The 53,135-nt window shown below is 34.5% G+C and overlaps 5 protein-coding genes and 1 pseudogene across 7 annotated transcripts; 4 read left to right on the plus strand and 2 right to left on the minus strand.

Moving 5' to 3' along the window:
* The first annotated feature begins 12,196 nt into the window (after positions 1-12,196).
* On the plus strand, positions 12,197-14,616 carry LOC112100279. The gene is made up of 8 exons (XM_024189260.1): positions 12,197-12,231; positions 12,421-12,457; positions 12,574-12,731; positions 12,813-12,849; positions 12,937-13,169; positions 13,359-13,395; positions 13,483-13,751; positions 13,873-14,616. The coding sequence occupies exons 1-8, from the start codon at positions 12,202-12,204 to the stop codon at positions 14,575-14,577; spliced, it is 1,506 nt and encodes a 501-aa protein (XP_024045028.1). The 5' UTR covers positions 12,197-12,201; the 3' UTR covers positions 14,578-14,616.
* A 769-nt stretch (positions 14,617-15,385) lies between these two features.
* On the plus strand, positions 15,386-18,488 carry LOC18047104 (probable enoyl-CoA hydratase 2, mitochondrial). Of its 3 annotated transcripts, XM_024189476.1 has the most exons (8): positions 15,387-15,686; positions 15,771-15,940; positions 16,257-16,331; positions 16,606-16,696; positions 16,779-16,830; positions 17,211-17,314; positions 17,445-17,521; positions 17,934-18,342. In XM_024189476.1, exons 1-8 carry the CDS (start codon positions 15,458-15,460, stop codon positions 18,108-18,110), a joined length of 975 nt encoding a protein of 324 aa, XP_024045244.1. In that variant the 5' UTR covers positions 15,387-15,457; the 3' UTR covers positions 18,111-18,342. The 3 variants fall into 3 exon arrangements, with proteins under 3 accessions (XP_024045245.1, XP_024045244.1, XP_024045243.1); XM_024189475.1 differs by lacking the exons at positions 17,211-17,314; positions 17,445-17,521 and having other exon boundaries at positions 15,388-15,686; positions 17,934-18,488; XM_024189477.1 differs by lacking the exons at positions 16,257-16,331; positions 17,211-17,314; positions 17,445-17,521 and having other exon boundaries at positions 15,386-15,686; positions 17,934-18,488.
* Positions 18,489-20,485: 1,997 nt separating this feature from the next.
* LOC18047105 (ubiquitin carboxyl-terminal hydrolase 3) lies at positions 20,486-24,440 on the plus strand. Its single transcript, XM_024189707.1, has 9 exons — positions 20,486-20,611; positions 21,015-21,146; positions 21,244-21,282; positions 21,552-21,657; positions 21,860-21,918; positions 22,055-22,129; positions 22,988-23,036; positions 23,165-23,241; positions 24,008-24,440. Exons 1-9 carry the CDS (start codon positions 20,537-20,539, stop codon positions 24,092-24,094), a joined length of 699 nt encoding a protein of 232 aa, XP_024045475.1. The 5' UTR covers positions 20,486-20,536; the 3' UTR covers positions 24,095-24,440.
* A 1,271-nt stretch (positions 24,441-25,711) lies between these two features.
* LOC18049959 (G-type lectin S-receptor-like serine/threonine-protein kinase LECRK4) lies at positions 25,712-28,336 on the minus strand. Its single transcript, XM_006440162.2, has one exon. The coding sequence runs from the start codon at positions 28,280-28,282 to the stop codon at positions 25,877-25,879; it is 2,406 nt and encodes an 801-aa protein (XP_006440225.1). The 5' UTR covers positions 28,283-28,336; the 3' UTR covers positions 25,712-25,876.
* Positions 28,337-31,599: 3,263 nt separating this feature from the next.
* Positions 31,600-42,786, plus strand: LOC112100326. The gene is made up of 6 exons (XM_024189468.1): positions 31,600-31,687; positions 40,572-40,842; positions 40,954-41,092; positions 41,150-41,431; positions 41,491-41,662; positions 42,656-42,786. Exons 1-6 carry the CDS (start codon positions 31,600-31,602, stop codon positions 42,784-42,786), a joined length of 1,083 nt encoding a protein of 360 aa, XP_024045236.1.
* A 5,528-nt stretch (positions 42,787-48,314) lies between these two features.
* Positions 48,315-49,504, minus strand: LOC18049960 (annotated as a pseudogene).
* Between the last annotated feature and the right edge of the window lie 3,631 nt (positions 49,505-53,135).

A 53,135-nucleotide genomic window follows, 5' to 3' on the forward strand; every position in this document is an offset into this window, starting at 1 on the left:
TTTTACGTGTAGTAAAGGTTTTTTCAATGTTTGTTTTTTCATGTTCTTCACTCAAAATTGTTCAAAACAGTAATAGTAATTATACGGCAATTACTTACTAATCTGATTTAAATTCTTGTGTGCAGTACTACAATTATGAAGTGAAGATGATAATTTTTTATCATAATAGATGTAGTCAACAATGTGACAGTATAACAAAGTATTGTTAATAAATACCAATTTTCTTCGTTATTTATCATGACATTTCTCAATGTGTACTATGAGTTTATATCTCAATTTTATAAGTGAATAATTTTTTAGTTCTTAAAATAGACATTTAATTAATAAGACACCTTGGTTTGATTCATATACGCATATTCTGATACTTACCAAAAAATAAATAAAATCTGTATGTCTAATTTTTAGTCCTAACATTGATTGGCTCGTTGTTTCTGACATTTTTGCCCATATATATAATTCTCCTTATAAGGAAAGAAATCTAATAATATTATCATCTTTATCCTTATTTAGTTATGGCATAAAAGAGTTTAATTGTGGTAGTTAGTCCTAACATTGACTTGCTAGTTACTTTTAACATTTTTGCCCATATATATAATTCTCCTTGTAAGGAAAGAAATCTAATAATGTTATCATCTTTATCCTTATTTAGTTATGGCATAAAAGAGTTTAATCATGGTAGTATTGTTCTTATGCGTCTACTCTTTTGCATAGTTGTCTTTGTTATTATTTTGGTAAACTATTAAAAGAATCTAATTGAATACTATTTATTTACGTTAAGATTCGCTGGCTATTAATTTTCTCTTATTTGTTTGCTTTCTCTCTCTCTCTTTTTCAAATTTCCATATTTAGAGATACTTAATCAGAGTTCAATTCTTAGGTTCAGTATTACACTTACAAATTTAAAATGTAAAATTTTTACTATAATTAATGTAGTAAATAATGTGGCATTAATTATAACATCTTCTCATTGTGTCACATGAGTACGCAAATGATTATATCTTAATTATATAATTGTATAATTTTTTTTTCTCAAAACTAGAAATTTAACTAATAAGACACATGGTTTGATTCATGTACATATCATTACATATCCCTTCCCCCCCCCCCCAAAAAAAGTGATGATAGAGTTGCTAACTCTTTAGCAAATTTATTTTGTATAAAGTGATGTGATCTACATTTATTTGTTGTATGAAATATAGAAAAATAAAAATAGATCATGTAAACCAACAATTATTTAGTTGAACTAATTAAATTATACCACATTAATTTATACAAATGTTTTTCTTACTATATCTTAAAAAAGAAAGAAAGAAAATCTATATTTTAATTGGCTAGTTGTTTTCACCCATATATAGAATTCTCCTTGCAAGGAAAGAAATCTAATACTTGTATCATCTTTATCCTTATTTAGTTTTCTTACAAAACAGTGTAACTGTAATAGTATTGTTCTTATCCCATCCAACTTTTTGTATAGTTGTCCTTATCCATCTTTGGGTTCTTTTTCAGTCCTAACATTAATTGGCTAACCGTTTTTGCACATACCGAATCCTCCTTGTAAGGAAAGAAAATCCGATAATATTAGCATTTTTGTACTAATATTTAGTTCTCTCGTGAAAGAGTTTAAATGTACTAATATTATTCTTATCCCTTACACCCTTTTGGACAGTTGTCTTTATCCATCATTTTATGTCTTTTAGTTGTCTCTTATATATTTTCCTTTTTATGAGTTGAATATTTAGTTATTTCATTATAGAGTTTGAACAATAAAATACTAAACCCGCACAAATAAATTATACGTGTCACTCATTTATTGGTATGCGACGTTAATTGGAATACAAATTAAGATCTAATTATTAGGATCGCTAACCCTATTATTATTATTATTATTTATACGGTGTTCTATCATATCTTATGCTGGTGATTGCCACTAGATCATTTCTTTAAAATCCATACTCAAGTTGTAATACCGGTACTGTAAATTTCTTGAATGACAATAAAATCGGTTGGATGCAAGCTAGTTTAATTGGTAAAATCTCTTGAGTGAAAAACAAGAAGAGTAATGATATAGTCACAAACTCTTGTACAAACTTATTTAGTACAAACTGATGTGACGTTAGTTCATTGATTGAATTAAATATCTCTTGGTCCACATGATTTATTATATTATTTTATATTTTCATTTAATCAATGAATTAATGTCACATCAATTTGTACAAGATAAGTTTGTATAAGAGTTTATGGTTGTATCGTCACTCTACAAAATTTAAGATACGTAATACTACTGGAGAAAATATTTAGCTATTCCTAGACTAAAAAATAAATAATAATAATAATAATAAATGGCTACACTTCACTATAAATTTGCCACTTACAATCTCTCAAGTTGCAGTTAACAAGCATACATCTCTCTTTATAAACCTATCTTCTTCCCTTTCCTTTTCGTACAGTTCCAAAGCTTTTGCCAAACAAACCAGATGAACGATATGCTCTTCAAAATACTTAAAAATCAGTGAGAGCTATTGAATGGAGAGTCTATTTGAATTATTCAAATACTTCACCGCGTTTCATATTGATTATGAAACAAAAGTGTGGCCTCTTCTTATTAGTATAGAAGAGAGATCAAGATATTTGAATTACGTCGGATTAGCGATTTACCAGAATGTTTCTGTTGAAGCTACGCATCGGTATTTCTTTAATCTTAATTTTCTTTCTCATTGAGTATGAATTTCAAGTACTACCAATTATGTTTGACAAAATATATATACATTGTGATAGGGAAATAAAAATTTATATTATTTCTGCGAAGATCAACGAATGCGGCGGACACGAGAAGGTATGCTGCGTAATTATATTCTCTGTTTATTGATTAAAAAAGTGATTTTTTTCTTCTTTTGGAAAATTCTTCTCTGTTTTTTTAAAACATGATCGCATAATTGTTTTCTCTGTTCTGGGATCAGGGCACGAGAGCACCATAATTTGCATTCACATAGACAACAAGAAGGGATTTTTATTAACATGTTTTTATTGTTTTGCCTTTGCCAAATGCATTCGATTGCAGGTACTATACGACGAGAACCGGGACTGTCCTTCGTTCTTGTGGAATCAGCTCGATTCATTTTCATACTAGGGATCAAATCTTGGATTCGCCACTGCTGGAATGGCTTGAACGGATGAACTTTGTCACATAGTGTGCATTCAAGCTGCAGCATATATATCTTCTCCTGGGTGCTTGTGTCACCAAGGACTTGGGTAATCTGACGGCGGTTGGAAACATCAATGTGTTATACTTGATTAATTCCGTCATCAGGTTATTCTCAATGTGGGTAAATCCATACTTGTTGATCCACATTGGGACAAGTTCTGGGACCGATGGAATTACAAGGTTTTCCACATTGAGCATACGAAGAGCCTGAAAATTAGATTCGCATACCTGCGCTGGCGGTTGCACTGGCGGTTTGAATTACAAGATTTTCAACATTAAGCTTACCAGGAGCCTGAAAGTCGATCAGATTCGCATTAGAACTTGTTCCAGGCAGACATATATTGAAATGAAAAATATGACACATACAGCTGATTATTAGTAGCTTCAGCACCAGCGCTTGCAGATTCGATTTGGGCGAATAGTTTCGGCGTCATTGTTCCTTTGTAATCCCATGGACCCTGTAAAATTGAAGTGATGAATACTCCCAAGTTAAATGAAAACTGGTTGTTGTAAAATATGTATTTACTGGACTGATTATACGAGAACACACAGAATGAAGTGATGAATACTCCCAAGTTTTTCTTAAACCGAACCGATTACTTCACAAAAACTAAAATAAATAAAATTTCATAAAAATTTAATCTAAATAAATCAGCTCGATTCCACTTTACTTCCCCAGATTATTGTATTCAATTGAAATATTTGTAAAAAGTATATTTAGATTATCACTGTAGTATTGCGTGTGTTTATCAATTATATTTTCATGAATATGTTTTAAAAATAATCTAACCATTAAAACATAGTTATGCTGACAGATTGAATTAACCGTAATTTTTATCTTTATTTTATCTTATACGTTTACATTATTGGTTTCCTATAGTTTATTATTAGTGCTTCTCAAAAAGAAAATCATATTTAAATTATAATAATTTAATATAAATTATTAGTTTAGCAAAATTTGGTTTCGGGATTAACAGGAAAAAATTGGGAGATCGAATGACAAAGTTAATCTCTTAACCAGTAACAATAACCGTTCATGCAATCTATTCCCTTTTGGGAAAATGTAAAATTAATTGCTTCTTTAATTAATGTTTTCATAAAATAAATAATTAATGAACATTAGCAATTTTGATAGGCACACATACATTCATACATAGAAACTAAGGCCCCGTTTGAGATTGCTTTTGAGAGGGTTAAAAGTGATTTTAAAAATCTAAAAGCTAATTTTGGTATTTGGTAAAAAAAAATCAAAATCACTTTTGCCAAAATCAGCTCTTCCTACAGCTGATTTTGAAAAGCAAAAAATGAGTAACTTTTAGATTCTGATTTTGAGAATCAATTTTATCCTTTAATATAATTTCTTAAATATCCTTACAATTATTACTTAAACCCGAAATTATCCATATTTAAATTGGAAATAAAATCAATATTTTAATAATTTTTATGGTAATTAACGCACACCTTTCGTTTATCCTATTTCTTCATATTTTGTGTTCTATCAAAACTTCTCTAGTGCAAGTAAATTTATTTTCTTGCAGCATGTTTATATGTATAAGTAAATTTCATCCTATATTATGTATATTTTAGTCATTTATTTTTTTACAGCAGTTCAACAATAAAATTGACCAAACACCCATAACTGCTTTTAAAATTCACAGTATTTTTGAAAATAAAATTTACCAAACACTTAACTGATTCTCTTCACAGCTGATTATTTCTACAGCACAGCTAACAACAATTATTTTAAAACCTGCAGCATTACCAAACTGACCCTAAGTCTGGAATCGGATTGGGTTGTGGAACACATCCAAAGGTCATAATTTGCTGCACTTAGTGGACAGCACCACGTGTAGCAAATAAATAAATAAACAAAATAAGGTAAAGGTCAATCTAACTCCCCAATCCAATTCCAGAGCTTAGTTATAGTTCAGAATACTGGACTGAAAATTCATATAATAAATAATAAAAATAATGACAATAATAAGTTAAATGATATTTTTGTAATTTGAAATAATTTATTCCACATATTAATAACAATATAGTTTATTCCGGTTCTGATTCGTACATTTAAGGTAAATAATGAATTATGATTCTCATTCTAGCCTATTCCGATTCAACCCATTCTGATTACGAATTAGTAAACGCAATATATATATATATTTCAAAGAGTGATTGAAAGGAAAACATTGATTCGTATTACCTAAGATATTTAAAAGGAGGCCACCACTTTAAAATTTGGACATGCAAGCAATATTCTTCGGCGTTTCAAGTACCGATCTCCGAGAATCACTGGCCATTAACCCCTAGGAAGACCAAAATGACTTAGAATTTGTAGATCTTGAAATCTTCTCATTCTCGAGCAATCGACATATGTAAAAAATTGTAATTAATAGTAAAAAAAATGGTAGTTATGTAATCAAAGGTAAAAATTAAGAAATTATTTGGTAGCAATGGAGGTTCCTAATAAGTTTTAGTGGTCAAAGAAATTTTTTTTAGATTGCAAATCGCAAGGGTGGAAAATGAGAATAAGTAAGAAGGAGTAAGAAAATAAGAACGAGAAAGTACAATTAGTAGACGGGTAAGAAGAATATATAGAGGGGAAAGATATGAAAGCGAAAGACACGAGGCAAATAGCGTGAAAATCGCAAGCGAAAGAAGAATATTATTTTTAGATTTCTTCCCCTAAGAATCATTCGTTTTCCGCTACACACTGTATTTGAAAATGTGATCGCGTTAAAAAAAATATTGTATAATAAGAATTTATAAACTTATTTTGTACAAATTGATATGTTGTAACTACATTGTTTAAAATAAATTATGTTTATAAACTTATTTTGTACAAATTGATATGGTATAATTATATTGGTTAAAGTAAATTATGTGGAACATAACCAATACAGTCATGCCTAGTGACACAGCTAGACTTTACACCCAACAAAGGTAAATGTAATTTACAAAAAGAATTTGATTTTCCTTTAGTGTTATTAGATAATTTTAGATTTAATATACTCATTTAAGGTGATTTTGATGACGAAATTATAATTTTGAGCCTTTTTTTTTTACAATATTCAAGTTGGTTGGGACATATAAAATTTTTAATTGAAATAAAAAATAATTTTTTTATGAAAAAATTAGCTCAACTACTAATCATGGTACAATAATTCATACAAAATAAATATATATAAGAGTTTGTAATTTAGTTGGTACCATGAATATATAACCTTATGATGGACTAGATCTTGTTTGTTAGTTTATACTGTTTATCTTCATTATAGCAATAGGCCTATATTAATTATATGAATTTTATTACTGAATTTTATCTAAAAACTTGAAACGACATTTATGAACATGACTTTAAGAAGTCACGCTCTATTTTTCGTAAGTAGCTCGGTTCATTAATTTGTAACACTAACTAATAAGGCCCCCTTAACATATTAAAAAAAATTGATTGTATTAGAAAAGCTATTAGCCAGCAATACAAAATAAAGAATCAATATAAGGTAAAGAATAAAATGAGAGAGCAATATATTATATATTGATTTTGTTCATTCCAATTGTATACAAAATAAAGAGATGAGCTCTCCTTTTATAGTTACATAATCACTCCATGAAATTAATGGAAACACTATGGATCATAATTTCTTGTGAGATAGTTGGAGTTATAAAGAAGTTAAAGGTTGCTAGTGGGAGATGTAATATTTCCTTTATGTGTAGTAAATGATTTTTCAATGATTTGTTTTTTAGTGATGATACAGCCACAAACTCTTATACAAATTGATGTGACATTAATTTATTGGTTGAATGAAAATATAAAATAATAGAAATAAATCATGGGGACCAAGGGATATTTAATTCAACCAATGAATTATCGCCACATCAGTTTGTACAAAATAAGTTTGTACAAGAGTTTGTGACTATATCATTACTCTTTGTTTTTTATGTTCTTCACTCAAAATTGTTCAAAATAGTAATAGTAATGGACATAAAATTACTGATACGGCAATTGCTTACTAATATGATTTAAATTCTTATGTCCAGTACTACAATTATATAAAGTGAAGACGATAAATTTTTATCATAATAGATGTAGTCAACAATGTGACAGTATAACAAAGTATTGTTAATAAATACCAATTTTCTTCGTTATTTATCATGACATTTCTCAATGTGTACTATGAGTTTATATCTCAATTTTATAAGTGAATAATTTTTTAGTTCTTAAAATAGACATTTAATTAATAAGACACCTTGGTTTGATTCATATACGCATATTCTGATACTTACCAAAAAATAAATAAAATCTGTATGTCTAATTTTTAGTCCTAACATTGATTGGCTAGTTGTTTTTGACATTTTTGCCCATATATATAAATCTCCTTATAAGGAAAGAAATCTAATAATATTATCATCTTTACCTTATTTAGTTATGTCATAAAAGAGTTTAATTGTGGTAATTAGTCCTAATACTGATTGGCTAGTTGTTTTTGACATTTTTGCACATATACACAATTCTCCTTGTAAGGAAAGAAATCTAATAATATTATCATCATTATCCTTATTTAGTTATGGTATAAAAGAGTTTAATTGTGGTAGTATTGTTCTTATCTGTCTGCTCTTTTGCATAGTTATCTTTGTTATTATTTTGGTAATCTATTAAAAGAATCTAATTGAATACTATTTATTTACCTTAGGATTCTTTGCCTATTAATTTTCTCTTATTTGTTTGCTTTCTCTCTCTCTCTCTTTCTTTTTTTTTCAAAATTCCATATTTAGACCTTTCATTAAAGAATAAACAATATAAACAATGAAATATTAGATAGTGTGATGATAGAGTTACAAATTCTTATAAAAGTTTATTTTATACAAACGGATGTGGTATAAATTCAGTGGTTGGATAAAAATACAAAATAATAAAAATAGATTTGATATGTACAAAGTCAATTATATCCTCTGTATTTATTAAAAAATAATTTTTTTCATTACAATGTTATGTTTTTCCAAGTATATTGATTATAAATTGAGTTGCCTTTATTTTGTTTTTTTTTTTTTTGAAATGGAAAAGATTTCATTAAGCAAAAGGAATTACAGACTATTTAATAGCCACAGAGGTGGAACGAAATTCCACTCCTGGGGACCTGACATAGAACTTGCTGCTCTTACAACAAAGTGAGCAGCAAAGTTCGCAGACCGACATACAAACGAGAATTGCATTTCTCCTAAAGACATAATTAGAGCTCGACATTCTTCGATAATTAATCCAAAACCATTTGGACCTGAAAACTCCTCAACCAAAGTTCGGAACACTTGTAGGCAGTCCATCTCTATAATAACACAAGGAAACTGCAACCCTTTAAGCCAACTAAGAGCTTCAGAGATGTCAAGAGCTTCAGTTTTCTGAGCTCCAAAATTTCCTGCCATACCAGCACACCGTGCTGACAAGAAACATCCTTCTGAATTTCGAAACACACAACCAAACCCAATCTTTCCCTGAGATGCAAAAACATATGCGTCCACATTACACTTGACACCCAACCAAACTTAGGCTTCTCCCAACACAATGCCCCATAAACCTGCCTGGGAACATCATCATTAACATAATACAATTGCTTCTTTGCTGCTTGCCACGGATAAAGAAGATGTCCAGCTGAGTTAAGAACCTGATAAGCTGAGCTAGCTTTGTTGTTCCAAACTCTATCATTGCGATTAATCCAAATCCTCCAGCAAAGCATTACAACAATATTGCACTCATCTTTATTGCAACGTGTAAAGATGTGATCAAGTCAATCTAAGAAAGAAGAGCAGTGGCCAATAAAACCCATAGGAGAAGAGATTCAGCAAGACTTAGCAAAGTTGCACTCAATCAAAGAATGTATAACAGATTCCTCATAAGCATTGCACACAATACAAGTAGAGGGAATATCCACCCTTTTAGAAATTAAATTAATTGCAGTAGGCAACACATTGGCTACAACTCGCCAAATAAAATTCTTAACCTTGTTCGGTACATTCAAGTTCCACAGTTTTCGCCATACACCTGCAAAAAAATCAAGGGTAGTAGAAGTTAATAGCTTATAACAGCTACGAACTGAATAGCAACCTTGAGAGTCAGCCAACCAATACCACACATCATTATCTCGGCGGGAACTAAGAGGAATTTGCAGAATCAATGCTTTATCTCTTGAGTTGAAAATGTTTGAAACCACATCATAATCCCATACTCGTTAGTTAGACATCATTATACTACTGACAGATGTTGTAGCAAGCTCCTCGTTAAGATTAGAAGAAATAAAGCCATCATTGAGATCTGGAAGCTACGGATACTTACTGATGGAAATCGTCTGTCCACTGCCAACTTGCACTCTACTCCCTTGAATCACCATGTCCTTTGCTGCCAAAATATAACACCACACATAGCTGGGATTGTGCCTTAAAGAAGCTCGAAGAACATAAGTTCGTGGATAGTAGCAAGCTTTAAGAATTTTAGCCATAAGAGAATCAGGACAGGTTAATAATCGGCACAATTGTTTTCCTAGCATCGCAATGTTGAATAGATGAAGTTGTTTAAAGTCAAGACCACCACAACCCTCTGGTTTGCACAAATATTCCCATCTAACCCAAGTAATCCCTTTCCCTCCATTGTGATTGCTACGCCACCAGAAGGAATTCATCATCACTTTTAATTCTCTACAAAACTCATTTGGCAACAAGTAAATGTTCATAGCATAATTAGGCATAGCAAGTGCCACAGTCTTTAGTAAAATCTCTTTGCTAGCCCAAGAGAGCATTCGCGTACTCCGCCCTTAAAGTCTTTGCCAGAGCCTGTCCCGAATATATCTGAAGACTTCTTTCTTTTTCCTGCCAATGTATGATGGCAGGCCAAAATAGGCTCCATGATTAGTGGTGGTGGTAACCATAAGAATATCACATACTTGCCGAGTTCCAATTTCAAGCACATTAGCACTAAATGAGATTGAAGACTTGTTAAAATTAACCACTTGGCTATAGGCTCCACCATACACCACCAGCAAATGCTTAATTAAGGAAGCTTCGTTGATGTTTGCCCGAAAGAAAAGGAAGCTATTATCTGCAAAAAAAAAAACATATGAGACACCGTGGGAGCTCCTCTTGCAAATTTGACTCCATGAAGCAAGCCATTTCTTTCTTGCCTTCAAATTAATGAGTTTAAACCTTCCGCACAAATAATGAATAAATACGAAGATAATGGATCTCCTTGGCGAAGACCTCTGCAAGGAATAATCGGACCAATCACCTTACCCTCACGGAGCACACTATACCGGACAGTAAAAACGCAGAGCATAATTAAGTCCACCCACATCGCATCAAACCCCAGCTTGAGCATCATAGCTTGAAGAAAGTTCTACTCAATCCTGTCATATGCCTTAGACATATCAATTTTCAAAGCAGCTACCCCATTTTTTCCTTGTCGCTTTCGCTTCAAGAAATGCGAAAGTTGAGTATGGATGGTTGTTGTATCGGCAACCCTAGTATGTCTACTACTAGAGGTGTTCTGTGTGATCTCTGGGGAGTAGTCTTAGTTGCCTTTGGTTCTTTCTTGGGGCACTAGTTAATACTGTTTGCTGAGCTAATGGCTATGCTTGAAGAGTTGGATCTTGCTGCTCAGCTGGGGTTTAATGTTCTGGAGGTGGAAGCTGACTCGACCATCGTGGTTTCTTGGGCTAATTCCCATTGTTAGGTGTGGTGGGGATATGTTTATCTCCTTGGTCAGATTCATACTTTATCTTCTGGTCCTTCTATTGTTATTAGCAGTGACTTTCAGGAGGGTACTTTTGCCACTGACTCTATGGCCAATTGGGCATGTACTTACCAAACTCATCAGCGATTCTTTAGCACTGGAGATCTTCCTTCTAGTTTATTTGGCATCCTAGATTTAGATGATCTCAAGTTCTCACATGTTCGAATTGATTTTGTTTTATTAGTTCTTTCTTTTTGTTTGTTTTTATTTTTTCTGGGAAGTTTTGGCTTATGTTCCCCTCCTCATGTTACTTTCATTATCTGATTTATATTATAAATAGAGGTTTAACCTAAACCCATACCTTCATGGTGGTTTAAATTAGAAAATAAAAAATTATGTAAATGATTCTTAAATAAAATTTTTCCATAAATTTTGCATAGAAATATTATTTCTGCCGCAGGAATGATTTTGTTTTATTTAAATTCACTTAGGCAATGTGTAAATGATTTGTCAATTCTAATCTATTAAATCGAATGACGTGTTATTGTACTGATTGTTTAATTGGGACAAAAATGCATGCCAAATCGTTGCTGATAAAATACTGATCTGTCACGATTATCTTGATTTTTTATTTTTCCATTTCGTTAAGGGATCCAGTTAAATGAAAATTATAATTTGCTAATTTAATTTCATTAATTACATTTGTTAATTGAATTTAAATTAAAATAATGGGTTGCAAATTGAAACTAAAGTGAAATGGGCTGCTGCCGTGGCCTGGGGCTACGTTCCTTTTTTCGTTATTTTCAGTTAAATGAAAATTATATATATATTAAAAAAAAATATTCTGGACCGCAATTAGTGCAACTAGGATTTAACTAGTCGTCTTGATACCATACTTAGTTATTAATCAGGACTAAATTTTCTTTTAAATCCTTATTAATTATAAATTGGGCCTTACAAATATGAACTAATTACTGTTTAAATTCGGTTTAAAATTCAACATCTTAATCTTTATTTAAAATTTAAAATTTGTACTTCAACAACGCAAGCCTGATATAATTTTCCTTTCGGAAAAAACCCACAAAATTATAGGAGGCCCACGGCCCCTGCCCATTCTATTTTGGTGGTTACCTCACCACCCGAATTAACTTTACACCCGATTTGTCGAAAATATGGCGCCAATTTGCGCCCGCGAAATTCAAATTAAAAAAAAATTAAATAATAAACAAAAATATGTTGCTATCACCGTTATCCTTCTGCTCAGAGGGAGAGAAAAAAAGATCTGATGGAAAATCCAAATCAACTCGGTTCTCAGGTACGGATAATTCTGCCGTTACATATTTTAATCATTATCATCTGCTTCCTGTTTGGTTCCCTAGAAAACGCAGGAAAATGAACGAATTAAATGGTTATTTTCGAATTCCCCATAATTCCTTTATTTCTCCATAAATACATATGACGATAGAAATTTCTGAACTCTATAATACGATCTTCATTGTCACAGATTCAAGGTTCCACAACTCCGCTATCGCTTCCTTCTGGTTAGTACAGTTCTTTTACATTTGGTTTTCATAATTTATGAAATTGCCCTTTCATTTTATTTTTATTTATTTTTGCTTTTGCTTCTTTGTTGGGGGGGGGGGGGGGGTGTTATTAGAGCCGCCTGATGTTAGAAACTGGTTCTTGAGCTATGAGTATGAATCCCCTGTATTGGGCACAATTGATGGATTCAAAGATCCTGTTACTCGAGATAGCGAATGTTTTGTTTCCAAAGAAAGCACCAAAGAGACAGAAAATCATCTTATCACCAGTGAGGTACTTGAAACCGAATGCATTTACGTAATCATACATAAGGTTAGAGTCTCTTTTATCTAATAATTATTTTTATTGTGATAGATTCTGGATTCCTCATGCTTGCCCTCCCAGGTTTCTGGTATGAGTTGCTTCTTTTCATTTATGACGTTTGTTCGAATGTTCGATGGTTGCATGAAGATGTGATTTTTTTTTCTCGTTTTGGTAGAGCCTGCTGACATTGGAAACTGGTTTTCAAGCTATGCTTATGAATCTTTTGTATTGGATACAAATGATGATGTTCAAGATTCAGTTTCTGAAGGAAGTGAATGTGAAAAGGAAGGGTCTCTTGTGGGAGAACGCCATAAAGGACAAGAGAATATGATTGCAACTAGAGAAATTGATGTTAAGAGTGATAGTTCTTTAGGAGATGATAAGCCTGATGAAAAGCCCTCAATTAAGGTAAAGTTATGATTATATTTCTTTTGCCTTTTTGGCATTCTGTTACCTTTTCTAGCTTATGAATTTAAAGGTGTATCCAACATTATTTCTTGTAACTAGACATTATTGATTTACTTTCACAACTACAGCCATAAAAACCAGCTGCAAAGGGCTAAGTTTTTTATATCTAACACATTGATGTTGATTCAGATTTTGGATTCAATGGGTCCATCTACTGTCTTCACAGGTTAGAATTGCTGCCTTTGAAAATTCTTATTTGGTTGTTCAGTAATTTTGCAGAAGTGAATTTTGCTTTTGTTTATTCTTGTGTTAGAACCTCCTGATGTCAAAAATTGGTTCTCAAGCTATGCATATGGATCTCCTGTACTGGATACAAGTGATCAATTTGAAGATTCTCTTCATTTAGAAATGGAACCAGAAAAATTTGTTGTTGAAGATAGTGATGCAGAGACAGAAGAGAAATTGACCATAATTAGAAAAGTTAGAAGTGGAGATGAAAAGGTTGATGAGGAGAAAGAGCGTTATAGTTTCGCAAGACATAATAGCTCTATTGAAGTTCGTGAGCAGAAACAGGTTTGTAAGGTACACTTTCTGTATCTGTCTATCTCCTTGTTCCAAAAGAAAATTAAAATTGTTATTAAGGAGGGAAAGCATTTCACATATTTGTGGAAGTCATATTTTAACTTTCGTGGTCGTGTTGCAGAGAATTGATAGGATTAGAGGGAAAAGAAGTTCGTCTTCTCAGAATAAGATACAATCTGATAAGATTTTTAAAGACCTCTTGGAAGGTAAAGCACAGCAAAGCAATGTCACGAGTCCATCCAAAGATATTAGAGAACTAAGCTTTGATGATGAAGGTTCAATCTCCAAATTGGAGCTAAAATTGTCCCAAGAAGCTTGTTCTGTGTCATGGAATCTCAATGGAATTTTAAGCAGTAAGAAGGATAAACCTCAAACAAACTCGTTCCATACGACAGACTTCAAAGAGAAGTTCATGGAAGAAGTTAGTCCTTTATCACCTACGAGTAACTCTAAGTTGGCTCAAGATTGTGGAGCTTCGCCTAGGAAACAAACTCATAGGAGGAATGACAAGGAAAATTATCAAAAAGGAATTGCAGAAAATGGTTTTGTTGCAACAAGGAAATATGGGAGTACAAGAACAGCAAATGCAGATTCTTTGAAAATGTCGCCAGGGATTTTATTAGAGTGTTCAAGGAATAATAGAAGTGTTTCGCCTGCTGGTGAAAAGGTTGTTGATAGAAGAAAGGCATTGATAGAAACGACCAATTATCAGAACTCTGATGCTTTAGAGGTCACTGGAAAATGGAGGTGTCCTCAAAAGGGTAAGCCAGGTCTTGGTCCTCCTCTGAAGCAGCGTCGTCTTGAGCGATGGATTCATAGAGTATAGAACTCTTATCACTGTTGGGAGAAGTCTTTGACGCTTAGGAGCGACTTAAGCTAATTATTCAATTAGAAGAGTTTGAATTGGAAAGAATATAAATGAAATAATCCTTATTATGCTACTGTGTATGAACAGTGTAGAGATGAAATGTTAATTTTCATTCCCTCATTCAAGAGTTTGAATTGGAAAGGACTAGACATAGACGAGTCAATCAAGCAGTACAAGATTTGGTTTAGATTTATTAGTATACCAGCAACTAGCAAGCAATTACGCAAAAACTTGTTCAATTTGAATGAAAATTGTCGGGAAAATTACAAATAGATATCACGTATTTTAATAATTATTTATTTCAAACTTTTCAATTATGTTTAAAAATGAAAAAAAAATCATTTTAAATAGTATGGTTTTCACTACCTCGAGGTCAATGATGGGATGAAATATACTTTTTAAAATAATTTTAACAACACAACAAAGAAAATCTTTAATACAAAATATCATCTCTTGTATCTTATTATATGTACATCTCAACCGATCATAAAAGTAAAGAATAAAAAAATTTAATGGATGAGAAAATATACACCTTGAACACCTCTAAAAACAAGAAATTTGGATATAATTAAATCTTATTTTGTTTAGTTTTTCTATACAAATCTTGGGACAGAATTTATGTCTAGGTTAGCTAGCTACTATAAGGCCTTGCAAAGTTTCACTGAAGAGAGAACTGCGCCGATCCGTTATGATTGCACAAGCAGTTTGCAGCCCATAAAATTTATAGCCCACGGCCCACGTTTCTCCGCCTGATTATCCATCGCTCATTCGCTCTATCAAAACTGTCTCTTCGTCGTCGTCGTTGGTGTGCTCGCGTGGGATCAATTTTCAGTCAACAATGAGTGCTTTAACGAAGCTAACGAAAACACTTGCACATCACTGCGTCAAAAAATCTAAAACCCATTGGTGCAAACCTTCCCAGCCACTTTTAAATTTATTAATCTCTGAAAATATTGTTAACATCAACACTTCTCAGTTTCATCAGTACCAAAGCCGCAGAACTCTCATTCTAGATTCCGCTTCCTCCGAATCGGTCCAGCTTCAGCGAATCTCCGATTCTGATATCGGTACTTTCACTTATACTTTTGATTGAATAAATTTTATTTGTTGACTGATAAATTAGTCGCTGATTCAAGCTTGTGATTGAACAGGAATAATTGAGGTTAGTTTAAACAGACCTGCGGCAAAAAATGCGCTTGGAACGGATATGTTGAGAGGCTTAAAGCATGCATTTGAAACTATCAGTGAGGATTCCTCTGCTAATGTTGTCATGATACGTAGCTCGGTTCCTAAAGTGTTCTGTGCTGGAGCTGATTTGAAGGTACTGTTATTAATAATTTTTTTGATTTATTTGTTTTTGCTGAGCAAATAGAATCGAAGCAACTTGTGTCTTAATTAGGATGCTTTAACAATAGGTCAAAGGAAAAATGGAGTTTAGTTGTGATAATTGGAATTTGCAGTGTAGACAAGTCTTTATTCTGTCAACAATTAGTTGTTGAGTGGCAGCTCAAGGCTCGTGATCTGGTCATTATAATTTTTTTTTTTAATTTCATATTTTTGTCTTCGCTTAAGGATTGTATGAATATTATGGCTGACATACACATGCTTAACTGTTGTTGCCTTGGTGGGATTTGCAGGAACGCAGGCAAATGAGTCCATCTGAGATTCATTTTTATGTCAACACATTGCGATCTACATTCTCCTTCTTAGAGGTTGTGACTTTGATTGATCACCCACTATTATATAAGTTTCTAGTTAGATAACTTGTGTGCACGAGAATTATGTATTTACACATAAGAGCAAGGGGGGTCTGTGTGTGTGTATTTAATATTAGTGCTTCCATGCTTCTATCCACTGTCAGTCTGTACTATGGTCATTTCATGATGATGTGGATGTATCTAATTTATCACTTATACTCTGTTCATGTTCATAAATTTTTATAACTTGTGTTTATATCACTGCCTATAATTGCTACTTCTCATCTAGGCACTTCCTATTCCAACCATTGCTGTTATTGATGGAGCAGCATTGGGTGGTGGACTTGAAATGGCACTAGCATGTGATCTTCGCATCTGTGGTAGGTTCAATTTATTCATTTACAAATTTCTTCTGGTCAAAAGAATAAAAGTGTAATTGGACTCTCCTTTCTAATTACTCAGGAGAAGCAGCACTATTGGGCTTGCCTGAAACAGGACTTGCTATAATTCCTGGGTAATGCTTGAAATCTTGTTTCACATTTGGTAAAGTTGTATTGCATAGTTCCTGCATTTTGTTTGGTGGCAAGGATTTATATCAGTTGTAAATGCCCATAAGTACTTTTTCTTGCAATCGCAGTTGAGACTTTTTAGAACTAATTATATCATTAGTTTGGCTGAGGAGAGTGGTCTTCTTTTTTTATTTTAAGAGGATCATTGGATTTCATCCCATTCCTTCCCCCCCACCCCCAATGAGGCTCGAACTGTGGACTTTGGTCCTGAGTGGCTTTCTTTTCATATGACAATTTTGGGCAGTTATATTTCTGTGTGAATACTTTGTTTCAAAAGCAGTTGCAGTGACAGGTCACTCTCTCATGTGATTCTGGCTTCTGACAGGGCGGGTGGGACACAGCGGCTTCCAAGATTAGTTGGAAAATCAGTAGCAAAAGATATTATATTTACTGGCCGTAAAGTTAGTGGCAAAGATGCAATGTCTTTAGGTGTGTTTAATTGCACCAACTGATATATGTTGTGTGTGTTTGTTACGTTGGCATTTATGTGAAATTTAAAGATCATAGTAGCAGTAAAACTGCCATGCATCATATCCAGTGAAAGAGTGCCATGCTGCAGGTCTTGTCAATTACTGTGTTCCTGCTGGTCAAGCTCAGTTGAAGGCACTTGAAATTGCTCAGGAAATAAATCAGAAGGTACAATCTGTCTTCAGAATTCTCTTGTAGGGAAAAGCATGTGGTGTGTTATATGACTTCAATACTGTCAAAAATCTCTCGGCAGCCAGAACTTGAGCACATTTACCTGAATTTTTGGCATCATGATTTTAAAATTATGTCATTGTGTGGTAAATCATGCATGTTCGAAAACTTTATTTAGGCAGAGATACGATTATGACTATATTAGATGCACGGAAGTTTTTAGAAGACCTTCAGCCTGTAGAGTTGCAATTACTTGGTGTATGTATATTTACTTTTTGGTTGGTGTAACTTCTCGCTGTCCAAATTATACTTGATGTGATGAAGTAGATCTGGCTTAGAAGCTATTGAATGGGAGAAATAACAAACTTGAATTTTTGAGTTCAAAGTAACAACTGGTTCTGTTCTTCAGGGTCCGATCGCCATTAGGATGGCTAAAAGGGCTATTACTAAGGGATTGGAGGTGGATATGGCATCGGCATTGGAACTGGAAGAAGAGTGCTACATTGGGACCTTGCATACAGAGGATCGGTTGGAGGGCTTGGCTGCATTTGCCGAGAAGCGGAAACCCAAGTACACCGGCACATAGAGAGAAAGAGAACGCTGCCAATAGCCCTTTATCTATCTGGACAGGTTTTCTTGGGCGCGATAATAATGGGCACATGAGCAGTTCGCACTGCATATGTTGGACAGGCTTCAAATGTAATATTAACAATAATGGGCTCATAAGCAATTCCTCTGCAGAAGTTGGACAGGCTTCAAATGTAATATCAACAATGTCAATAATATTTAATGTTCAGCCTTCATGGGTAGCTTGAAGCTGTATATTTTGTGGTAGCCTAATTTTTATCATTGTCATCAAAGTCAGTCTCTTTACTTTTTGTTGTTTTTGTAGTTTGAGATTAATCTAACAAATCTCTATTTGAAAGAGAACGCACATCAACAATACTACATTTTAGCGTCATTCCCTTCCTTCCCTTGATCAGTTAAAAGCATAATAAAGAATCTATTTCAACTTGCTGGATTGAATTTCTCTTTTATTTAACGGTTGTCAACTATTATATTTCATTAATTTAACATAGGTTGCCGCTGACGTTGAGCCAGTTTGGGAGTGCGGTTGTAATTAAATAAGCCGTTTATTTCATAATTTTTGATAAAAATAGTGTTTGGTATAGGGGTGGGCGTTCGGTTCGGGTTAACCCGAACCAAACCGAACCCGAAATTTATTTCGGGTTCGGTTCGGTTTGGGTTAACTCATGCAACCCGAACGGATTCAAAGCTTCAATCCGTTCGGGTTGAAGCTTTTTTTTTTTTTTAAGATTTAGCTTTTAAATTAAAAATATATATACATTAATTAAACCAAAAAATCCCTAAAAATGAAAAATCCCCAAACAAAAATCTCTCCCTCTCGGCCTCCCCCTCCTTGCTCCCTCTTCTCACTTCTCAGTTCTCACTTTCTGTGAACTGTGGCTGACGACATCAGCACTTCAGCAGCAGCCACAGCAGCCCCGTTCAGCTCCAACAGACACCAACCGGCCTCATCGTCTCACTCCCTCCCCCTTCTTGCTCCATCGTTTCACTGCCTCCCACGACGACAACACTCACAGGCCACAATAGCAGCCAGCAGCCAGCAGCCCCGTTCACAGTAGCCCACTCGCGTCAGCCAGCACGCCTCGCCCGCAACTGCGCTGTGCGTTCAGCTCGCGTCCCACTCAGCCCAAGAAGTCTCGATCTGCCGACGCTGTAGCTGCTCTGACCTCCGAGATTAAGGTTTGTCTTGCCTTACCGACGGCGACGCTGTAACTTGCTGACTTGCACGCAGTTGATGGCAACAACCCGAATCGAATTTTAAGTTTTTAACAGCCTGTTGCTATTAATTAAATTGTAAATTTTTAATTAATTGATTGACAATTATTCAATTATTTGAAGTGGGTTTGTTGTTGTTGATTGATAATTGAACCCGAACTAATCCAAACTAACCCGAACCGAAATTGTAACCCGAATTATCAATCCAATCCGATCCGAATTGTCAATCCAAACCGAACCGAATCGAATTAAATTCGGTTCGGTTTGGTTCGGGTTGGCGTTTTCAACCCGATTGGGTTCAATTCTCCAACCCGAACGGGTTGAAACCCGAACAACCCGAATCGAAACCCGAAACGCCCACCCCTAGTTTGGTAAACTTTGTAAAAACAGTTTATTTCATAATTTTCTTCATTTTATCAGGAGCTTTTAAAAACAGGTAGGGGGTTATTTTTCATAAGCAGTTTATTAAATAAGCTATCACACCTTTTTAAAAATCCTATTATAACTTTATATTTTAATAAAAAGACAATTGTATCTCACTTATCTATAAATTTTTATATATAAATCATCATATATCATATTATCACCGTAACCACCTACATTCTCTCTAGTTTTGATGTAATAAGTTCATATTCTAATTTCATAATTATGACTTTTAAAGTTTAATCTATATTATATATTTAAAAAAAAGATGTGTCTAAATAATTTATTAAACATACTCTAAAAATAAAAAGCAATTAAAACTTATATCTATTTTGGTTATTATATAATAAAACAATACTTTCGTAATAAAATTTATTAAATGCATATACTCTACTTTTCAAACTTTCAGCAACCGCAATAGCACAATTTACTAAATACCAAACTACTTTTTTAATCAACAACTTATTTTATAAGCACAGCACAAGCATCTTATTTCATCAGTCCGTTGTATTGTTTATTTGTTTTAGTTTCATAATTTAGATTTAAACTTAACAATTATTATTATTATTATTATTATTTGTTATTCCGTAAAAACCCGAACACGTGTCCTGACGGCCCGTGTTCGATTCCAGCCATTTATAAATAAAGACGGGGTATTTTTGTCAGACCGATAATATTCCCCCAGAAATAAAAGGTACACGAAACCTATATAAAAGGAATAAAGAAGAGGAGACGACATTATTTTTTATTCGGTGTTTCTTCTGATCTAGCTAAAGAGAAAGCAAAATGGCAGCAGTAGACGAGCGTCCTTCAGCTAAGAGGTGGCTTCCTCTTGAAGCTAATCCCGATGTCATGAACCAGGTATTATTCTACTTTTCTTTTCTTTTCTATTTTGTTGGTTTTCTCGTTTAGTTTATAGATCATCCGCTGTTTGTTCACTAAAGAAGAGAATTGAAATGAATTTTTGTATTATTGTTATTAATCGCATAACAATTTCGAAGAGTAATTTTTTTATTTGGTCTTTTGGTTTTCCTTTCTTTTTTTTTTTTAAATTTGAAATTTGATAGATTCTGGAAGTTGTTTGAAAGACACCCTTTTTGTTTACTGAGAAAAATGAAAGAAAGTATCTATTGAACTGCTTATCTATGGTTATGAGTTGTTGCTTTTATTACTTTAAAACAAAATGGCCACATAGAGATAGAGGGTTATTCTGTTTGTGAAGAGTATTCTTAGTTTAGTTTACTTCATATTTTTTATTTTGTAGTTCCTTTGGGGCCTTGGTCTTCCAGCTGAGGAGGCAGAGTGCTATGATGTGTATGGCTTGGATGATGAGCTCTTGGCAATGGTTCCACAACCTGTTCTTGCCGTGCTGTTTCTTTATCCCTTAACTGCACAGGTCTGTTAAAACCAAATTTGTTTCTTTATACTTGGTATGCTTTACGAGTATATACTTGTTTGCTGATTTTTTTTTTTTCAAATTTTGATTTCTTCAGAGTGAAGAAGAAAGAAGGTTGCAGGACAATGACAAAAAGGTGAGTGTGAATGTGTGATGATAGGATGTAGTTACTTTTGCTTTATTATGCTGTTCTTGATCATAAATAATCTCTTTTTAATTATGAATACATACATATCTTTTGCATCCTCTCTGTTATTTTTTGGTTATAAGTCTCTTGGTTTTCCTCTTATCATGGTTGATCAATTGTTTTTGTTTTCTAACTGAGCAAATGCGCCTGGTGTTGTCGTTCACTTCTATTTGTGGAGCACAACTTCACTCCACTTTCTTCTTTTTTTCTCTCTGTAGGAATTTAGCAAGAATGTTTATTTCATGAAGCAAACTGTTGGAAATGCTTGTGGAACAATTGGACTTCTTCATGCTGTTGGGAACGTCACTTCGGAAATCAAGTTTCGTAAGATGTGCTTACTTTTTCTTTAATTGAGTGTTGCTAGTGTAGCAGTGGTGCTGGCAATACAAATACTTTAGAAATGCTAGTAATGCATGCAGCTTTTCTTGCATTCAAGGTACCTCTAAATGCTCATAGTTATCAGCCAAGTGCTTGTTTGTATTGTCATGTACATTGCTTCCCTTTACATTTTTTCTTGTTATTGCAGAAGCTGATTCATTCTTCGATAAATTTTACAAGTCCACGGCGAACTTGGATCCACAAGAGGTGATTCATTCTTGGTTCTATTTCTGCTTTCCTTTTTTCCCACCCCTAGAGTTATCTGTTGACTTTGAATAATATTGTTTATTTCCTCTCATTTCTCACTTCTAATTGCTATGAGTTTTTCATATGCTTTCTGCAGCGTGCAGCATTTCTTGAGAATGATAAGGAAATGGAAGTTGCTCATTCGGTAGCAGCTTCAGCTGGTGACACAGAGGTATTTACAAATGCTTGTTTTCATTATTATCAGTAAGGACACTAGTATGGCATGAGAATATAAGCTAAAATTTGTTAATCATATGGCTGGGCATTACATCTTCGTGAGAATATAAGCTAAAATTTGTCTAAAATGTATTGCTTTTGTGACCAAATGGAAGCTTGGCTGTTAAATTAGACATTCTCATAAAGCTGGGATTTTGGAAGTGAAAATTGCTGATTCATATTTGTGGTAGTGATTACAACCCTCATGCTTTTGTGTGCATAGGTTAATAATCCATGTGAGTGTGATTCTATATGAACTACGCATTATACTGATTTCTAAAGGACCCATTATAAATTCCCATGAGAAGCTGGCTCTAAGAAATATCTTATTGTTTTATTTGGCACTATCAAGTAAGGTTTGGGTGCTACAGTATAGGACTGTAGGAGTCTAATTGTGAAAATGTGATTTGTCAGGTCAAATTACTTTCTTAGCAGTTATTATATAAAAGGTGACATGAAAATTTGACAAGTGTTGATCGCCGTCTTTGTGAAGTTTCATGCTCAGCTTCAAAATGTAGATTTAAATGCACTGGACTGGTGGTTGAGGATATACTTTACTGGCTATAGAACCATTGATTCCCCCACCCCCAAAAAAAAAAAGTGGAATTAAGAGTTCACCAATCAATATAATTTTTCCCCTAATTTTTTTTTTTTTTTAATTGGTAAGAGTTCGTCAATCAATTTCTTTTTTTCTGTTTCCTTCTGTTTTTTCCTAGTTATCAAATGATGTATAACACCGTAAGCTCCAATTAGTTTAATATCGTAAGTTGTAATTGGTTTATTTTCATTTGTCTTACCATTTTCTTATTTACAGGCTACCGATGACGTGAATGATCATTTTATCTGCTTCACCTGTGTGGATGGTATATGCTTCCTTTCGATAGTTGACTTATTTTTTTCCCTCTCATATTGATTAGCCAATGTTCAGCTGTTAACCAGCTTTTGAGAAATTCTATCTATGCTTTTGTATTTATCAAAATCTTCTATGTAGGGGAACTTTATGAACTTGATGGAAGGAAGTCGGGGCCAATATCTCATGGTGCTTCGTCTCCAAGCAGCTTATTGTTGGTATGGTAATTGGCATTATAAAACTGTGTATTTCTACCCTCTTTAGATTCTTAGATCCCAAAAGAAGCAAAGTAAAGAAATTCTTCAGTTTTGGATCTGAGAAAGAAAAAAATATAAGAAAATGAAAAGGCATCAATAGTCTTAAGGTCATATTTAGTATTGAGGTTGGGCAGCTGTATCTTAAAATCTTAAGTGTTTGGGAAACACTAACTACTATGATTTAGAAGTTAAGTTGATTTGAATGATGAAAAATCGATAATGTTTTTACTATTTTTGTCAAAATAATTATTTAAAAGTAAACATTACTACACGCTATTAATTTTTATTTCATATCTATAGTTTTTTTCTACAATAGCGGTGGTTTAAAAGTTGCGACACCATAATACCAAACAGGGCTAAAACTAAGTGAACTTTTCTTTAAAGAAAAAGGAGAGAAGAAATATTGGTTACTCTGTAGGGCTATCTCTGAAGCAAGTTTAGACCATCAATATCTTTGTTGGGCTAGGGTTTGAGTTGTTGCACAAGGTTGGGTTTGGTTTTGGGTTTCAAGTATAACAAATTTTATCCTGATTGGATAAGCATCTTTCTGTTTAATGAACTACAGTCAAGGAGGTTCAACTTGCTAATGTGTCTTTTCATCTTTAACCTTAAGCAGAAAGTGACGGTTGTAGCTCTTTTTTGGCAGTTTTCTTACATAGTATTTCACATGTACTTTACTCTCAAGTTTGATTATTAATATTATCTATTATTTATTTATTTTTTACAGGATGCAGTTAAAGTGATAAAGGGCATGATCCAGAAAAATCCTGAATCACTGAACTTCAATGTAATTGCCTTTTCGAAGAAAGCTTGAGGTGCATTTTAATGTTGAGAATCTGAGCTTATTAAGTTCCTGCAAATGATAAAGCTTCTTACTGCGGTTTTCAGTTTGTGCACATCCACATATGCTGCAAACAAACTAGTTCAGTGATGGTTGTAGGTCGACTTAGGTGGCTTTACTTTCAGATGGTACAGCATGTTAATTCTGGTTGCTATGTTTCAGTTTTAGAGCAGATTCATTTTACACCTTGGGAGTGCCAGCATGCATGTTATGCTACATTTTCTGCTGATGTTAAATTTAAATGGGTGAACAAATTTGGATTTGGAAACAAGGCTTATTCTTTTCTCTGCCGATTAAAACATCACCAAGATTATTAAGACCTTGTTTGGTATTGAGTGAGGTGGTTAACAGTTATAGTTTATGTGAGGGGAAAAAAAAAGAGAAAAGAAAAGCATATAACTATGAAGAAAAATAAAAGTTAAAAATATGTGGTAATTATAATTTCTTAGTAGTAGTTTTGTTGCAATCGCGCTCAACAAGCTTATTTGCGAGTTTCAAGAGCTTGATTTCAAAATTGAGCTTCGGTTCGATCTCAACCATCCTCTTACCAGGCTTCCTGTTCACTCCAACCTTGGTATCTTTCTTTGGCTTCACAGCAAGCTTGTTGACCTGCATGTTTTGGTATCCATTAGTCTCTGAAACTCTTCTTGCCCTTCGACTTTGCAATCCCATGGCCGTGCATCCAAAGAAAGAAGAAAAAAAATCTATTTCTCCTAAGTTTAACCCTAATCAAATTGACTTAATAAACCCCTTTTTTGTTTCCAAAGGTTTGATAAGACTTGTTTATATGTAGGAAGGTAAGTGGTTCCTCGCCCAAATAGGATTCCCATAGTTAATGCGGGTTCCAACTCTGCGACAACCGCGTCGCTCATGAAATAAGGAAGATTCCCACTTCTTCCTTTGAAAGCACTCTTATTTACTACTCACCAGTTCCCCCTAGTGTTTTACTTTTCATAATATCTACGGCTGTCTTAACTTTAAACAAAGTTAACGAAAAATGTAAGAGTTAAATAATTTTATGATATCTTGTCAAGTGTATGCCCACAAAAAAAAAAAAAAAACTATAATAGCAGACAACTTTAAAACTGAAAAAATACAAAATAATAATAATAAAAAAAGTCTTTATTGTATTTTTCATCTATCTCAGCAGCAACTATCAGCTCCTAATAACTATAGAGGTGGCACCGATCTCCATCCCTGTGTAAATATTGTAGTGTACATAATGTGAATACTGTAGCTTAATGTGGTAGATTTTCTAGAAATTATAAATTTTAACACTGTTAATATTTTTTAAAAGAATTTTATAGAAACTTACATTTTCCAAGCATCTACATTTCCTATTATATGAATTTTGTCTGTGTGTGTATGGTAAAAATTAGTATTCTGTTAACTTTTTATATCTAGATGGGACATGATATTATGAAAACATTAGGACGAGGTAATAAAAGTTGATTTCTACTAGAGGGAAAGTGACAATCTCGATAAATAATTAAAATTATGTATTCTCACTTTTCATTTCTTTTAATTTTTTTTTTTCCAGCTGAAAATTGCTTTGAGGTTAAACATCAAGTGATTTTAAAATGAAACTTCCATTTTTTATTATAGCCTTTTTTTCTTTTTTGAAATTCTATCAATATATAGAACTTAAACAAGCTAATAACAATCCCCCCAACTGGTTTAGGATACAGAGCAAATGTACCATAAACGTTTACATATAAAATTATAGTAAAATGCACTTGCTAGTTACTAGTGGCTTCAGCTTTCAGTTAACTGCAGTGAATGAAGTGGGGGCATTGGGGGACTAGGAACTTCCAGATAACCTTCTAACATTTGCACGATCATCTTTGTTGTAGGCCTTTTTAGTGGATCTTCTTGAACGCACCACAGTGCTGTCATCAACCATTTACACACCCTTGATTTGTCAGCCATAGCTGCTTTATCATTGTCAACCAAAACATCTAGTCTTCCTTCAACATAGCAGTCATAAGCCCAGTCTGTTAGTATTGCACTTCTTTCTTCCTCCAGTTCCATCTTCACACTTCTCCTACAGCAAATGATTTCCAATAACACAACACCGAAACTGTAAACATCCACTTTGGCCGAGACAGGTACATTCTTGAACCATTCTGGAGCCACATATCCTCGAGTTCCTCTGATCACGGTGCGCGTTCGAGACTGATCAGAGAGTAACAGCTTGGATAATCCGAAGTCAGAAATTTTTGCAGTGAAATCTTGGTCTAGAAGTATGTTTTGAGGCTTTATGTCACAGTGGATGATGGGGACATTGCACTCTTCGTGCAAGTACAGAAGCCCTCTTGCAATCTCCAGGGAAATCCTGACTCTTAGACTCCAGTCAGGTCTTGGAATTGCAAAAAGTAGGTTAGCCAAGGTGCCATTCCCCATGAATTCATATACTAAAAGCCGGTTAAGACCTTCGTCACAGAATCCAAGTAGCTGGACAAGATTCTTGTGATGTGTTCTGCCGATTGCACTCACTTCAGTTTTGAATTCCCTTTCCCTTTCTTGTGCCAACTTGTCCAATTTCTTGACTGCTACAGCATTTCCTGAAGCGGATTTGAGGACACCTTTGTAAACTATGCCAAAAGAACCCCTCCCTAGTTCTTCCTTGAACCCATTTGTTGCTTCACTGAGTTCAGCGAGCGAAAAGAAACGCACATTTGTTTCGGAAATACTTGAATGTTGGACCTTGTTTCCATCTTTTCTCTTGCGCCACACAAAGACGAGAAGAGATATTGCCAGTAGCAAAAGTCCATTGAAGAATACAGAGCTACCTAATAGAACTGCTGCTTTTAAGATTCGTATTCCTTTCTTGCCACCAGTATTGCCATCAAAATCAACAGGAAAACCTCCTTTCCTTACTTTGAAGAGAACTTTTGAAACTCCGGCGCCCTGTAACCACCCATTAGAGAGTGGCAATTTCTTCTTCCAACATCTATTATGCTCATATATGGCAACAGCACACAAGCAATCATGCAAGCAAGATGTTTCACACTCTGTTTGACTATAAAGTTCCAACCTTTCATAATTTCCATAAGGCCAATTTACATCAGCGAGTTCCCTTATTTCATACAACTCTTCTGCGTTTCTAGATCCATCATCTGGTCCACAGCCTTGCCAGTAATTCGGCCTGCAATCGCTAAATCTGTTAGTTGGATCCACAAATAAATACCCTGGAGGGCATTCACAAAAAGGTCTCCCATTTTGCATTAAGCAGTAGCTATTGAAGCCACAGGCACCACTACCTAACATATCAGATATAGCTCTGCATTTGTTGTTAGGAAGACGTTGTATAGTAAACCAGCTTTGGTTAGGAGCAGAATTCTTTGGATAAGCATATTCTGTGAATACTCCATCAAAATCCAATGTTGCTCGAAAATAGTGGTCCGCAATAGGAGGTACTCGATCCCATTGTGGCAATTGGACAATTTGACCATTATTTTTCACTATGTATATGTCAGCTGATTCATTAAAAACCAGCCGATTACCAGACTCAGAAGAATTGGCACTGTAAGTATTACTGGTGTAATAACTTTGGTATTGGGATGGGGTTGGCCAGGCCACAGGAATGAGCTGAAGGCTTCCATTTGAAAAATGGAGCTCAAACCTGCCTTTGGAGAAGTTGGTTTCTGTAAGCCTGGAAACCAACACGCTACCCAAATCTAATATTTGGGTAGGCAAGATGGTGTCTGTTGGACTTTTAAAACTCTGCCAAGCATAATCGGAATTGTTACCAGAGACTATAAGCACAAAATTGCCTGTATCAAGCATGGCAGCATCTGATACAATTTTCTTGGGCTTTTCATCCCATATTGCTTGGCCTCCAGGATCTTTAAGCAGAAGGCCGGTGGCAGTAAGTTCAAGTGTTGATCCTCTGGGAGCTAGGACTGGGCGGTAGTCTTCATTGGCATGCCAAATGATGGTTCTTTCAGGTATTTTGTTGAACCAAATGGCAAGCAAGAAAAGATCCGAACTGTTGTTTAGTTGGCGAAATCCGAAAGCAAAATCCCTTGAAGGTGAAATCCATGAAGAGTTGTTGCTGGTGCTTGATAGAGTTGAACCCAAAGGTATGTTGGCAGCGGATAAAAATGGTAGCAGTGGAAGAGAAAGCAAGATAAGACAAGAGAGAGCCAAAGAATCCATGGTCGGTTGTTATTGCAATTGCGAAGAAGGGTTGCATTTATTATAAGAAGATGGTGTTTTGTGAATAAAGTGGTGCTTAATGCTGTGTGAATGTCGGTGTTGAATTGACTAGTCATTTACATGCACGTTAATAATGTTGGATAGAGATTTTGAAGCATGGTTGGTTAATTCATGAAACATCGTAATCTTGTTTGTTTCGGGGAGTTGCTCATTATGCGTACGTGAATGAAACGCGTAAAATTTTTCATTTTCACGTCTTCTTCCAGGAAATTTGATAGAACTATTAAAGTCAAAGTTAATGGTTATGAATGGCTGCCACCTCTCTATACGATGGCTAAGTCAATTAGTGTAGGTACCACGGCATTAATTCAGCTCGATTCCGAATTTCCAACTAGTTTTAAAATAAGGGCCGTTTGTTTTTGGGAGATTTAAAAAGATATTTTAAAAATTTAAAAGTTAATTTTAGTGTTTTATAAATTTTTTTAAAAAATTATTTTTGATAAGATCACCTCATCCTATAATAAACTTTGAGAAATAGTTTTATACATTATAAAAATCTAAAATTATTTTTATTAATTACAAAATTAAATCATTAACTTTAAAGAGATTATTATTATTACCAAATACATTGAGATAATTAGTAAATAAAATATTTACTTTAATTTTCAATTATTATATGTCAACAGTAAAAATATATTTTACATACCTATTTAGAAATGTATAAATAAATTTTATTTAACATAATGTCTAATTTATTTATTTACATTCTCACAATAATTTAACTGTAAGATTTACTAAACTGCTTTTAAAACTTATAATATTTTTAAAAATAAATTTTATCAAATATTTAATTAATCTCTTAATACTTGATTATTTCTACAACATCATTGAAATCAATTATTTTTAAAGTTACAATATTATTAAGGGTCCACCTATGTTGCAACAGTTGTACGGTACAACAGCTTTTGTCCTTATCTAATCTAACTATTTGATGGTTCAGAGTTTAATCTAACGGCTTATATTAATTTATGGCGATTTGAAGATGCAACTTACAACTGTTGGAGGCCCTTTTTTTCTTTTTTATTCAGAGACGAAAATTGCGTAAAACATGGCGTTCCGTTAGCTCCAAATATCCAGTTAGGGTTTGAATTCAAGGTCGTATGGAATCGCATCTATTCGAGATCCGTATTGGCGTTGAAATCAGATTCTTTGAATCAGCGGGTGGACTAAATTAGGAAGGAAGCCGATGATGACCGAGCGGTGGTGGTGACGCCTGTAAATTCAACCTTGAAAACCTGAAGCAGGTTAGAATCTTTGCTAATCTCTCTAGAAATTGCACGGGTCTTATTACTAAACTTGTAAACCACTTATCGAGCTGTAATGGAGTTCGATTCTCTCAGAATTGACCAAACCAATATGGAGACTGTTCGAAAAGGAAGTAAAGGAAAGAAACAAATTGACTCGCCAGATAACTGCGGAGGGCAAAGAGTCTTTTGATAATTAGTTCAAGATTCAGAAATTAAAAGTCATCTTTTTAGCGGTGAATTAACAGTTGAATGGTGGTTTAGTAATAACTGTTTTCTCCTTCAATTTATCTGATGTCGAAATCAGATATACTTCCGCCTGAGACGACCACGCTTCAACTGGGAAACCATTGGATTATCGAAATTTTGTGTGTGGAAAAAACTATTACAATTTTTCGGTTGAGGATAAGATTTCGATATGGCCACTCAAAACACACCCAAAAACAACTTGTTTCAGTGTTTTGTGTCTGCTACAGTTTTTTAACTTGAGGCAACCAGCTGCTTTAATTATAAAGTGTCCATCTCAACCGTTAGATGCAATTGGATTTCATCCAACGATAGTATTGAATGTAGACAAAAAAGCGTGATTTGTTGCAACTGTGGCAACATAGGCGAGTCCTATTATTAAACTGCCCCCAAAGACTTCGTGCCGACAACATTTTTGGGAAAAAAAATAATTGGGCATATGCGGGTCCCACCTGTACAAATCTGAGAAGAAAGTTGGCTTTTTGAAACAATTTTGAGCTCAAAGGAAAATTCAAAAGAAAAGTAAAAATAACGACTGAAGAAAAGTAAAAAGAAAAAAGAACGACTAATGAAAAGAAAAAAAATCAACGGCAGTTTACTTGTTTGCCAGTTTAGAATTTTAATTAGACCAAAACGCCGGGTTTAGAATTATATAGGCAAAAGGGGTAAGCTTTGTGATTATTAAAAAAAGTTAGGAATAAATTTAATCTTGTCAATAGAATTATTTAATTACTACGCGTCAAAATCTCTTATAAAGATTAGAAAATATTAAATTAAGAGAAGATCCAAATCCGGCCTCTAGATTTTTTAGTCAGGAAACCAAATTGATTATGGACCAAGATTCATTTACAAGTTTATAGAATCAGATTTTTTTTTTGGCAATAATTTTTTTTCAGAGCCCCCCACCCTCACCCAAAAAAGAAAAGAACGGAAGCTAGCTTTGATGCATATTTAATACGCATCCTGATAATGTTTTGGAAGTAACTACAATCTTACTAATTTAAAGTTGTCTAGATGAAGAACCTTGAACAAGGCGATATTCGGAGCAGGAATTCAGAGGAATAAACTATTGAGCATTGATGATACAACTCCTCACTGAGAATGTTGTCAAGTTTTGTGTGCAGCTTGTCAATATATTCTTTGATTCTTTCCCAGTAGCATAAGTGGCCAGCAGCCAAAAAACTCTCTCATCAGATGCTCTAATGACTAAAATCATCATTTTACAAAACTGAAATCATCCGTATGGCTTATGAGCTGAACGTGCATCTCGAAACCGCCATGTTGCCCGGCACCTTGACAGAAAGAATGACTTCACATCCATCAATTAAAACAAGCTTCTTAATTTGGTAATGGGTAAATATAATGCCAGATATGCAAGGCAGAGAAGCCGGCGGCCTTCATAATTTCACAAGTTCTGTCTCGAAAAGTTATCCTTTCTTCATTGAAACCTTAGACGACTATCGTCTTTATTTTTTATTATTTATATGATGTGTCGTCTTAGTTCTCTCTTGCAGACGTCCTGTCGTCGAATATATGGACCGACATCATCATCATTACGACAATTCGTCTGATTGATTTTAAAATAGACGTCTTGTCATCCACCCCGCTTTTTTCTGGTTCATCTATTTAAAATTTTTTATCATTTGCAGACTGTGTTTTTATTTTAATTAATCAATTGCAACATGCCTCGAAGGCAAATTTTTAATTACTCATTGTTTTATCTTCGGCTACCTCTGAAAAAAAAAAATGTGCTTGTCATCAAAGATAATGCGGAATGTTAAGGAAGCTCACCGTACAAAGAAGAAAGAGAAGCTAAAGCCGAGAAATATTAACAAGCCTATGACGTCAGATGATAGTAAGCAAAGTGATTGCTCATCTGCTAGCTCAGCATAAGTTGTTGAAGTCTATTACAATTCATTGTGTACACTTAGCTGAAACTTAGCTCGTGCTAATCATTTTAGTTAGTTATGAATTAGTTACAATAATGATGCCTAAGCAGTGACTATAAATTGAATGTTTTAAGCAATAAAAATAAGAAATCTGGAACATTCTCTCAGATATTTTTTGAGCCACCAAACAACTCCATTTCTGTTTCTTTCACAAAAGATCCACGAAGTATGCTGGCTTAATGCTTTGAGCTACCCCTATGAGACTATTTTGATTGTTCTGTACTGCCGCCCAAAGAAAGCATCAAAATTTCCCAAACTCATTATCTAATAAATAAACTCCTAAACAACAGCTAAAACTAATAAATTTTATATCCAATGCTAAGCTGAGCTTTTTATAATTTTTTTTTTCATGTACATCCACAAGTGCATAATTAAGATTTAATACATGTTATATTTTTGTCCAATAACTACTAACCATAGTATTAAACAAAGTAAGAAGGTTTTTGGCATTCTTCGAGTATTGCATATTACCCCTTTAGTTATTTCCGCATGGGCAGCCTATTATCATGACTTGTTGACGCATATATGTGATTGAATGGAAAAAAAAAAAAAAAGAAAAAAAAGGCAGTATCACTCCTAATATAGCGCCCAAAAATTATCAAAAAAATGAGATAAGAGAGTCGATGATTTTTTCTCTTTGCTATAATTTGCTATAACATTTTCTGCCAAACCAACTAGGAGTATTTTTTACTTTATTTTATTATCTAAAATTTACATTAAAGACTCTATGTCTCTGACATCTTACTTAAGTATTTGAGGATTATTGAGAGCTATAACATTGGCACACTTTACAATTACAACTACGGTGCCATCTTACAATTATAATTTTGTTCTTTGAAGCCGAAATTTAGCATCAACATAATTGATTTAAGAACTAGAATTTGCGTAGTCAATTTAAACATAAAAATTTAAGTTCACATATTTATATCTACCCTATATTAGAAGTAATGTGTTTTCAGTTGAAAATAAGTAGAACTAGTGAGTTTATTGAAAATTGAAAATGGGTTGAGAAAGAGAGTTGACAAGAACAGCTGATGTGGCAGCCAAATGCGCCAAAGTTAATTACAAAATTGCCAGCTCAGCTATGTTTGTTTGGAAATCTGTAATTACTGTTTTGTTGTTTATCAAATTATCTTAGCATTAGCTTTGCATGATTCGGTGCTTAATTAAAACGGTTGCTGAAATAGTACTTTGAAGACGTATGTTTTTATCTAATCTTCATTAATTGAATCAGACGAAAGAGAATTTTTAATGTTTTGGAATTCTTTAATTAGTGTTTTGTTTAATAACTTAATAAGGGCAGTTATCTTAGCATTCGTTTAACGTGATTCGCTGATGAATTAAAACGGACTCCAAATTGTTGAAATAGTCCGTCAAAGACGTATGTCTTTGTCTAGTCTTCATTAATTGAATCAGAAGAAAGAGAATGATTTCCATTAAAAAATTAACGTGGCATGTTCTCGTGTTTATATCGAATCTATGACCCTTGACCATGCATGATTTTTATCTGTTGATGTAAGTGTGTACACATTCTGTATTCTCTAATAAAGCAGTTTGTGCATTTGGCTATTAGTATCCTCCTTTGACTTAATAAGGGAAATTTGAAATTATTGTGCAGGGACTTTATCCACTAATCACGCAAATGAAATTGTTAGCTATTGACTATTGTTGAAGTCAAAAAATGTCATGCACCGCTTGGAAAAAGAAAAAAGAAAAAAGAAAAAAGAGCCAAACGTGGCTGATTTCAAAAGCAACAGCCAGCTGCCTGCTTCACCACTTCTCCACATGTCAAGTTCTGCATGGTCCACTCGTGAGTTGGTGGCCATGTATATATAATTTGAAATAATTGAAAGCAGCTCTCATATGTGTTTCCATTTTCGAAGTGAAAACAAAACTGAGAGAAGAAAAGAAGAAAAACCGAGAGAAAAGAGAAGAAAAAAAAAAGAACGAAAAAGAAAAGAAATAGAAAGAAGCCGAGCGTGGGAGGTGAAGTGGAATTAAGAGGAAATATTACGAAAATTAGAACTAGACACTTAGATTTATATTAAGTGAGTTAGTGGGTAATAAATTTATGAAATCTAAGTAGTTACGATTTAATTTATGTTATACGTACAAGTTTTTATATCAGTTCTAACTATTAATTTTTTAATCCTGTATTCTAAGAGAAATCCACGAGTCCAGAGACCCATAACAGGCCCAACGAATCCTGGAGTGAAAAAAGATCTGTGAGTGGATACTATTATTACTATTATGTATTATGTGCAGCATTTATGTTTGATGTTATGATTTAATACCATGTTATGATTACATGTATGCATATTATATGTTTGATTGAGTCATGAGATGTGATTGCGAGTCACCATGTATGTACCATTCCCTGTAGACTTTGAGCATGCGTATTGAGAGTTAGGTTATTCTACCCGTACGAGATAGTTTAATTATGCCGGGTATTGAGAGGCTTTTCCCCCGCTCTACTCGTGCGATGATGATCCCGGCGAGTATTGAGAGTTATTTCCACCTGGTTCTATTTGGTGCGGTTTGGGATCTATGTATGTATGAATTCGATGTTTCTTGAGTTTAAATCGGATCTATAGAAAAAAAAAAAAAAAAGGCAGTATCCCAGAAGCATCCAAAATTTGTACAAAGCTAAGGTCAATAATCACTCCTAATATAGCGCCCAAACATTATAAAAAAAAATGAGATAAGAGAGTCCATGATTTTTTTTCTCTTTGCTATAATTTGCTATAACATTTTCTGCCAAACCAATTAGGAGTATTTTTTGCTTTATTTTATTACCTAAAATTTACATTAAAGACTCTATATCTCTCACATCTTACTTAAGTATTTGAGGAATATTGAGAGCTACAATACGGGCACACTTTATAATTACGACTACGGTATCATGTAGCAATTATAATTTTGTTCTTTGAAGCCGAAATTTAGCATCAACGTAATTGATATAAGAACCAGAATTTGTGTCATCAATTTAAATATAAAAAATTAAGTTAACATATTTATATCTACCCTATATTAAAAGTAATGTGTTTTCAGTTGAAAATAAGTAGAACTAGTGAGTTTACTGAAAAGTGAGAACCTGTTATATATGTGTGTGGTTAAAATATAGTTACAAGAACAGCTGATGTGGCTGCCAACTGTGCCAAAGTTAGTTACAAAATTGCCAGCTCAGCTATGCTGTTTGGAATTCTGTAATTACTGTTTTGTTTATCAAATTCTCTTAGCATTGGCTTTGCATGATTCGGTGATTAATTAAAATGGTTGCTGAAATAGTACTTTAAAGACGTATGTTTATCTAATCTTCATTAATTGAATCCGAAGAAGGAGAATGATTTTTTTTTTAATGTTTTGGAATTCTGTAATTAGTGTTTTGTTTAATAATTTAATAAGGGTAGCTATCTTAGCATTCGTTTAACATGATTCGCTCATGAATTACAATGGACTCCAAATTGTTGAAATAGTCCATCAAAGAAGTTTGTCTTTGACTAATCTTTCATTAATTGAATCAGAAGAAAGAGAATGATTTCCATTAAATGATTAACGTGGCATGTTCTTGAGTTTAAATCGAATCTATGACCCTTGGCCATGCATGATTTTTATCTGTTGATATAAGCGTGTCCACATTCTGTATTCTCTAGTAAAGGAGTTTGTGCATCTGGCTATTAGTATCCTCCTTTGACTTATTAAGGGAAATTTAAAATTATTGTGCAGGGACTTTATACACTAATAACGCAAAAAAAATTGTTAGCTATTAACTATAAGAGGATGATTTGTTGTTAAAGTGAAAATTGATGCCGAGTAAAGGAAAAATTCCCGAATATTTCCTGTGTGGATACCCTCTCTCTTGATTAAATGAGAGCAGCACATTGTAAGAATTGTTGGGAAAAATCAGGTTTTTTTAAATTTTTTATAAAACCTTTTGAAGATCGTTCTCATATAATATATAAGAATTTGTAATCTAGAAACTGTACGTTGAAAATTTGATTTGGCTTTTTCCGTTGAAGTGATTTAGGCTTCTAGATCACGATCCGCCACCACCACTCCTGTTAGATCACGATCCATCACCACCACGTTTGTTTGATCACGAAGTGTCACCAATGATCTTCCAGGTTATAATTCAGGTTCGATCTACACTTGACGTGTGGGCGCCTTTATCACTACAAAAGCAACTAGCACGAGAAAATTTTTCTCTCAATAATACAGAGAAAATCTTTTTCTCTGATCTGTATGAAGTGGCTGCTCTTTTTTTCTTTAGAGAAAATAAGCCTTTTATATCTCCCTTTAGTGAAAACCCTAGGCTCCAAATAATCAAAAATAAAAACTCACGTTACTTGCTTTTTTTATAGGGGACCCACCTTGTAAAATAACATAAGGCCCCTCACACAAAAGCTAATTAAATGGAGCCTCCCACTAAATGATATATTTAGGCTTTTGCCCCAAATATCTAGTTATCTTACTTATTAGCCCAATAATGGTGCAGTCAATTAAATGAGTTAACTTGTGGATCATTTGGGAACATACAATAGTGGCTACAATAATTAGGCCAGTAATTAAACTAGCCCAATAATTTAATTCCAAATCTACTCCATTAAAAGATTGGAACTGACTTCCATAATTGTATGCTCAAATAATAATTCGTTCCAAGCCACATTGATTTCTTTACTGCACAATCCTTTGTACCACATCGTTAATTAAATTGATATCTCAACTGTCCAATCAATTTAATAACATCTTATTCCTTGATACTTACTGGTTTTCTCTAATGATCATTTTCAACATACTAAATGTGTTGACCCACTCTGGCCAGAGAATTCTATGATCAAGTGCCGAAAACCCATCAAGAGATGTGTTGTACAAATTCTATATTGTTAATCTATAACTCTAATACTCATAAATACTCCCACCAAAATACTGGGTAATCTAGACTACAAGTATGTGTCATGCCCATTGGTAATTCAAATGGAATAACAATTACAATCATGAAATCATAATTAACTCAAGATTAAGATTACAATAAAATCAATGCCTATGAGATTTAATAAGTCTGACAGTTATTACAAAATTAATTAAATCTCATATGTGATCATGTTCAATGTAGTCGTACTACATCAATAAATTTATTACAGTCTATACCTAAATAAGGCAGTATCCCAGAAGCATCCAAGATTTGCACAAACCTAAGGTCAATAATCACTCCTAATATAGCGCCCAAAAATTATCAAAAAAATGAGATAAGAGTGTAAAGCTTTAAAAAAAATTTCTTTTTTTTTTCTTTTTCTTTCATTTCTTTATTTTATAATAGAGTGTTTTATATTTATTATATGTAAGTGAATGATTAATGTTTGTTAAGTGGAGGAAATTCGTGGAGTGGAGTAATGATGTTGAATGATTAATGTTTGTTAAGTGGAGAAATTGGTGGAGTGGAGTAATGATGTTGAATGATTATGTTTGGTAAGTGGAGATAATTCGGGTAGAGTAATTATGCTTAATGATTGAGTTTGGTTGTTTTTTTATTTTCTTTGTGTGTGGCTTGCGTGTGTGCCTTGATTAGGGATGGCAATGGGGAGGGGAGGGGACCAATCTCCCCGTACCCATCCCCGATATTTTGCGTATGTCCCCGTCCCCTCCCCGTCCCCGTCAAAATTACTTGATAGAATTCTCATCCCCTCCCCGAATAATAACAGGGGATCCCCGAGAGTCCCCAATCCCAGAATAACTAATAATTTTTTTTGTTTCGATTTTGAGTTATTCATATTAAAATAAAAAATTCAAATAAAAGTAAAGTTCGAAATATATCTTACATTAATATCTATTACAAAAGTCACATACATTAAATTAGTAAGTAACGCAGCATGCAAGGGATACAAACTTCTTTTACAAACTATCATGAACAAATTAATAATCTAATACAAAATTGTTACAAATAAAATCAAATTTAGATTCAAAATTAACTTTTTCAATGGTGGTGTGGACACTTTATAAATGTGGACTATTCTCTTTACAACACAATAGTTAAATCAGAGCAAATCAAGAGCAAATATTAGATTAGATATTAAAATTGTGATTCGTTGTGGGCAATTATAACATCTAAAAATAAATAAAAAATAGATTTAAGTTTAAAATAATTAAAGAATATTAAAATTAAAAAATTTTGGGCTAATAGAATCTACTCGGTCTTTTTAATGTCCTAAATAAAAATTTAGGACTTTATTTAGTTAATTAGGCCTAAAGTTTAATGATATAAATATTTTGATATTTTTTATTTTTACCAATATTTATAATTTAAATTTTATTATTTATTTACTAGTAATTTTAAAAAATTAAAATGGGAAAATGGGTAGGGGATGGGGATTCCACCTCATTCCTGTCCCCTCCCCGAATAAAAAATTAGGTAAAAAAATTTCCCCGTCCCTTCCCCGAATAAGAAATTGGGTATGAAATTATCCTCATACCCTCCCCGAATGGGAAAAATCCCCGAAGGTACCCGTCCGCGTGGGGATTTTTGCCATCCCTAGCCTTGGTGTTGTATCTCATTTGCGTTTAAAATTTTTGAAGAAGTGTTTGAGCAAAAGCTTTAAGTTTCAAAGGTGTAGTATGGAGTGAAATTCTTCTTAAGAGGTAAGTACTTATAATCTTTTGAATTTCTATTGTATGATTCTTGGTTATTAATTGAATGATTTTGTGTACATTATCCTGAAAATCGTGAATAGTGCAGGTTCAATGTTATATGGTTGCTGTTGTCGTTAAATCTCATGCATAAAACTTCATAGCTTATTAAACTAGACATCTTTATCTTTCTATCCATATGTTTATGGTCCAATAACTCATTGTATATTAATTGTTTTGATTTTTCAAATTTGGAATACTAGTACTGGAAATTTTCAATTTTCAGCAGCAATCCTCAATTCTATAATTTATTTTGTAATCCAAATGACTTCGGAAAATTCTGAAAAATTTTATTACTATATATATATATATATCTATGTCTAGTTTTTCTGTATTTAATTTCGTAATTTTTGGATATATATTAAAAGCATTAAAAATCATGGAGTTGGGCTGTCGCAATATTGGAAACTGCTTTCCAAAATTTCAAGGGGATGATACTGAAGCTAATTTTAATTATTTTTATCATTAGCAAATGCTTTAAAACTTTTAATTCTGATTTCCATATTGTCTTCTCTGATGATCTGTTAGAGTGCAATTTATGCACTAGTTTTGCATTGTTTACTTCCCTTAATATCGATGTTTTGCACTTAATAATAGTGATTTACTTGTGTTTTACTTTTGTAGGTGCAATTCTATTGATTGGTGATAAAATTGAGCTATAAGATGATGTTTAAGGATGATGGTTCTCTTGGAGAAATTATGAGCGGCAGAAGAACTTTGTTGATAAGGCGTGGGCGCGTGCTGTCAACTGCAGACCTGTAGTTTTTAGTTTAACGTGTTTTGTATTTTTGGTTATTTTTGTAATTAGGAATTTAATATTTCAGATATTAGTATTTTATTTTAAATAGAATTCTAAAAGAGAGGAGAGAGAGAGTATTTAAGGGAGGAATCTATTGTGAAAATAGGGGGATTGGGGAGAAAAGAAAGAAACCATAAATCTAAATTTTTCTCTTCTCTCTATGAAGAACTAAACCTATTTTTCTGGTTGAAGGATAATGAAGCTTTGATTCATCACTACTGTGAGATCTTTCTTATGCTTTAATTGTTTTATTACTTTTTGGGTATTTGTTTATTCTCTGAATTAGTTTCATGATTATGTTTGTTAATTAGGTAATTGGCCACTATTTAATTATCAACTTAATCTATTGTCAATTAAAGGATTCATCGTATGAAGATTTTAATGTTTGTGACAAATAACATAGCAGTGAGTTGTGTTATGAGAATAAACAATCTAATTTAAATGAATCATCATATGTGTTGATTAGGATTTGGGTCTCTCTGGTCTTTCAGGCTGTCAATTGATTAAATCCTATGATCGTATCTAGGGTTGTCTATTGATTAGGGAAATAACCAACGGTCGTACCTTGGTTATCGACTAGTTAAGGAGAGATTGGCTATTAGAGGGTCTCAGTAGCTATAACCGGTCTATTCATAAGTAATAATAATCTATATTTGAATCAATGATCAGTAGTCGAATCAAGCTGAGTTAATTCCTTCAACCATAGCTTTCTCTAATTTGAATTACAACTTTAATTTGCATTCTTGTTATTTTAATTTGATTTTTATTATTGTCAACAATTCCCCCATTTTACATTTTACGTTTCAAAAGGATTTAAATAATTACCGATCTCTGTGGACATAACCCTACTCAATCATTATACACAATTTATTTAGAGTAGAAATTTATTTTTGTTGGATTCGACAACCATCAAATTTTGGCGCCGTTGCTGGGAATTGGTGTCGTTTATTTAATCCTTTTTACGTTTTACTTGGTGTATGGTTCGTTATTCTCGTACAGGTACACTTTCATTTGATCCTGAAATTGAGAAGACAGCTCGCCAGCTGAGACAGCAGATGAAGCGAGCTAAGCAACGATCTCATCGCCTTTGCTTCCTGAAACAGATACGGTGCCTGATTTAGTTGAATCATCAAGCGATTCGGAAGAACAAGTGATGGATAGAGCTGCACCTATAGAAAGAACTCTTAGAGAGTTAGCTGAACCAGACTTGAATCAGCAACCACTCTGCATTCAATATGTAGACTTGGAGGTAAATTTTGAATTAAAGTCCGGTCTTATTCATTTGTTACCTAAGTTTCATGGTTTTGCAGGTGAAAATCCTCATAAACATCTTAAGGAGTTTTATGTTTTGTGTTCAAGTATGAGACCACAAGGCGTGACTGAAGAGCAGATTAAGCTGTGTGCTTTTCCGCTCTCTTTAGATGGGTTAGCTAAAGATTGGTTGTACTACTTGCCTCCTGGATCGATTACAACGTGGAATGGTTTGAAGAAGCAGTTCCTCGAGAAGTACTTTTCTGCTTCAAGAGCTGCTAACATCAGAAAAGACATTTGTGGGATCAGACAACTTCCTAGGGAGACTTTGTATGAGTATTGGGAGTGATTCAAACAATTGTGTGCCAGCTGTCCTCAACATCAGATTTCTGATCAACTTCTTATTCAATATTTTTACGAAGGACTATCATTAATTGATAGGAGTATGATAAATGCTGCTAGTGGAGGCGTGTTGGTGAACAAGACCCCTACTCAAGCAAGGGAGCTGATATCAAATATGGCTGCCAACACACAACAATTTGGCAGCAGGCAAGATCTCACTTCAAGGAATGTGAATGAGGTAAATATTTCTTCTGTTGAACAACGTTTAGATAAACTTACTTCTCTTGTGGAAAAGTTTGTTGTAGGTAATATGCAACGGGTGAAGACTTGTGGCATTTGTTACAATATGGGTCATTCAACTGATATGTGTCCTACACTTCAAGAAGAACTCGTTGAACAAGCCAATGCAGTTGGAGAATTTCCAGACATGCCTCAGAGGAGGTATGATCCTTATGCACAAACATACAATCCGGGATGGAAGGATCACCCCAACTTCAGCTATGGAGTTAGGCCGCAGGATTCCCACAACAGTATCCACCAAGACAACCAGCACCTCCACAGTCAAACTCCAAGTCATGTATATCTCTTGAAGAAATTGTTAAATCACTTGCGACTAACACTCAATAATTTCAGCAGGCAACTACAGCAAGCATTCAGAACTTGGAGAACCAAATGAGTCAATTGGCGACTACAGTGAGCCGCCTGGAGTCTCAAGTATTAGGAAGATTGCCTTCACAATCTGAGGTGAATCCAAAGCAAAACGTTAGTGCTGTCATCCTTAGAAGTGAGAAGGAGTTGCAAGAGCCTAGTAAGAAAGTGACAAAGCATGTAGAAGATGAGCTTGAGAAGAATGAATTGATGCCTAAATCTCAATATGCGCAACCCACAAGAGCGAAACCCTTACCTATTGTGATACCTCCTCATTTTCCAAGCCGGTTTGCAAAATCCAAGAAGGAGGAACAAGAGAAAGACATCCTTGAGACATTTCGCAAAGTTGAGGTAAATATTCCTTTATTAAATGCTATAAAACAAATACTTCGATATGCTAAAGTCCTTAAGGAACTATACACCTCTAAGAGAAAATTAAGAGGAGATGAAAAAGTTCACATGGGGGAGAATGTTTCAGCAATTCTTCAAAAAAAACTACCTCCTAAGTGCAAGGATCCAGGTATGTTTACTATCCCTTGTAAAATTGGCAGTGTTAAAATTGAAAAGGCTTTGTTAGATCTAGGAGCTTCTATTAATGTCATACCTCGTTCCATTTATTCATCTTTGAATGTTGGTCCATTAAAAGAAATTGGCGTGATAATTCAACTAGCTGATAGGTCTAATGCATATCCTGATGAGGTATTAGAAGATGTCTTAGTACAAGTTAATGAGTTGGTTTTTCCTGCTGATTTTTATGTACTTGATATGGAAGATGATAATTCCTCTAATTTTGTCCCAATTTTGCTAGGAAGACCTTTTCTTAAGACTGCTAGGACTAAAATGGATGTACATAAAGGGACTCTCACTATGGAGTTTGATGGAGAGGTTATAGAATTCAATATGAATGATGCCATGAAATATCCTAGTGAAGAACATTCAATATTTTTTGTGAATGTTATTAACCCTATAGTGCAGGAAGTTTTTTACAAGAAAAAGACGAAGACATTTCATGATAGAATGATTTTGAGAAATGAGTTCTCTGTTGGTCAAAAAGTTCTTCTTTTTCATTCTAAGCTTAAACTTTTTCCGGGTAAATTACGTTCTTGCTGGGTTGGACCTTTTATTGTTACTAATGTTTTTCCTCGTGGTGCAGTTGAGATTCGAAGTCCGACCTCTAACAAAGTTTTTAAGGTTAACGGTCATCGCTTAAAAGCTTTTTATGAAGATTTTTCGGTGAATATTGTGGAGGATGTGGCTCTCGAGAGTCCCAATTATGGAGATTGATGCATAAATGTGTCTAGCCAAAGACATAAAACAAAGGCGCTTTTTGGGAGGCAACCCAAATGATTTATTTATTTTGGTTTTTGTTATAACTTCTTTTAATTTTGATTCAGATTTTTTTTAAAAAAAATAAAGTGTTTGCTTATTTTGGCCAGAAGAAAATTTTTGATAAGGCGTGCCCACGTCTTAACTAAAAAGTACTTATGTAATTTTTAAAGTAAAATAGTTTTAAGGCGTGCCCACGTGTTTATTAAAAAAGTACTTCTGAAATTTTTGGTGTCTTAAAGTGATTCATCACAAAAAAAAAATTTTTTAAAAATTTACTGTTCACAAAATCCCTAATTTTCCAGAACTTGTTTTCTTCTCCAGCCGCTTGCAGCACACCAACAACAAACCAGCCCGCCGGAAAACGCACCACCCCGCACGCACAGCACCAGCATCGAGCACCATCCCGCGAGCGCAGCACCAGCATCCCGTGTCTCGCAGCCCAGTAGCGCGCAACGCAGCGCAGTACCCTCAAAGCAAGCCTCAGAAGAGCGCAGCGCAAATCAGCCCCAGCTGTACGCGCAGCGCGAACCAGCCCTAGCCCGAGCACGGAACGCAACAAGCGTCACCAACGCAGCACCAGCAATCCCCCAGTGCGCAGCAACAACCGCAGCACGCAGATCCAGCGTCACCAGTTCGCAGCATCAGTCCCAACCCGCACACACAATACAACCAGCACCAACCCGCGCAGCACAACCATCCGCACGCAATTGAACCAGCAGCCGTGTACCCGTAAGCTCCAATCGAGCAGCAATAGTCCGCAACCAGCCTACGACCTGCATTCCAGCTGCGTGAATCGAAATCTGTGACAAGATGGAGCAGAATTTGGCCGCATACTTTAAGAGTGTGGGATTTATCCCACCATTCCCGTCAAGCCCATAGACGTTATGAGGATCAAAGCTCGCAATTCAGGGAAGTTTTTGCCTTTAATCTTTTATCCTTACGCTTTAATTTTTATGTGAGCTTTGATTATCTTACATTGGGGACAATGTAAGTTCTTGATGTGGGGGAGGGATTTTTGCATCTTTTCTCTTGCGCCACACAAAGACGAGAAGAGATATTGCTAGTAGCAAAAGTCCATTGAAGAATACAGAGCTACCTAATAGAACTGCTCCTTGTAAGATTGGTATTCTTTTTTTGCCACCAGTATTGCCATTAAAATCAACAAGAAAACCTTCTTTCCTTACTTTGATGAGAGCTTTTGTAAATCTTGTTCTTGTATAGTCATACGCCCTAAGGGCAAGGGGGAATCTCTTCTTCCAACATTGTCTAGCATTATTATATATGGCAACTGTTATGCAAGACAGAGCAATATATCGTAACTTACTCAAGAAAAGAATCAACCAAGACTTAAACACAAGAAGAAAGAAATCAAGAGCATCAAGAACAGTTGAACACCAAAGAAATAACGTGGTTCAGTTCCACAGAGAAACCTACATCCACGGCTGTAAAATGCCAGCTAGGGCAAGAGCTTTTATTGACTATAATGGCTGATTACAAAGAACACTTTCACTGCAGATTAAAACCTCTCTTTTACAATTAGTGTTTCCTCTCTGTAATGCTTAAGTGTTTCTCTCTGGTTCTGAAGCTAGCTTAGAGACAGCTTATATATGTATGCTTCTCACGTGTGTATCCACTTTAACGAATCAGGCTGTTATTACTAATTACTCTCGTTTGTATGCCAGCTCACCAGCCACCTCAACAAGCCCATAACAGAATATAACTAACTATGGCTTCACAAATCTCCACCTTATTTCTATTATGTTTATGCTTCCCCCTACACTGAATCAGCAACTGTAAACTTGAATTACAATTTAACACTTCCAATCAAGTTCAACAAGTTCTTGAACCTGACTGATGGCAGTGGCTTGGTTAACATGTCAGCTGGATTGACCTCAGAAGGAACCTTGACCACATTCACCACTCATTTGCCAATTTCATCCCTTATGAAGTGCATTCTAACATCAATATGTTTAGTTATCTCATGATACTAGGATTTTTACTTAGTTGAATAGCACTTGAGCTATCACAACTAACTTTAACAACTTCTTGTTTAAACCTCAATTCAGATACCAGTCCTCTCAGCCATATTGCCTCTTTAACAGCTTCTGTGAGTGCAATATACTCAGCTTATGTCGTTGAGAGAGAAACCACTGATTGAAGTGAGGACTTCCAGCTTATTGCACCTCCACACACAGTACACACAAACCTTGTAATAGACCTTCTTCTATCCTTGTCTGCTGCATAGTCAGAATCCACAAACCCAGCAACTTCAGGTGATGCTCCATCTATTTTTCCAAACACAATGGCAGTTACTATTGTCCCTCGAAGGTACCTTAGTGCCCATTTCACTGCATTCCAGTGATCTTTACCAGGGTTCCCCATAAATCTACTGATGACACCAACTCTATGTGCCAAGTCAGGTCTGGTGCATTCCATGGCATACATGATGCTGCAAACTGCACTGGAATATGGAATCTTCCTCATATAGTTAAGGTCATCATCAGTTGTTAGTTCCAGGGATTTGGATAACTGGAAGTGTGCTGACAAAGATGTTGTAACAGGTTTTGAATCCTCCATACTAAACCTTGTCAATACCTTCTTCACATAATCAGCCTGAGATAAATACAAAGTCTTTGAGTCCCTGTCCCTTATTATCTGCATGCCCATAATTTTTATAGCTACATCCAAATCCTTCATTTCAAATTCAGTGCTGAGTTCAACTTTGAGTTTTTCTATTTCTTCCTTTTTGTTTACATGCTATAAGCATGTCATCAACATAAAGATGTAAGTAAATGCCACTATCACAGGATATGAATTTATAATACATACAATTATCAAATTTGGTTATGTAATATCCATAGTTTAGCATGAACTCATCAAATTTTAGATATCATTACCTTGGAGATTGCTTGAGGCCATACAAGCTCTTTCAGCAAACACACTTTATCCTCTGATCCTCTCTCAATGAACCCTTCTGACTGTGCCATGAAAATTTCTTCATCAAGGCTGCCATGTAAGAAAGCAGTTTTAACATCCATCTACTCCAGCTCCAGGTCATAATATGCAGAGAGGGCCAACATCAACCTAATGGAGCTGTATTTGACTACATGTGCGAACATTTCATTGAAGTCAACTCCTTCTCTTTGTGTGAATCTCTTTGCCATAAGTCTGGCCTTATGCCTTGGTAGTTCATTCTCTGAAGCTCCAGCCTTTAATTTGAAGATCCGCTTACTGCCAACTAGTTTCTTGTTAGGAGGTTTTTCAACTAAGATCCAAACGTTATTCTTCTTTAGTGAGGTTATTTCATCCTGCATTGCAGCATGCCATTTCATCTTATCACCACAGCACATAGTTTTTTTATAACTCAAGGGCTCTCTACCATTTACTTCATCAGCTACTGTTAATGCATAGGAAATAAGGTCAGTTATGCCATATTTCTTTGGCATCGTGATGACTCTCCTCTCATTATCCCTAGCAAGTTAGTATGTTTTCAATTCTAATAGTTTCTTCTCTTCTTTGGATTGTTCAGATGGCTCCTCAGAGGTCTTACAACTGTCAGAGTGCTCCACCTTCTGTCCAACTCTCTCTGCTTTTTCTGATTCAGTAGCTTCAATCTCAGTTTCTACCTTTGACTGAAGCATTTGTTCTTCATCAAATGTTATATCCCTGCTGATAAGTATTCTGGATGGTTTGCCATTGAGAGTCCATATTTTATATCCCTTAATGCCCTCAGGATAACCTAAAAAATACCCTTTGACAGCCCTTAGTTCAAGCTTACTTTGCTTTATATGAGCATAAGCTGGGCACCCAAAAATTCTCAGATTACTCAAGTCTGGTGGCTTCCCTAACCAAAGCTCCTATGGTGTCTTGAAGCCTAGGGCTGAGGATGGACTTCTGTTAATCAAGTAAGCAGCTGTAGTGACTGCCTCAGCCCAAAAACCTTTAAATAAACTTGCATTCAACAGCATACATCTTACCCTCTCTATTAAGGTTCTATTTATTCTTTCTGCTAGCCCATTTTGCTGTGGAGTATAGGTGACTGTTCTATGCCTTGCTATGCCCTTTGATTTACAGAAATCTTTAAACTCTTTGCTGCAATACTCCAGCCCATTATCAGTTGGGTGCCTCTCTGCAGCCACCAGGACATCTGCTTCATCATAGTCACCTTTATCTTCAAAGGCTACAGCAGCCTTCCCATTTGAGTTCTTTTGCAGTTCCTCTAGTTTCTTTTTCTCGAAACAATCCTTAATGTAGTGCCCTTCCTTTTGGCAAAAGTAACACTTCCTCTTCTTCTTCCTTTTGTCAACTTTATCTTTCTGGTTATTGTTCTTCTTCTACTTGTTGTTTTTCTTTTCTGGCTTTCCTCTGGCAATTAAGCCTTTTGCATTGCTCTGATCTTTCACTTTTGCCATTTTCTTCAAATCCTTGGATTCCAAGGCATCTTTGACATCTTTCAACGTGAGAGTCTGTCTTCCATAGAGGAGAGTATCTACAAAATGTTCATAAGATTCTAGAAGGGAACTGAGAATGATAAGTACCTTGTCTTCATCTTCAAGAATTATGTTGACATTCTCAAGATCAAGAATGAGTTTATTAAACTCATCCACGTGGTCTTTCATGGATACTCCATCTTTCATCGAGAATGTGTAAAATCTCCTCTTCATGTACAGCCTCTTTGCTAATGATTTCTTCAGAAACATTTCTTCAAGCTTGGCCCACAAACCAGATGCAGTTCTTTCTTTTGACATCTCTCTCAAGACTTCATTAGAGAGATGTAAAATAATCGTGCTATGAGCCTTGTTATTAATGACTCTCTGGTCTCCACCAAGACTTGAAGAACCTTCTCCCCTTTCTTTCTTAGCCATTAGATCTTCTTCATCATCAAGGGCACTGTCAAGCCCTTGTTGAATTAGAATTGCTCTCATCTTTAAGCTCTAGAGATAAAAGTCATTATCTCCATTAAACTTTTCAATATCAACTCTAGTGCTTGCCATTTTTGTATTCAATCCCAACCAACACCAAGCTCTGATACTAATTTGTTATGCAAGACAGAGCAATATACCGTAACTTACTCAAGAAAAGAATCAACTAAGACTTAAACATAAGAAGAAAGAAATCAAGAGCATCAAGAACAGTTGAACACCAAAAAAATAACGTGGTTCAGTTCCACAGAGGAACCTATATCCATGGCTGTAAAATGCCAGCTAAGGCAGGAGCTTTTATTGACAATAATGGCTGATTACAAAGAACACTTTCACTGCAGATTAAAACCTCTCTTTTACAATTAGCGTTTCCTCTTTGTAATGCTTAAGTGTTTCTCTTTGGTTCTGAAGCTAGCTTAGAGACAGCTTATATATGTATGCTTCTCACGTGTGTATCCACTTTAACAAATCAGGCTATTATTACTAACTGCTCTCTCGTTTGGATCCCACTTATGCCAGCTCACCAGCCACTTCAGCAAGCCCATAACAGAATATAATTAACTATGGCTTCACAGCAACAACACACAAGCAATCATGCAAACAAGATGTTTCACACTCTGTTTGATTATAAAGTTCTAACATTTCATAATCTCCCAACGGCCAATTTACATCAGCAAGTTCCTTTATTTCATACAACTCTTCTGCATTTCTAGATCCATCATCTGGTCTACAGCCTTGCCAGTAATTTGGCTTGCAACCACTAAATCTGTTAGTTGGATCCACAAATAAATACTCTGGAGGGAATTCACAAAAACGTCTCCCATTTTGAAGCAAGCAGTAGCTATTGAAGCCACAGGCACCACTACCGAACTCATCAGATGTAGCAGTGCAAATGTTGTTAGGAAGACGTTGTATAGTAAACCAACTTTGGTTAGGAGCAGAATTCTTTGGATAAGCATATTCTGTGAATACTCCATCAAAGTCCAATGTTGCTCGAAAATAGTGGTCTGCAATATGAGATAGTTGATACCATTATGGCAATTGAACAATTTGACCATTATTATTTTCTATGTATATGTCAGCTGATTTATTAAAAACCAGCTGGTGACCAGACTCAGAAGAATTAGCGTTGTAAGTATTGCTGGTATACTAACTTTTGTATTGGGATGGGGTTGGCCAGGCCACAGGAATTAGTTGAAGGCTTCCATCTGAAAAATGGAGCTCAAACCTGCCTTTGGAGAAGTTGGTTTCTGTAAACCTGGAAACCAGCACGCTACCCAAATCCAATATTTGGGTAGGCAAGATGGTGTTTGTTGGACTTTTAAAACTCTGCCAAGCATAATCAGAATGGTTACCAGAGGCTATAAGCACAAAATTACCAGTATCAAGCATGACAGCATCTCATACAATTTTGTTGGGCTTTTCATCCCATATTGCTTGGCCTCCCAGATCTTTAAGCAGAAGGTCGGTGGCAGTAAGCTCAAGTGTTGATCCTCTGGGTGGTTGTCTTCATTGGCATGCCAAATGATGGTTCTTTCAGGTATTTTGTTGAACCAAATGGCAAGCAAGAAAAGATCTGAATTGTTGTTTAGTTGGCGAAATCCGAAAGCAAAATCCGTTGAAGGTGAAATCCATGAAGAGTTGTTGCTGGTGCTTGATAGAGTTGAACCCAAAGGTATGTTGGCAGCGGATAAAAATGGTAGCAGTGGAAGAGAAAGCACGATAAGACAAGAGAGGGCCAAAGAATCCATGGTAGGTTGTTACTGCAATTGCGAAGAGGGGTTGCATTTGCATTTACTATGAGAAGATGGTGTTTTGTTGTTAGTCAATTACATGGACTTTAATAATGTTGGATAGATATTTTGACGTATGGTATACGTGTTTGATATTTGCAATTGAAGAATGTGGTTCACTTGAGTCACTTTATGGAACAGTTAATTCATGAAACAACGTAATCTTGTTTGTTTCGGAGAATTGCTCATGATACGTACATGAATGAAAAGAACAAAAATTTTCATTTTCATGTCTTCTTCCAGGAAATTTGATACAACCATCAAAGTTAATGGTTATGAATGGTTGCCACCTCTCTATATGATGGCTAAATCAATTAGTGTAGATATCACAGCATTAATTCATCTCGATTCCGAATTTCCAATTAGTTTTAAATTAAGTGCCGTTTGGGATTGTTTTTGGGAGATTAAAAAGGGATTTTAAAATTTTAAAAGTTAATTTAGTGTTTTATAAATTTTTTTAAAAAGTACTTTTGATAAGATCACCTCAGCTTATAATAAATTTTGATGATTAGTTCTATATATTATAAAAAAAAATAAAATTATTCTTATTAATTAGGAAATAAAATCATTAACTTTGAAGACAATATTTTTATTACCAATTATATTGAGAGAAAGAATAAATTAATAATGTAAAATATTTATTTTAGCTTTCAATTATTATATACAAGCAGTAAAAAATATTTTATCTACATGTTTAGAAATGTGTAAATAAAGCTTATTCAACATTATGTCTAATTTATTTATTTACATTCTTACAATAATTTAACAGTAAGATTTATTAAATTACTTTTAAATCTTACAATATTTGTACAAATAAATCTTATCAAATGTTTAAATAATCTCTTAATGGTTGATTATTTCTAAACATAATTATTTTAAAAGTTAGAACGTTATTGAACTGTTGCCAAAGTTTTCGTACACACGCTGATAGCTTTAAAAAGGAAATTAACTGAGGCATATGTGGGTCCCACCTGCACAAATCAGATGAGAAACTTGGCCTTTTGGATTCATGGCCTGTTGATTTTTCAGTCAGGAAACCAGATTGATTATGGACCGAGATTCATTTACAAGAAGTTGATAGAATCAGATTCTGGTATTTTTGGCAATGATCTTTTCTTCAGATCATTCCCAAAGAAAACAACCAAAGAAAAATTGAAAAAAACACGGAAGGTAGCTTTAATGGCATATATAATAGGCTTACTGAAAATGTTTCAGATGCAATTACAATCTTACTAGTTTAAAATTGTCTAGATGAAACACCTTGAGCAAGGCTATATTCAGAGCAGGAATTCAGATGAATAAACTATTGAGCATCGATGATACTACTCCTCCCTGAAAATGTTGTCAAGATTTGTGTGCAGCTTGTCTATATATATATATATATATATTCTTTGATTCTTTCCCAATAGCGTAAGTGGCCAGCGGCAAAAGAACTCTTTCATCATATGCTCTAATGACTAACATCATCATTTTACAAAACCGACAATCACCCGTATGACTTATGGACTGAACATACCTCTCGATATTGCCATTTTGCCGGGGACCTTGACAGCAGAAAGAATAACTTCTCACCCATCAATTAAAACAAGCTTCTTAATTTGGCAATGGGTAAATATAATACCAGTCTACCAGATACACAAGGCGGAGAGGTCGGCGGCCCGCATAATTTCACAAGTTTTGTCCCAGAAAAGTTGAAGTTTCTTTATCGAAACCGTAGACAGCTATCGTCTTTATTTTTATAATTTATATGACGTGTCGTTCTAATTCTTTCATGTAGACGTCCTGTCGTCGATGCTATACGCTGACATCATCATATTTACGACAATTCTTCTGATTGATTTTAAAATGGACGTCTTGTCCTCTCTTTTTTTTTTCATTTTTAACCTCTTTTCTTCACGTGATGTTAAAATTTCATCTATTTAATTTTTTTTTATCTTTTGTACACCGTGTTTTAATTTTAATTAATTAATTATAACGTGTCTCGGGGCTCAGAGGTAGATTTTTAATTACACGTTGTTGGGGATGACAATAAAATCTAATCCAATTTTTATTTTGATTGACCTAATTTTCATACCCCAACTTAAATTTAAGGATCAAAGTTAAGTTCGGACTTAAAATTAAAGCCCGATCATATCGGGTTAGGACTCGGGCCTTATCCGATCCGACCTGACCCGACCCAAACACTTAAAGATTAAAAAAAACACACATGCTGCACACGTGACACACATAACACATTCGCACAGTCACACACGAACACATTTCTTATTCTAAAACACAAAAAAAAAAAAACCATAACATATAAAGAAGTCGCCAAAGACTTAAAGCCACTGCTTCAACTCCAAGCCTCTACCGCGGCATCAGTTCGACCACATGGCCCACACCAATCGTCACTAAGCACAGCCAATGGCGGCACAAACTCACGCCACGACAGCCGCGCCACCACCAGCCAACTAGCCACCAAAATCAACCAACTAACCAATCACGGCGGCCCACATCACCGCCATAATAGCCGTGCACGAGAGTTTTCTATCACTGGCACCGCTTCGTTTAGGTATAGATGTGTAATGTTTGCACTTCATTTGTCCCTGCGAAAGGTACCAGCTTTGAGTTAAATTTTAGTTGCATCACACTACTGATGTAAACGTTTGCTAATGAAGGTTACATGATCATAGAGATTATTTATGTTGATTGGAAATTTCATTGTAGGTGCCTGATGCTTGTATTGGGTTCTATTATTTGTAATAGCATGTCTTATTCAAGTGAATGAGCAAATTATAGCAGTGCAACTTTAGTTCTGTAGTGTTTATACTACACATTTTGTACTTTTTTCTTGTATTTTGTTGCGGAAGCGCAAGTTGAGCAATTACTAATATTCTGGTGACTGTGACTTTTGGATAAATATAAATGTGACAAATAAATGCAAAGAAAATAGAACATAATAATTTATGTGGTTCAACATAAAACATACATCAACGGATAAAGATTAGAAGATAATCTTACTAACAAATGAGAATTTACAAAAGTGGAAAAAAAACTCTCAAAACCCACAACCCAATACACTCAATTGAATTCTCACTAAAACACTCAAGTAAAAGCTCTCTCAAATCTCTCAAATTACTTCACTTGCAATTGCTCTCAATTCTCTCAATTGGGATGATAAAACAAATGAAGAACCACCCCTCTATTCATAGGGAAAATGGGGTGCACTATTACACTAACTTCAACAATTTTTTCAAAAACAATTAGGCACCTAAATTGCACCAATTCCAAAATTTGTCAACAAATTTGGCTCCCATTTTTTTGAATGCATGCATATGTTTTTCTTTTCAATTTGAATGCAAGTTCATCAATTGCATGCACCGCCATTTTTGCCAATTGCATGCACCGCCAATGACTTTTCAACATATTTAACCATAGCAATCCATGTTAATTGTTGCCCTTAACGTCAATTGACATTTTTTGCCCTTATTTGCATTTGTTTTCGATGCTTTTGATCTCATTTTCCTTGGGGGATTATTGTTGAACAACTTAAGTTTAGATAAAGTTGATTAGGCATTTGATCTTATTAAGGGTCAATGTATTTTGTATC

The sequence above is a fragment of the Citrus clementina genome, unplaced genomic scaffold (assembly GCF_000493195.1).
Source record: "Citrus clementina cultivar Clemenules unplaced genomic scaffold, Citrus_clementina_v1.0 scaffold_3, whole genome shotgun sequence".
Lineage (NCBI taxonomy): Eukaryota > Viridiplantae > Streptophyta > Magnoliopsida > Sapindales > Rutaceae > Citrus > Citrus x clementina.

Bases quoted from the DNA above. Each gene is read 5' to 3' on its own strand.
- LOC112100279 (XM_024189260.1), top strand. From the start codon at position 12,202: ATGGAAAATCCAAATCAACTCGGTTCTCAG. The intron at 12,850-12,936 runs GTATGAGTTGCT...TCGTTTTGGTAG, and splicing joins CTTGCCCTCCCAGGTTTCTG to AGCCTGCTGACATTGGAAAC. The intron at 13,396-13,482 runs GTTAGAATTGCT...TTCTTGTGTTAG, and splicing joins TCCATCTACTGTCTTCACAG to AACCTCCTGATGTCAAAAAT.
- LOC112100326 (XM_024189468.1), top strand. From the start codon at position 31,600: ATGCGGAATGTTAAGGAAGCTCACCGTACAAAGAAGAAAGAGAAGCTA. The intron at 31,688-40,571 runs GTAAGCAAAGTG...ATGGTTTTGCAG, and splicing joins GCCTATGACGTCAGATGATA to GTGAAAATCCTCATAAACAT. The intron at 40,843-40,953 runs GTATGAGTATTG...ATTAATTGATAG, and splicing joins CAACTTCCTAGGGAGACTTT to GAGTATGATAAATGCTGCTA.
- LOC18047104 (XM_024189475.1), top strand. From the start codon at position 15,458: ATGAGTGCTTTAACGAAGCTAACGAAAACACTTGCACATCACTGCGTC. The intron at 15,687-15,770 runs GTACTTTCACTT...GTGATTGAACAG, and splicing joins AATCTCCGATTCTGATATCG to GAATAATTGAGGTTAGTTTA. The intron at 15,941-16,256 runs GTACTGTTATTA...TGGGATTTGCAG, and splicing joins GTGCTGGAGCTGATTTGAAG to GAACGCAGGCAAATGAGTCC.
- LOC18049959 (XM_006440162.2), bottom strand. From the start codon at position 28,282: ATGGATTCTTTGGCTCTCTCTTGTCTTATCTTGCTTTCTCTTCCACTG.
- LOC18047105 (XM_024189707.1), top strand. From the start codon at position 20,537: ATGGCAGCAGTAGACGAGCGTCCTTCAGCTAAGAGGTGGCTTCCTCTT. The intron at 21,147-21,243 runs GTCTGTTAAAAC...TGATTTCTTCAG, and splicing joins TTTATCCCTTAACTGCACAG to AGTGAAGAAGAAAGAAGGTT. The intron at 23,037-23,164 runs GTATATGCTTCC...TCTTCTATGTAG, and splicing joins CTGCTTCACCTGTGTGGATG to GGGAACTTTATGAACTTGAT.